Here is a 67,336-nt window from a genome sequence, read left to right as displayed (position 1 = left end):
GATTGGCTGCATATTTACCCACAAAATACATTCAGATTGGCTGCAGATTTACCCACAAAATACATTCAGATTGGCTGCAGATTTACCCACAAAATACATTCAGATTGGCTGCAGATTTACCCACAAAATACATTCAGATTGGCTGCAGATTTACCCGCAAAATACATTCAGATTGGCTGCAGATTTACCCACAAAATACATTCAGATTTGCTGCAGATTTACCCACAAAATACATTCAGATTGGCTGCAGATTTACCCACAAAATACATTCAGATTGGCTGCAGATGTGCCCACAAAATGCACTCAGATTGGCCGCAGTTGTGCCCACAAAATGCATTCAGATTGCCCGCAGATGTACCCACAAAATGCACTCAGATTGCCTGCAAATGTGCCCACAAAATGCACTCAGATTGGCCCCAGGTGTGCCCACAAAATGCACTCAGATTGCCCCCAGATCTGAATTCATCTGCGGCCAATCTGAGTGCATTTTGTGGGCCATTTCGTCAGCAGACCTGCCCTATAGGGGGCATACAGCTTCCAGAGAGGAGCTCAGCGCTCCTTTCAAATACAAAAGTATCATTTTTACATCTTTCCGCGGCCATTATCAACGTGTTTCCTCCACTGCAATGATCTGCCCGTGTGACGTCACCACTTCCCAGACACAGCGCAACGTTACCAGCAGAAGCAGCGGGCGGTCAGTAAAATGAACCGGCTGCTCAGTGTAATAATTCACGGAAAACCACCCGTGAATTCATATTGCCCAGAACGCCCCCCTCCCTCGTTGTCCCCCGTGCTGCCGCCTGTAACTCACCTCAGATCAGCAGCGGCAGGCAGGAGATCGGACTCGGAGCCAGTCACACCGGCGCATGGCAGCCGCGCGGTGAATTTGAATGGAGGACGTGACATCATCGGTCACATCCAGCACGTAAAGTCCCCCGTGCGGCTGTCATGCGCTGGTGTGACTGGTTCCTATCTTCTGCTGCCGCCGGCGATCTGAGGTGTATTAGAGGCGGCAGCACGGGGGACAAAGGGGGAAGCCTGTAAATATATAATATATAGTCCACGCAGCACGGGGGAAAGGGTTTTTATTTTTTTTTAAAATAAATAAATAAAGGTTGCGCTACATTACAGCATGGAGCAGGGGGGCCGCAGCAGGAGGCCTGGCGGGCCGGAAGCGGCCCGCGGGCCGCCAGTTTGACAGCACTGTCCTAGGAGATAACTTTCATCTTCTCTGTAAAATAACATTTTAGCATTTTACAATTGAAAAGTACGCAGAAGTTGGTGACAGTGTAATATCAGAATTATTTTGAGTATTTTCTCACTTGCTGGTGATTTAAAAGGCATTTTATCAAAAGGTGTGAAAATATCACCTAGGAGAAAACTTAGGAGAACAAGTGAATTGCATATGGTCCCTGCTATAAGGAAGGAGCTGAAGAAGCCAAATCATTTGACCAGGTACAGCCATATCTGGCAGCTAAGTTGCGAAAGGAGATTGTGTCCGTTTTCCGGTAAGTGCAGCTGATGGTTTTTCCATGGATTGCAGTTGAGTCTGCTGCATGCAGCTACGTTGGCTTCTTTTATACTTTGAATAGAAGGTCCTTAATTGCACTGCGCGATTTCAGAAAAGTCATACCACGCGTTAACGACGTCAGTGCGGTGCAACCATATAGTGAGGCATACAGTACAATGAAATGATGCCTAACTTCATATGTAAACGCACACATCATTCTGTAATGCAAGGGAATCCCTTGCGTTATCATGACGGAACCTGCTTAGCTGCACCAGGATCAATGTTATAGCCCCATAGGACTACCATTGCTTCTGCAACGTGATGCTGCGATTTTGTGCAACGTGACACAACGGTTACAAGTGTGAAAGGAACCTTAAAAAGTATCTGAAATTCGATAAAGAAAAAGAATGTGTCCACAACTTCAGCGCTAATTTCGTATGAATCTTCCACCAAACACCCGTCAGAGTGCAGGCTTCCTAGGAAATATGCAGACCCAGATTAAAAGCTTTTTTAAACCACCATCCAGGCTAAGGCAGTGTTGATACTCCTCTTAAATGACCTTTAAACAACACAAATAGAATCAGATTCTCAGGAATGGGTATGCATAAACTCCAATCAGGTCAACTCTCCAGGAATCGGCATATACAATCAAATAAATAAACCAAGTGCACACTGCTTAGGTACAATACGTTTTACTCCCTCATAGTAAGCCAAACAAATGGTTCATTTAAACAAAAAGTTGCTGAAAACACTTACATAATGGTCCTTCTCACAGAGACCTGAGAAGTATGATTTGCCTTGATAATACAGTGGGCACCGTCACCTCGGCCACTGTCTTCTCTGCCCTACCGATTTTGCTATTGCGCCATTACGTCACCTATACTGCTGAAACATTTCTGTGGCAACCCAGTAGTGTTTCGCTAAGGGCCTGTTTACAATCATGCATTGTATTGCAGATTTCAGCAACGCAACACATCTGCAAGGACATCAGAAAGTGCATAGAAAACCCTTTATGATGTCAACACTCAAGCGCTGCGCTTCGGTGCATTTTTTTTTTAAAAGCACATGATAGAAGTCAGTAGATACATTTCCTTCTAAAAAAACATACTAGAACACAATGCACTTTTTCCCACAATGCTGTCGTCTCCAACAATGCATGATCTGTTTTGAACCCTGTCCACGTTTCAACCATTGCTTATGAAGAATTTGGGGAACAATCCTTTTCATGGCTGCAGTGTTGGGTTTTCCTTAAAGGATACCTTAGCTCTAATTTAAATTTAAAAATGATGCCCTGTGTGTGTGTGGGACATGTGCATTGGCTTACTGCACCCTCCCGTGGCCCGACATCTTCTATGGTTCGCACACTGTGCCTCCTGTTCCTTTTTCCTAGTCGATGCTTTTTGACCTAGACATACCGCACTGCACATGCTCAGTATGTCCTATTGGGCTTTCTGTGGTGGCACTCGCCAGTGGAGAGCGTGCACCCCGGGTACGTCCTCACGCGCTCCATCAGTGACTGCAGTCACTGGAAGCCCAATAGGACACACTGCGCATGCGCAGCACAGTATGTCCAGGTCAAGGAATGCCAGCAAGGAAATGAGGAATGGGAAGCACAACAGGCGAACCGCATAGGCTTACCACACCCTCCTGTGGCCTGGCGTCTTGTAAGGTTCGCCCACTGTGCCTCCTATTCCTCATTTCCTATCTGGTGAGTCAGCTTTCTTGTTTTGGTGTTTGGTTTTATTCATGTCTGATGTTCTCGGTAGGAGTTGCTCATTTATTTTCTGTGTCAACTTCTGTAATACAAAAGAAAGATAAAAAGAGAGATGATAGATAGGGCCCATTTCCATTTGCGAATGGGAGCCAAAGGATGTGATGCGGCTACGCATCACTTCCGCACCCATTCGTGCCACTTCCGCATCCCCCGATGTGGAAGTGAATGAAGAAGACGGCGTGGATTGGGCCGTGTGAAAATCTGCAGCATGCTGCAAATTCTCTGATCGGTCCGCACCGCTCCGGATAACCAGCACGCAATGGAAACTGTTTCCTTGACAAGCTTTGGTTTCAGTTTGAACGCGATGCAATGCGCCTATGTGTAGTGGAAACGAGCCCACAATTAGAAGAGAGATGAGAGATAATTGGCCTAAATTTCATTGACCATGGGGGGGAGAGAGCATCAAAACTCCAAAGTCCTGCCTTTTAGTTTATTTTGGCCACAACAGGGCACTTGTGGCTTGATTCAACTTTCACTCTTGGAGCAATTGTTCAGAGTGACAATCACAATCCTTTATTTGGGTTCTTCTCCACTTTTGTACCACTTTTCCTACACTGTATTTGATAAAGTGCCTCACTATGCCTGGACACCTTTTGCAGCAACATTCCCAAAATATCTGTGTTATCCAAATAAACCAGTTGGGCCATCTCAGCCGAGAATCTAGCATGTGTACAGTGGCCCCCGACCCCCTCAATGCCTCAGCCAGCAAAGTTTTTCTCCTCACTCGCCCGCCCGCTCTGTGATGCTTTTTGTTGTGTTGCTCCGTAGTCCTCCTTCCTAGCAATAGAACGCGTGGCACTACTCCTCTTGAGGATACTTACTGCTGATCATTTCACGGGTGAGGACTGGCTACTTCCCACACTAATAATGTAGTGAACTATTTTGCAACATGTCATAGAGGTAGTATTGAGGGTTTTTCCTTCCAATGTGTGGAAAGAGGATTTTTACTTACATGGGGATTCTTCTAGCCCCCTGTAGTCTATCATCTTCCTTGGTTTCCTCGCTGGCCAATCCGTTGTGCTGCTGTAGCCAAATAAAGGTTTGTGACCCAGTGGCTACTAGGCATGCCCTGTTCCAAGCTTCGCAACTCCTCGATTGCATTCTGCACGATTATCTTTTTTTAAAAGATAATGTGGAGAAAAGAACATACTGACTTCCATAAATCCTGAACCGCCACATTCCCAAACACAGTGCCAGAGATTTGTCTCCGGTAATTTACATCCGAACATTCATTGACATACCCCAATAGAGGTACTTTGTATTTTATATTAAATGCATACTCTGCTTGAAAAATAAACTTCAAATGGGACTCCCTACAGTTCTCATTTTTTATTACATCCCTTACGATATTATTCACAACAAAAATACGTTCCTCTATGTTAAAGACTGGAAGATAATTCTGCCTGCTGGATCTCAGACAATAATATCTTGGCAAGTCCTGGCCTCAAGAAACCATCAAATGAAGTGGGACATGCTATGTCTGCTATATTATGCCAGTGTTCTACTATATATGACCTAAACTGGTCATAAGCCAGGAAGTGTGATCTTGGAATACAGTAGCTGATGCGGACCTCTTGAAAGGTGTACCATCTCCTATCTCGTAATGAGAATAAGTTTCCCAGTTTGGAAACACCCAAATCCACCTATTGCCCAAAGGTTCCCTGCATATACTTGGACACCTTCCATGGCAATCCAAACAACTTTCGCACCTCCTTCCAGGCAACTATCGTGCCCCTCAGTAAAATACTATGATTCTTAGGAGTAAAGAAGCCCAAGGGGAATGCAGTATCCCAGCCAGAGACCATGGTTCTGCTATAGTAGCCTCAATATTAAGGTTAGAAAAGTGGCTTAAACCCAGAATCTAGTCTCAAACGTGTTGGAACACACAGGCCAGATTGTATCGCGTCAATTCCGGGAAACCAAGACCACCCAATGTCTTTGGAAGTTTCAATCTATCTAGTTTAATTCAGACCTTGCCCCTTCTCCCAATAAACTTTAATAATACTTTATTAAGGTTGGTAATATCAGCATGCTTGAATAAGAGTGGTAGTGGTTGCATAGGGTAAGTGCCCAAAGCTCACCATTTTAATTAGGGTCGTTCTTCCCGTGGGCAACTTTAGCTAGTACTAACAATCTGAATTTTACTCAGTTTAAAGTTATTAGAGTTGGTTATATGGCACCAACGGGGATTGGCTGATGCTGGATAAGTGTGTTTTCTGGTTGCTTGAGTTTCAATGTTAAAAATAGGCCTAGCGAATACAATACAATACCCCACTCTTCATACATACCATGAACTCTGCACCAGGTAATCACGGAATAGGAAAACCTCACTTGAAGTCCGAGAGCCGTAAATACTCACCTTTAGCGGTGGGCGGGGCGGCTGCTGCTCGCTCCCGTCGTGCCAGTTAGCGGGGAGATTTATATTTTTCTAGTTGAACTAATTGAACGGATGTTTTTCAACCAAACTATGTCAAACTAACTATGTAGGTTTGCGTTGGTTTCTTTGTTTCTACTCAGGATCTCTGATAAGCACCTAGCATAGACCCGGGATCCAAGAAAACAATCCAGAAATACATTCCTGCCATGCACTCAATAATGAAACACCTACAGCATAATCATTTTTTGAAAACCATAGAAGGGCCTGAACACATGATCATTTTTCAGCAATGCACATCAGTCTGTAACATTTATGGTAGAAGCAAAACCGTACCCGTGTGTGTGAGGAGGGTGCTGCAGCAGAAAGGGTGAAGTCACCTGTATTGTCGCCACTTGCTGCTGTGCTCCATCATTCCGACACTACCTCCATCACTGTGTAAGTTACAGCTGAAGAAGGAAGTGTCGGAAAGAAAAATAAAAGTAAGACATTGCAGGCCACAGGAGCTGCGGAGAGTGGCGAAGATTGCGGCTACCTGATCCCACCTGCGCCCCCCCAGATCATGTAGCATTGTTTTTGTTTTTTTTACTTATAATACCCACCTCGGGTTCACTATAATAGGCCTTAGTGAGTTTTGAGATGTCCTGTATAAACGAGACCGAAAGGACGGCCTTTTACTTGGCTGCAAAAAATACAATGCTATGTCTATGCCAGTATTTACAGAACAGAAGCAGAGAGAATCTTCTAAAAATGCAATCATTGCTGTTGGAATAATAAAAAAAAATTAAGCTTTCATTAGAATGACATGCTAGACTTTTTTTTCTGAATTTGGTTACTTTTATTGGTTATTATAATTGATAAACAACCACACTATTATTAAAATATACAAACATTAAAAAGTGCACTATTACATTTGTAACAATACAGTGTTAGAAAGTGATACAGATTTTGGAAGGAACTGGTGTGTATAGTTCATCTCACACACGTCCCAAGTGCATTTATACTTTCTATTTATTATTATCAATAATAATATTATTATAGTGCATCGCCTTCTAGTGTGACTAATCAACTTGAAAAAAAAAAAAAGTTTCATATAGATATTGTACAAGGTAAAAAAAAGTAACAAAAATGTGTGAATTCCACTTGTGATTTTGTGACAGTTGGCTTCACTTCAGTTAAAACATCTAAGCCACAGTGAGAATTTTGAAGTCACATGACACAGTGGATTAATTTTGCTACGGAATACACAGTGTCTTGTACATAACTGCTCCTTAACAGAGCTTTTGTATTGATCAGTTGCTGCTATTTTTAAGGTGGTTAAAAAACATAAACAAATGAACAATTAAAAAAAAACAAAAAAACAACCAGCCCTTGATTTGTGTGATAGCCATTTCACATGTGCGTTTCTTAACTAACTAGGGGTAGTGTAGCTTGTTAAAACGTACCATACAAAACATCTGTAACCAACAAAGCTAATGAAACACAAATACAATATTTTTGATTTTCAACTCATTTTTTTTCTACATTTTGGAAATCTCTTGGGATAATTACCAAAGTTGTAAAAAAATTATAAATGATGTTACAGTGGCACAGACTGAATCCTTGTGGGCTTCTGTGCCACGATACAAATTTTTGTGGCAACCCATTGGTGTTTCTCTAAGATCTCGTGTGATTAGGTGAACTCTGTCCACATTTCAGCCATTGCTAATGAAGAATTTGGGAAACAACCCCTCCCACAGCTGCAGCATTGACTTTTCCTTCAACATGATCCAGTGGTTTCCGCCGTTAGTGCTGGATTCTTTCCATTCAGTGCTAGAAAATGTCATATTGCTTTGAGGCTTGGAACCCGGAGATAGTACTGCTGTGAAGGGTGTCACACTGAGTCAGCTTTCTTGTTTCGGCGGTTGGTTTTGTTGATCTGTGGGTTTCTCAGTAGGAGTTGCTTGTTCATTTTCTGTGTCACCTTCTGTAATACAAAAGAGAGATACATTGAGATATTTAGCCTAAATTTTATTGACAAGGGATGGAGCATTTAAACTCCAAAACTCCATTTAAACTTTGGCAAAATAAATTCTGAAAAGCATTTTTTTTTTTTACTTTTACATCGTTTCCTTTTTTGACCACTAGAGGGCACTCATTACAGTGACATTTCACTCTTGCTGAAAATTTGCTAGAATTATGCATCACTGTTAGGTCCCCTGCACACTGCAAATTCGATTTGCGATTCCCATTTGCGATTCCAATGTTCCCTGGATGCTATTAAAACAAAAAAGAGAAATGCAGAAAAAACGCATCATGCAGTACCGATTAAAAATCGTAAATCGGAATTACAGGTTTGTTTTTTTTCAATTTTTCCTTTTCCAGCGGATTGGCACTGGGGGTTAGCTAGGATTAACCGTGGGGGTGGGGAGTGGTGAAGGTTAGCCGTGGAGGAGGTGGTTAAGGATAGCCTTGGGAGTAGGTGGTTAGGGTTAGACCAGGCATGGGGAAACTCGGCCCTCCAGCTGTTATGGAACTACAAGTCCCACAATGCATTTGCCTTTATGAGTCATGACTGTGGCTGTCAGACTTCTGCAATGCATTGAAAAAGCTGCAAAGTGTTAGTACCGGCGCTAGCTAGAGATGGGTATGGCCCTTTAAGTGGTTTTCACCTCGGCGCTGCTCTTTGAACTGGGTGGTGCCAGTATGCTAATATGGGAAACACAAAAAGGAAAAACGGAGCGCTCCGATGGTGCGTTACCACTTTTAATGAATTAACACGCTTAAAATCAATGCACTTACAGTGTATGTGCAAGAGTTGCACATTTAAGAGGCCACCAGCGAGTCCCCTCTGCGTCCTGTGCCTGGCCAGGGCTAACAGGGTCCGTGCGGATGGTAGGCAGGTGTGGAGGAGGACAAACGCCGGCTCACGATCCTCTCGCCAAGCCGTCTGACGTCACTACGCGTTTCGGCGCTTAACCACGCCTTCTTCGGGTGACGCGACGGCTTTTTCGCATATATACAATTATATACATTTTTTACACAGGGTGCCTACCATCCGCACGGACCCTGTTAGCCCTGGCCAGGCACAGGACGCAGAGGGGACTCGCTGGTGGCCTCTTAAATGTGCAACTCTTGCACATACACTGTAAGTGCATTGATTTTAAGCGTGTTAATTCATTAAAAGTGGTAACGCACCATCGGAGCGCTCCGTTTTTCCTTTTTGTGTTCTGCAATGCATTGTGGGACTTGTAGGTCCTTAAAAGCTGGAGGGCCAAGTTTGCTCATGCCTGGGTTAGACATTGGTAAAGGGAAGGTTCTGAGTATGAAAATAGGTTTATGTTAAGCTATTAATGCCGACAAAAAGGCTTCACTGGGTACCCTTTTTTCCTTAATGCCCGTTTTGCATAGATGGAAAAAAAAATGGAACAATGGGAAACGAACAATCGTCAAAAATTTCCTTTCTGCTGTAAGACATTAGCCACACCATGATAACCTTGAGACTAGAAACACACTAGGCAGAAACACTAGTGTTACGGAAAAGGCTTTCATTTTTGCTGCTTATGAAAATCTATGGGCCACATGTAGAAACGCATACATGTGGTTTTTATCTCAGTGGAGAACCAGAGGAAAGTGTTTTTGCATGTTACTGTATTTTACTCCAAAAATTAATTAAAAAAAACGTAAACCCAAAACGCACAAAAAACATAAATGCGAAAAGCAATCAGCTGAATATTACCAGTCGATTAAACTGGAATTAATAGAAACAGCATGCAGTGCTGCCATCTGTATACTGTATAACACCAATAATGCACACTTATTTTAAAAGGTCATTGAGTAGCCAATCCTTTTATAGAAGCACAAGCAAAATCCCACAGATTTTGTTTGTAATTTTCGTTTTATCAGCTGTTTTTCCTTTGTCGGTGTTAAGCCCCATCTACACGATACGATTCTTTGTACGATTCAATTACGATTCTATTTATGATCTGATTAAATCTGACATGTCCGATCATGATTCGATTTAATTCAATTCGATTTGCCATTGTTTTGCAAAGGCAAATCGAATTGAATCGAATCGAATCATGATCGGACATGTCGGATTTAATCGGATCGTAAATAGAATCGTAATTGAATCGTACAAAGAATCGTATCGTGTAGATGGGGCTATAGTTCTGCACATGAAGCCTGTGTGTGTCCTGAAAGGTGTGTGAGAAGATCTGTCACATGGTACCATATGTCTCTCAATGACCACTTGTCTTCATGCCTTCATTCACACTCTCTCATAGTGTAACAGCTGCATTGCCTCTCCAGCAACTTCCTCTTCACCATTCTCTGACACACCCAATTTGAATATGATACTAAATATAGACCCATGGCTAACAGATAGCTAACACCACCGATTAATTTGTGTTTCCTAAGGCAAGTGCTTTGATCCCAGCTTATTTATATAACATATGTTTGTATACTGCAGCCCATCTTTCAAGGCAGGATACTGGCCATACATTTAATGCTACTGTGTGGAAGTACATTTCTGAAGCTTCCCTATGTATGTGTTTTTCACAATTTGCTATTTAAAAAATAATTGGTGCTATCTCTTCAAACATGACTCCGCAGAACATGTTTTTTTCTCTTACTGGTGCTTGTGGGCATAGTGCCCTCTGGCAGGCAGGTGGCACTTTGATGGCAATTGATAGAGAGCCTGGTTGCGTTCATTTGTCCATCCGCAATGAGTAAGTGTAATATTAAATCATGTGATCAGTCAATAGATTTGCAATGTTCTGATTTGCTATGATCACTTCCTCATTTAGCTAACACAGGAAACAGAAGCAGCATTTAAAAATCTACCCCTTAATCAAAATGCTCACATTCTGTATATCCTTGACTATAAGTCGACCCCGTGTATAAGTTGACTCCAATATTTGACCATCTTAAGCTGGATTTTTTTATTGACTCAAGTATTAGTCTACTCAGCAAAATTAATAAATGCACTCGGGGACCAGGAGGAAATAGCAGTTGCACTTGGGGACCAGGAGGGGTTAATGACTGCATTGCATACTGTATTGCAGGCATTAACCACACCTGTCCCAAAAGTGTAGCCAATAACTCCTCCAGTCCCCCAAGTGCAGCAATTATTCACTTCACTTCCTGCAGCCAAGTATTCCTCACCCCTTTCCTTGTTAATTGTTGTGGGCAGGACTTTCAGACTAGTGTTTTATTGACATTTCCTTTATCAAGAAAGTATAACTTACCACTGGGTAAATTGCTGCAAATGGGAATGTCACTAAAAGTACACATTACTTAGTGTGCTCAGTGTTGTTTCTAGACTTATATTTGAGTATATATGGTACTTTTCCTTGGTTTTTTGCTACACATGCTTGAGCAAATCTTTCCCTGTACTTGTGCAGTCTTGTGTGTACTTAACTACAGGGATACCACTAAAATGCCCGTACCTTTTCCAAAACAGTGACTGAAAATAGCACTTGCCAAAATGGAAGTTTTAGCATAACTTTAAGTGTGGCACAAGAGAATATCAGCCATGACAAACACTCTCCTCATTCTTGTGTGGTCACCAAAGGACCATCTACCTAACAAATACAAATTCTAAAACCTATTGATTTTGGTAATTGCATGTGACCCCTGATTCCCATGTGCTGACACGTAAGCTCTTCTGTCTTCATATTATAAGTAGTGATGGTCAAGTAGATGCAAATAACTTTAAGGTTGATGCAAATGTATGCACAGTTTTATGCAAAATTATGCAGCTTGAAAATGAGCCATTAAAATTTTACCTCAGCAAGATTTGATTGGTTCATTTTCAGGCTGCATAAATGTGCATAAAAATGTGCATATATTTGCATCAACGAAGTTATTTGCATCTACTTGACCATCACTAATTATAATCTGTCAGCATTAAATTACTTGAGGAACTTTAACCAAGGATTGAATTTCATTCCCATCAGTAGCTGATACCCTCTTTCCCATCCATTACATTTCTCGAATAATTCATCAGGGGGTCTGCATGGCTGATATTGTGGTAAAACCCCTCCCGCAGTATAATCTCATGACCATGGTCCTGACAGTGTGCTGTCTGTGAACCTTGTTGCATTGTAGGAAATAACATTTTTTTTCCCAATTGCTAAGCAAGCAGTATCTCCCTTTGTGCATATAACTCTCTGTAAGGAACATCCGATACAGATCACCTGGCAGAACTAAAGATGTCACCACCAGTGATAAATTTCAGAATGTAAACCAGGGAGAGGAAAGATTTTTCAATAGGCAAATACTGACTCAATCATTTATAAGTGAATCCAACACTAAAGCAACTTGTAGCCAAGAGGCTCAATAACCACCGAATGTTAGGCCTCTCCCAGAAGCGATCACTCACCTGGCTTGTTTATGTCAAGCTCTGATAACTTTAGAGCCAGGTCACTTGTGTTTCCACTTGACGTGGTGAGTATATCATGCAGAGCATTCCTTCTTCCCGTTCTTCCAGAGGCTATGAAATCTGCATATGTAGATTCCACATCAGTCATTGCTACCAAGTATCCACATAGCAGTGCCTGTACAAGAGAAACAAAACATACATTTCATTCATAATTAAAGGACAACCGAGGTGACATTTGACATGATGAGATAGACAAGTATATGTACAGTGCCAAGCACACAAATAGCAATGCTGTGTTCCTTTTTTTTCCTTTCTCCGCCTGAAAGAGCTAAACATCAGGTATACAAGTGACAGTTTCGGTCTGGGTTGGACTGGGTCATAACCCTCAAAAGTAATAACAGCCATAAAACACTTTCTTGTAATTAAATGGCTTCTAAGAGCAGAAAAGAGATAAAAAGGGTAAGTAATTCATAGATTGGAGCTCTGGCATACTTCATTGAAGGTGTCACTGCGCAGAGACAATGAAACAGTAAAACCTTAAAGAGCAAGTGACATCCATGTTAACCTAGAAATAAAAACACATATATAAGTAGATAAATACTACTTCTACTTACATAACAGATGTATTGTGCTATCCACGTAATGCTTCCTGAGGAGAAGCAGAAAATCCTATTCTAGGCAGTGGCCATCTTGCCAAGTTAATGCTGACATCATATCCTCCCTGACTCTTGTTTCCCCCCCTTCCTTCTCTTGCTCATTGTGTATTCATTAGCTGCCCTCCTCCCAGAGTCTTCAGACACTCCCACTGAGGTGTATACTAACAACTGCACTGTCTATTTTTTTAGTTATACATCCAATCACTGTCACTGAGTCACCTCAGCCTTGCTTGTAAACACAAGTGATCAGAGGGTGTTTCTAATAAGCAGCTAGATAGGGAAATAAATGGAAGAGCACTAGCATTCAACTCTTTGGCACTAGGGCCAGTGCTCCTTAAGTATGTGATAACTCCAAACTATAACAGCAGAAAACGTTTTGCAAGTTTTGAATGCAGGATTAGCATCTTTATCACTTAATACACTCAGACCAGTTGCTGTTGAAATTTGATTTTTATGGTGACATTACCGCTTTAAAAAACTAGATTTAAATATAAAATAAGTATCTAAAAAAGGATATTTTTAGGAGAAGGAGGATAGATACAATTGTTTTTCTCATCAGTTTATTTTCACCTCGGACATAATAGCATGCCACAAAAAGTGAGCAACTGAGGAACCACAGTCAGAGGTTACTTTCCATAATAAAGCAATATGCTCACTTCACATTTTCTTTAATTTCTGAAAATTATAATTCTTGAGCTAATGACAGTTTTCACTAAAGGTATGATCAGATTATGTAATTAGAGATCATGTGTTACATGGCCAACTAGTATCTAAAAGTACAAGATAGAGTTTTCAACAGAACTGGCGGTGGAGTGGAATAGATCTCCAGATCAAAGATTCTTATTGGCCGTTTAAACAACTGCTCTGCTCCAGTTTTGTTCCAATTTTCCTGTGTTGCATTTTTAAATTAATCTGCCCATCCATTTCCATTTAAATGTGGTGAGGAGAGATGGGGACAGGGAGAGAAATCTGACAATGGTGCCTCCACCATTGCTGTCCCCAAATTTAATATTACATTTAGGCTAATTTCACACCAGGACGTTGCGTTAGAGGGGGCGTTAAGGTCGCATAACGTCCCCCTAACAGAACGCCTGGTGGTGCTGGATCTGGACGTCAGAGTGAGCCGCGTTGTGCCGCTCACTCTGGCGTCAGTGATGCCGTGATGCGCACTTTTGTGCGCATGCGGCATCAGGTGGTCCCGCCGGCCAATCGCCGCACAGAGCGGCCGCTCCAGGAAGTAAACACTGCACGTCACAACGTGCAGTGCATATTAATTAGCCATGTGCCTGGCCGCTCTCCGCTCCTCCACAAGATTACTGAGCATGTGCAAGCAGTCTACAGTACTGCATGCTGTACGTTGTCTTGTGACGCAGCGTTACAATGTAACGCAACGTGGGCACTGTGAACAGCCCCATTGATTTTTCATTACTGTGCGGTGGGCTGCGTTACAGGCTGCTCTAACGTGCGCCTGTAACGTCCCACTGTGAAACCAGCCTAAATATGAAAATCAGGGAATAATACACTGACTTTATCTAGGAATGAAAATGTTTTTGGTTCAATGATTTGTTTACGTAATAACAGCGTAAATATTTACGATCAGATGGAATGGATATTTCATCTCTATTCTCCCTGTCCCATCGCTATTTATCCCCTTTAGCCTTCAGTGTTGTTTCACCTTATGCCTCCAAGCAACTTTCACCTCCCATTCATTCATCAATAACTTTATTACTACTTATCATGCTGAAATGATCTATATATTGTTTTTTGTGCCACCATTTAGGATTTCTTTGGGTGGTACATTTTGCTAAGAACTATTTTATTCTAAATCCATTTTAACATGAAGATTAAGAAAGAAATGGGAAAAAAATCATAATTTCTCAGTTTTCGGCCATTATAGTTTGAAATTAATACATGCTACCCATGTATTTTATTTGCCCATTTATCCTGGTTATTACTCTGTTTAAATTATGTCCCTATCACAATGTATGGTGCTGATATTTTATTTGGAAATAAAGGTGCATTTTTTCAGTTTTGCGTCCATCACTTATTACAAGCCCATGATTTAAAAAAATAACAGTAATACTTTACTACATACATATTTAAAAAGTTCAGTCCCTAAGGTAACTATTTATTTATTTATTTTTTATTGTATTTTTTTCTCTTTTTTTACAAAACAAATTTTGTGTACCAATTGGGCAGTGTGGGAGGTAAGGGACTCATTTTAACAGAAAAAAAAGTCATTATCTGGAATTTTTTTATTTCCAGATGTAATTTTACTATTTGGCCACAAGATACCCTCGGAGCATACTTCTGTATGCGTAGTATAACTACGCAAGCAGAAGTAAAGCGTGGATGGGGCAGAAGGGGATTTATGAAAGACAGAGCCGTCTCATTGACAGTGTTGGTCTTTTATATGGGGACTTAGATCAATGAATGGGAACTGTGATCCCATTCATTGATCTCCGGGATAACGGAAGGCGTCGGGAGCACGCGCCATCGCGTGCCCAGCTCAGTGGCAGCAGGGCAGGCTATCTGGACGGATATATCTGTACAGATAGAATTAAGTGGTTAAAGAGTACCTCCAGTGTAGTTTTAAGTACAATGAAATACGATTAATGTAATCCTTATAGTTCTTGAATGTATGTTCAGTGATTGAACAGTTATATAACTCACCTGTTCGCAGTTAAATGGGCATTTTTGTTTAACCACGCCCCAAAACTCACTAAAGAAGTCCAGAGTTATTTGGCCACCCCACAGAGCTCTGGACATCTTTAGCAACAGTTCCCAAATTCCCATCAAACGGGTAAATTATATCAATTTTAAACACAAACTGCGCCAACCAATCAGACACTGTCCACCTGTGTCACAAAGTCACTTAACTTAAGTCACACTATTTCCAATTTATGAGTGTTTGCTATCAAGAGTTTCAGTCTTATATTGATGAATTATGATGTTTGACGGGGGCTCCTCTAAATTCAATAACCGTTCATCTGCAAAAAATATTTTTGAATATAGTGCATTACTGATAAAATTTACAGTCCCAGCATGCCAGCAGTTAATTAGTGAAACCATGTGTGCGCCTGTTCCACACTGTGTCTTGTCACACTAATTATCCCCCTTCATAAAAGCAGCTCACCAAACAACATTCAACTCAGAGTTCAGGTGGGTTTAATGCTTAAATCACAAGTTTTAGGCCAATCTCCAATCCAAAGTATTAAACTGTGTTTATTCCAAGATTCACCCTTAAAGGATACCACAACTGACATGTGGCATAATGAGATAGACATGGGTATGTACAGTGCCTAGCACACAAATAACTATGCTGTGTTCCTTTTTTTCTTTCTCTGCCTGAAAGAGGTAAATATCCGGTATGTAAGTGGCTGACTCAGTCCTGACTCAGACAGGAAGTGACTACAGTGTGACCCTCACTGATGAGAATTTCACCCTTTTTTTATCTCTTTCTTACTCTCAGAAGCCATTTTCTTCTAGGAAAGTGTTTTATAGTTTGAATTTCTTATCAGTGAAGGTCACTCTGTAGTCACTTCCTGTCTGAGTCAGGACTGAGTCAGCCACTTACATACCTGATATTTACCTCTTTCAGGCAGAGAAAGAAAAAAAGGAACACAGCATAGTTATTTGTGTGCTAGGCACTGTACATACCCATGTCTATCTCATTATGCCACATGTCAGTTGTGGTATCCTTTAAGAATGTATATAGGGGTAAGGTAAGATTTCACAATGGACAAACATTGAACAAATAATTTCTAAATGAATATTGTAAAAAATAAGCAATTTTATTCCATTAAGTTATGCATAGTAAAGTTCTAGTTAATAATAGGATTCACCCTTCCTACTGCATGAGTAGCTGGATGTGTCAGCAGACTGGCCCACCCATCTGAGATTTTATGGATTAGCCCAAAACCTCAGTCAGATTTTACTACCTATTGTGAGTGACAGCAATACAAGAAAAACAGTAAAACATAATTTAGGGCTGGTGCACACCAATTCTCAAAAGCGTGATAACTGCTATCACAACAGTTATCAAGCGATGTGCAAAGGTTAACACGTGAACAGCATTCGTTCATGTGATAAACGAAGGGTTGCGCGTGATTACGTGCGCGTTCTACGCGAAACGCGCACTTGATCGCGTGCAAGCCTTTGTTTATCACTTGAACTAACGCTGTTTGTGTGTAAACCTTTGCGAACGGCACATCGCGTGATAACTGCTGTGATAGCAGTTATCACGCTTTTAAGAATCAAGCCCCAAGAGCGGTTCTGAGTGCTTTTAAAAACGCTTGCAGTTTGAAAACCCATTGGCTAATGTATTTCAATGGGATGGAGCTCACCAAAGCGATTTGATTTTTTCCCAAACGCAAACTCCGGTCCTGCAGCATTTTTGCTGATTTCTGAGGCGATTCAGCATCAATGTTAAGTATAGGAAAGTGGAAAATCGCACTGAAAAGCGCTAGATCAGAGTGATTTTCCAAGCATTTATGTTACAGAAGCTGTTTAGTTACAGCTTTACTGTAACAAAAAAAAAATTGTACACCAAAACACTCCAAAAAATGCTAGGCATGTGTAAAAAATCGCTCAGCACATGCCTAGAATTGCTCTGAAAAAAATGCTTCAAAAAACGCTAGCGTTTGCAGATACGCTAGAGGTTTTTGGTGTGCACTGAGCCTTATAGTGCATTTTACTATGGAAGAAATGTACATTTTATATGTATGCATACATTTACATTTTAAATTGTACATTTTTTCTGCAGTAGTTCTTCGTTTACCACTTCCCAACCACAGGTTTTCTTTACCCTTAAAAACCAGAGCAATTTTCGCATCATGAAATGATTTATATATGTTGTTGTTGTGGGGTTTTTTTTGCAACAAATTAGTCTTTCTTTGGGTGGTACTTTTTTAATGCATTATAAAAAGATTAAGAAGAAAAAACATGAAAAAAACACAAACATTATTTCTTAGTTTTCAGCCATTATAGTTTTAAAATAAAATGTGCTACAATAGATAAAACCTACACATTTTATTTTCCCATTTGTCCCGGTTATTACAGCATTTAAATGGTGTCTCTAGTACAAATTTATGGTTATAATATTTTATTTGGAAATACATTTCTGTTTAGTGTTTTTTTATATACTATGTCAATAATTACAAGCATTTATTTGCAAAAATAACAGCAATGTACCCTCATAAAATACATTTATGTATTTTTTTTTAAATTGTCATTTTTTTTTACAAGTGTTTTATTTTGGTAACTATGGGGTAGGAGTAAAAGGGGTTAAAAACAAATAAAAATGTATTTATTTTTATATATAATAGAGTTATTTGTATAATAGTGTATGTGGGTGTGTTTTTACTTTTTGGCCACAAGATGTCGCCACACTTAATTCCTGTGTACTGTGAACAATACACAGGAAGTGCTGTGTATGTGATCTTTACTTTCACTTAGTGAATGAATACCAGTATCTCCCTGATGCCAACTTTAATTCATTGCAGGCTCTGTGATTGGCTTTGGGAACAACCGTTCCCAATCACTGATCACGGTACGGCAGGATAGTGATGGAAACTAATGGGAGCACTCTGGCGATCGTGAGTGGACAGGTAAATATACAAATGCGCATATCTATGCACCTGGTATGCAAATAATAATAATTTTTAAGGGGCGTAGATATGCGTAGCAGCGATGGGGAAGTTTAATGTATATACAGGTCATGTAAGGGCTCAAATAAGGTTCTCATTAGGAAGCATATTTGACTTGTCTTTTTCAGGGACAAATAGCATTTTATGTATAGAAAAGCCTATAGATGGGAAATATGAAGACTGCATTGGATATTCAAGTTGCTAACTTGGTTGTAGGGGTTGGAAGGCAAATCTTCAGCAAAAAGGATGTTGAGAACTTTGCTGATCTGCGTTTGACAATTGTGCTGTTTGTTTGCTGTTGTTTTAGTTTTTGTGTGCCCCAGTTTTCATAAATAGATTGCAAATGTTGAACGGGAAGATCAGTAATACAAGCCAAGTTGACAGCAACTGTGTATTCCATTCTAAAAATAGAGTATTAAACAGATTGATGAGTAATGAGATATTCAAAGTGATAACCTTCAGCACATTAAATGCTGCAATAGGATCTGTATTATTCAGGAACATTATCTCGATCAAAAATGGTTTCTTTACTGCAAATGGTCGAAAGACTAGAAATGAAATATGGGTTGATTTCTGCGCAAGCTTGTTCTACAGGGAAAGCAGAAAACGAGGCGACTTCCATGTAAAGAGCTTTACTAAGAAGAGAAGATTAACACTATAAAGAACTTTGAAGTTTCAGCTCAGAAACAGAATTGGAATCACACGGCTCAATGTCTAAGCAGCAATGAAGCTGATCTGTGAACACAAGTCATGGATGAAAAGCCAGCAGGCAGCTTCGCCACATGGAAAGACACATGATGGTATATAAAAGAATTAAAAACAAAAATGAGGTGGCTTACCTCATTCACAACAACACTTATGGTAAAGTAAGAAAATAGTTTATTTACACCTCATTTTTGTTTTTAATTATTTTCTATACTTGAACGCCTCTCCACTGTGTGTCTTTCCATATACATCCCCCCTTCAGAGGGATGTCCTCCTCGGCCCCCAGGGCTACAGGCCTTTTTCTGCAGAGAGCGACCTGTACAGGCCGTGACCTGTCCGCGTTTGGAGGTGCTTATCCTCCACAGGCGCAATAAATAATCGATCTGACAGTAAATCGAACAGAAAATCTCATAGTGTGTACCCAGCATAAAGCCCATCCTTTGCAAAGTCTGTCTTGTTGTGCATTGGGATATCCTTTGTGATGCCCCTGCAATGAACTCAGTTGTAAGGGCCTGTTTCCTCTCGTCAGTTTTCAGGTGCATTTTCTGCACAGAAAAACTGCAAACAATATTAATCAATGGGATAGTTCACACTTAAGGCCCCGTTCACATTACAAACACGGACGGGCACGCATGCGGAATGCAACGCGTACGAACGCACGCCATCCGCGTTTGTATGCGTTGCGTGGCTGATCCCATCACTGAAAAGTGAATGGGACAGCCACGCGTTTTGGCAAAAAATGCGTGCAGCATGCGTTCCCGGACCGCACAGGTCCGGAACGCATGCAGTGTGAACATCAGACAGTGCACTCTATGCACTGTCTGATGTCGTGCGTGTCGGCCACCCGCACGCGTTTCCAAAACATGGCTGGAAACGCGTGCAGTGTGAACGGGGCCTTAGTATGTTTATCACATGCAGGAACTACAATTGACAGCAATGCAAAACTGTCAGACAACTCATGCAGAGAAACTGAAGCACAGAAAAACTAACGAGTGGAGACAGGCCCTAATGTATCATGCTGTTGCCCTTCTGTTGCTGCGGACTATGCGTGCTACTCACCTTTCATCTTCAGAAGCATAACAAGACCCTGCAGGGGAAGCAGCCGCAGGGTCCCCGGTGGGGAAAAGTTTATTTTTCCTGAACTGGGAGACTGACAGCTAAGGGTGCGGAGAGAAAAAGCTTTCTGCTCTCTGCACAATTGTTCTAATGGCTGCATCTGCTCAACCACTGATAAGGAATCATACAAAGTTATGCAGACAAAGATTTGTAGACAGTCCCTATTCGGTGTACAACAGGGTCTTGTGCATAGAGCGCCCTGCCCCCTCCACTTTCGAAGTGCAGTGTACTGTAGCTGGAGAAGTCTGCAGAGCCAGTTTTGCTCCATCAGAGATGGACAGAGTGAGTGCAATAAGCTGAGGCTGGGAGCACACTCGTCTCTCGTTTTTCTGTATGCGTTTTCTGCACACCAGGTGCTTGTAGCGCTTCACTGCTGTCTGTTTTTATCTGCATGGGGAAAACACATTAAAGTGTGCACTAGCCAACTGAACAACATTGGCTTTCAGTTTACCTGTGCAGAAAGTGTGTGTGTGTGTGGGGGGGGGGCATCCAAAGTTTCGAAGGGGGCCCCAGTGATTTCTAGTTACGCCCGTGTTCACCTCTTTCGTTCACCAGCCTTTTTCAACGGAATAGTCCTTATTGCTTGAAGTTTTTTCTCTCATCTGCCACTTTCTAAACACCCGAGATACTGTTGGACGAAAAAATCCTAAAAGAGTCCGCTCTTCTTGCACTGACGATTATCCCTCATTTAGGCCCAGTGCACACCGAGCGGTTTTTGGAGCGATCCGCCGGCCGCATCTGCCTGGAAAAATGCTTGGCTAATGTATTGCAATGGGATGGTGCACACCGGCGGTTTGAGGTTTTTGCCAAGCCGCAAACGCGCCTCCTGCTGCGCGTTTGCGGTTTGCTAAAAAACCTCAAACCGCCGGTGTGCACCACACATTGAAATACAATAGCCAAGCGATTTCACTGGCTGATGCAGCTGGTGGATCGCATACAAAATCCGCTTGGTGTGCACCCGGCCAAATATCTGCTCTCTGCTCCCAAAACCGCTAGCGTTTTGACGATCTGCTAGCGGTTTTGGTGTGCACTGGGCCATAGAGTCGCTTGAATCTTTCATCTTACCCATTTTGACATTAACTTTCATGATATCTACATCGTCCGAAGCTGAGCATTCCTTATATAAGCTTTTCTGCGTTGTCACATCACTCTACATCACTGTTGGACTGGTTTACTGTCAAATAAGGGGCGTCTCTAATTTTTGGGCCATTATCACACGGCCCCTGCCATTATTGAATTGCTGATAAGAACTGCAAAGAACTAATAATGCAGGCACACAATTTTCAACGAGCAACAAAGAATAGAACATGTTAGAAGCAGGTTATTCAAAGGATTGACAGACACTGCAGATATTTTACCGCTAGTATGGGTACAGAGCATGGTGTATTGTGTGTACTATAAGTGACAGGCTAGTATTACAAGATGGAGTTAAAATAAATAATGTAAAAATATGGCATTATGGAAACACTGATCTGCATAGTGGTGATAACTCGTGCAATTTACAGGCAATTTACAGCAAGACAGAAAGAACAGAAATATATTATAATCAGGTGCAGTGCTGTCTGGATCAGGAAATGTCTGTTAAAAATTGAAAATGGTCTAAAGAAGGGAGAAAAGCAATAAATATCCAAATTACCGCTATACCTGGGTCTGTTCTCAAGTCTGAATTTGGCTGGTCTTTTTTCTGATGTTTGTGCTTTCTCCAATAAAATATGTATGAGTAACTGATGTGCTGTGGCCTCCTTTGCATCTAACCATTGCTGAGTTAGTAAGAAAAGTGTACCAGTCTTCTGATGATTCTCCAGGATGCCATAAAACTGAGTGGTATTTTCTGTCTTTGTTAGGTATTGGAAGTTCCACTAATGTTTTATCAGTATTTTGAGTACAAAACTTCACGTTTTTCTTCATTTTCTGAGTCTCATTCTCTAAGTGGAAAAGATCATAGGATCGCCCCTGCCAACTCTAGATCTCCTCCGCACTGCCAGAATGAGGACAAGGGCCAGCAGGATATCACATGGCCCTTCCCACCCTGGCAATAACTTCTTCAAGCTCCTCCCATCGAGCCGCCGCTTCAGAGCCATTCCCTCCAGAACCACCAGTAGCAGGTGCACTTACTTTCCCCAGGCTGTCCTCCTACTGAACTCCTATTGACCTGCCCATGCCCCACCTCTAGTGCCCAAGTTCTTCCCTTAAAAGCATTCTTAACTTTTAAAAAATACTATTTTACTTAAACTTAAAGGATTGTTGCCATGCTACACACCAGTTATTTGACATGACACACGTCATGTTATTAAAACCAAGAATAAGAGCAAAATAAGATCAGATGCAGGCTTCTTTTACATCAGCTTTGCCTGAATGTACTTCTCTGGCTTTGATACACCTGCCCCATTGTGATGGCGATGGTTCCATTTACAGATATTGTGACCAAACAATGCCCATCAATACCGTGCAGTGACTGTCCACTGGTAAGCAAACATTGGTGGCTACTGATAAGCAGTTCCCAATGATAGGTACATATCACTGACACACAGATTATTTTACTAGGCATATAGTACTAATGGGTATATATTTTTGGCAAGTAGATGCCACTGAAATGCAGATAATATTAACGCGGAGAATTCCAGGCAGAGACCACCAACAGGTAGAATCTATTGACAGACAGATCCCAGTGATACAACCCAGTGGTAAACGACACCGTCTAGCAATAGAACTCATGACAGTGCCCACTAAAAGACCAGACCATCAGTAATACAACACAATACCAGTATATGACTCCCCCAAATTACATAATTAGGCAGCATGTCCCCAAATAACCTAATGACAGCAGGCATGTCTCACAGATACATATGTCAGCATCAGCTTGACCACAACACAACATAATGGCAGCATCAGCATTTCCCCCAAATGACATAATGACCTGGATATTCCGCAAACAACATAATGGCAGGCAAGTCCCCAAAAACAATACATGGGCTAAGCAGCATCAACCTTTAACTTCTACAGTGTTATGGAATATGATGGTACTTAACAACCTCTGCAATCACACACCAACTTATCCATTATCTGTCATTCACTCTGCATCCTCTTAGAATCTGTCAGGTGTCTACCACAGCATGCCTTGTGTGGCTGCTGATGTGATACGGAATGTCCAATCTAAACAGCACACATTTCACAACATACATACATGATTGGAGTGCACAACACAGCCCGGACCAAATGTCAGTGCTGGTGGTACCCTGTGGCCAGCCAATCAGCATGCAGCAATCATTAGAACAAGATGCCTACATTCCATGACTGATACCAACTGATGTAGTAAGAAAAAAGCCAATATGGATACAAAAACCTGTATTGACCAGCTAAATTTGTCCACCTTCATTACTAAACACAAATCCTCATTTGCACAAATAATGTAAGACCCCAGCCCTGATTCTGAATTGCAAATGTTTATTAAAGTGAGAGGGATATGGAGGCTGCCATATGTTTTTCCTTTTAAACAATACCAGTTGCCTGGCTATTCTACTGATCCTCTGCCCCTAATAATTTTAGTCATAGAACCTGAACAATCATGCAGATTAGATGCTTGACTTAGAGTGTATCCGTGGCGAACCTCGGGTATAAAAACAGATAATTACCTAAGAAGTGGGAAGCCTCAGGATCCTATAGAGGCTTCCCACGCCATCCTCTGGTCTTTAGTCACCGAGGATGGACCCCAGAAGATTACCATCAAGGGCTTGTCAGTAATCACATCGGGGCCGCGCCGCTCTTTAGGCATGAGCGCACTGTGCTTGCGCGAATATGGCTATAGTAGGCCGAGCCGCTCGTGCATAGGACCTCGCACTGCTGCAGCATGGCTGTGCTCGAAACAAAAGGAGTGCAGCCCAGATGTTAAGGAGGGTCCTGAGCAATGGCAGAGGATCCTGAGAAGTCCCGCGCCGCCCATGAGGCGGGGGTGAGGCAAGTTCCTCAGGCGGCGGAAGTGAGGGGCGGCACTTGCCTGGCAGTTGGGTGCCGAGCTGGAGGGGGTAGGAGACAGGAAGGGGGACAGTGGGTACAGCGGCGGGGAGGGGCTCTGACCCCCCCGCCTCACCTGGGTCCCCCGTCCACTCTCTTGCTCCAGCTATGAGCGCAGCGTGCATCAGGCAGTGGGCGGGGAAGTAATTACTCACCTCTTCCTTCCGGGTTCCAGCATTGTGTACCACTGCCTGTCACTTCCTGCAATGCCGCCCACTCTATTTCCCCGACCGCTACCTGACACATGCTGTGCTCATAGCTGGAGGGGGATAGCGGACGGTGGGACCCCAGGGGAGGGGGGGGGTCCGACCCCAGTCCCCACCGCTGTGCCCGCTGCCCCCTTCCTGGCTGCTACTCCTTCCAGGCTAGCTATTCTGGGGGCAATTATACTACCTATCGGGGGGAGAAGAGGGGCATCCTCACAAGTTTGCCTCAGGCTGCAAAAAGTCTAGAACTGGCCCTCACCGGGAGACAGTGTCGGAAGCCTCTGGAGGATCCATAAGCTTCCCTCTCCTTAGGTTAGTATTTACTTTTAAACATTTATTATGCATCGGGCTCTCTTTAAGTCTAAATGGATTTGCCACATGCTAGTCTCAGGTGTGTGATTCAGACACTACTGATGCATGAAAGATCAGCAGGATGCCAAGCAACTGGAATTGTTTAAAAGGAAATATATATGGCAACCTCCTTATCCCTCTCACTTCAGTTGTCCTTTAAAGGATACCAGAGCTGAAATATATAATAAAAACGGGGAGAGCAGGCATGTATATGAAGCAGTCCTCATGCCCACCACTATCCCAGTTCTCCTCCGTCCCCTTCCTTTAACTGGCAAATGCCCCCGCAACTACTTGATGGTCGGTCGGGCAGTAGTGCACAAACTCTGGCCCGGCTTGATCGCGCCCGTGGCTGGGAGCACTCTGCGCATGCATATGATGTCACAACTACGTTGTGCACATGTGCAGAAAGGTCCCGGACATGGGCACGCGTTTAAGGACATAAAGCATTTGCCAGATAAAGGAGGGGAAAGGAGGAGAATGGGGATAGCGGTGGGTAAGAGAACTGCTTCATACACATGCCTGCTGCCCCTGTTTTTACAATATGTTTCAAGTGAACCTCCAGACTAAAAATTGACTCAGCAGCACTGAAAAGGCTTGGTGTTTCTTTAACAGTTTCACAGCATCAGAACTTTGTTTTTCTTATAGAAGTCTCATTTTTAGCTGCACAAAAGAAAACTGCCCGGGCTTTTTTCCCCTGATGCTGTGCAAAGCATGATGGGATTTCTGATTTTGTTGTTCTCGTTCTGCTGTTTTGGTGCAATTTTTTTTTTTTTACATTTTGAATTTGACATTTGAAGCCTAGCGTGTGCAGCTGGGAGGGGTTATCAGGACCCAGGATAGTTGGAACTGTGTCTCCTGCTCCTTGTCACCTCCTTTCAACCAAAAAGATGGCTGCCCCCATGACAAAGATGGCAGCCCCCATGAATCACAAACATTTGCCTGTTCTTTTAAAACAGGGTGGGTAAGAGATTATATTACCTATCTATTCTAATTAACATAACTAATGTAACTTGATGACAGTATGTTTGTTTAGGCTGAAGTTCCCCTTTCAGCTCTGGTATCCTTTAAAGGCAAGATGTCCTGAAGACAGAATGTGATGAATAGCGGAAAAGCCGCCGCGTGTTCTGACAGTAAGGCGACTGATTCCGCGTCTGACACGGCGGTTTTTCCGCGTCGGCATGCGTCTGGGTTGTCTGGAACTGGTGGTGCACATGGGAAGAATGGCGTGGGGGCCGCCACGTGTTCTGACGGTAAGGCGGCGGATTCCGCGTCCAGTGCGGCGGTTTCCCCGCAGCAACATGTGTCTGGGCTGTCTGGACCTAGTAGTGCACACAGAGGGAGAGCTACGCATGCGCGCACTGCAAGACAAGCTCTTTATACCAATAGGAGGAAGATCAGCTGATCAGGACGGTCAGCTGATCCCTGCTCAGTCAGCTTTACTATATATATCTCCTGCTGTTCAGTTGCTGGTTGTCTGGCGTTGCGAATGCCTACGTGTTAGCACTCAGACCTTAGTCAGATCCTTCAGTGTGGTGGAACCAGGAGGACCTGGGAATCCACGGTTAGCCAGTTACTGTATATCATCTGTGTTATTCTCTAGCATAGTTCCAGGGTGTTGAGATCACGGCCCTCACACCCCAGACTAGGAATACTGTATATCATCTGTGTTATTCTCAAGCATAGTTCCAGGGTGTTGAGATTACGGCCCTCACACCCCAGACTAGGAATACTGTATATCATCTGTGTTATTCTCTAGCATAGTTCCAGGGTGTTGAGATCACGGACCTCACACCAGTGGCGTAGCTAAGGAGCTGTGGGCCCCGATGCAAGTTTTACAATGGGGCCCCCCCAAGCACTCTATACATAACAATTGATACGGCGCACCAAAAGCTGCCAAGAACAATCACATGGTCAGAGGAGCAAGAAGGGGATGGGGAACAGTTTGTTAATGATTACCACTATTCAAAGTATCTATAGAAGTGATTATTAAGAGCACAGGACCAATAGAGAGCTAATTTTGCAGTTAAGGGAGGGCCATTCGGGGCCCCTCTGGCCCAAGGGCCCCGATGCGGTCACAACCTCTGCAACCCCTATTGCTACGCCCCTGCCTCACACCTCAGACTAGGCCTTGTTCTGATAACTGTTATGACCTGTAGCGTTCCTGACTATTCTTCTGATCTCTGATTTGGTACTTTGCATATCTGATACTCTGTTGCCGACCCGGCCTGTCTGACCTTCTGGCTGTCACCCCCCGCAGGGTGTCCAGCCTTTCCGCAGGGGTCCCCTGCTCTACAGAGGGGACACTGCTCCTTATCAGTCAGGGACTCCCTCTCCAGGTGTCCTTGACTGCAGTAAAGTCTTCTCTTTTTATTGGACCATCTGCTACCCCGGTGGTCCAAAGGTTACTGTTGCACCAAAACACTTACACACTCAGGTGTCTAGAGGTTAGACATATTTGATTATTGGCAATTCTGCAGATCCCCAATAATCAGGTATATCTGTATTCTTGGGGATACTGCAGATCGCCAAGAATCAGATTCTCTCTCTGGTTGCTGACACCTATCGTTACACAGAAGTGCTTGGACCTGCTGACAATAGTACTAAATTCACCAATGTTAAATCATCTGACTTTCAATGATAAACAACGTAGTGAATCAAAGATAAGTAAAAAGACTCCTGCATAAGCTCGGCCTCCTGCACAGTCCTTCATCATGCCTTGGGTGACACATGTGCTATGACACAGCACATCAGCAGACTGGGCACAGCCTCAAACCTCTCCACATTTACGAGCTTACATACGAAATAGGAACAAATGCCTGGCTTGGAAATTCCTTAAAAAAAGTACCTCTTCCAAACGTGGAAACTCCAAATTGTATCTCAGCACATTCAGCCTATGGCACAGTTATCTGAGACTTCACACTTGGATGGTTTGTTAAGATTGCAATCGCCAAGGGATGAGCAGAAAACACTACAACAGTGCAATCAAGCAGAAATACTCACTTTCCAGTTTGTTGCATACGGAAATCCTCGAGGAGGAGACCTCACAAGTGATATTTACATCTCACTGCTGCCAGTTTGCTGCCTCCATTGCTGCTGTTCTATTTATGGTTTGCTATGTCATCACCTTGCTAAAGACTGAAACAGCTGCCCCTATAAATGACGTTCAGATTTCTAATAAGTGCTGGGCAGAGGCACTCACCAGAGCTTGATAGCTCAATCCCAGTTCTCCGGTGTGTCAGTCCAACACAAACACTCTTATAATATAGGTTATGTTACACATACATAGAATAGTATCTCTGAGAATGATGTAACCACTACAAAATTGCACTCCACAAACAGCCTTTCAGTGTTCATTTGTGATCATCTGGATACACACTTTTCACTGATCAATCCAATTAGCTAGATTTTCTTGGGAGGTGAGCCATAAAACATGCATTGTTGTTAAAGAGACACTGAAGCGAAAAAAAAATTATAATATGATGATTTGTATGTGTAGTAGAGCTAATAAATAAAATATTGGGAGCAGAGACATAAGTCTAATATTGTTTTCAGTACAGGAAGAGTTCAAGAAAATCTGTATTAAGAAAAAACGCCCCTGGGGGGTACTCACCTTGGGAGGGGGAAGCCTCTGGATCCTATCTAGGCATCCCCTGTCCTCCTTTGTCCCACGGTGGTGGCGATACAGCTCCCTGAACGGCGGGGATGTAAATATTTACCTTCCCGGCTCCAGCGAAGGCGCAGTATCGGCTTTCGGCTCCAAAAGAGGCGTAATTAGCCGATCCCAGTTGGGTCCTCTCTACTTGGCAGGCGCAAGTCTCCTGTGCCTGCGCAGTAGAACAAACCCGACCGGGATCGGCTATTTCCGAACGGAGAGCCGCAACAGCACCACCTGCTAGAGCCAGGGAAGGTAAATATTGAAGAGCCTGATAAATTCCTTCTGAGGGGCAGACATAGACCACCGTGGGTTGGAGGAGGATGGGGGAGTCTCTTTAAGAAACCTCCAGTTGTAATCAATGCAATAGAGCCATTGAGCTCCATGACTTTCAAAGCCGCAGAGAGCTCTGTCTTCTGAAGCTTGTTATCTCAACTGTCAATTATTGTATTTTCTTTTTCTCTGCAGAGAAGGGTTCAAAGGTTCACTAGCCTGCTCTGTAAAATCATTTAGAATGCTGAGTAGTGTGTAAACTGCATGTAATGCTTGGAGGTTATACTTTGACCACCCAAAGCAACAAGGCTGGTAGCTGAATAATGGAAGAGGCTACACAGGTTGCCCAGAACAACTGTAGCTCTGGGCTTCCGATATCGCTACAAAGAAGACATAATGGCAGCGCAGTGCGATGTTGCGCTGCCTAGCGATAGCAAGCATTCAGACAGGTACAAGACAGGGCTATAGATTGGAGCGTAACTAGTAGCAACCGCAGCTCACAGTCACGTCCACAGAAGCAGAGCAAGCAGGCTAACAACAGTCACCAGCAAGGATCCACACAGGCAAAACTACAGGAAAGAACATAACTAATAGCAACTGCAGCCAATAGTTACGTTCCCAAAACTATTGTAGCAGGAATACTACCAGTCACCAACGTGGTGAGGGCAGAATCCAAGCTATCAGGATAATGAACTTCACTGACCCATTGCGCGTGCAGCGAACTTCCATCACACATGGAAACAAGGCAATACACAATGATACAGAAAAATAACAAACGGCTCAACTAAATATATATTGGCAAGTCTGCATACTGTATATATTTATCAAGAAACTAGCTAAAGCACAAGTAATAAGGTCGCATTGAACTACATTAACAGATCTAATACAGAGTAACAAAGTGCCCAGCAGACCAGCATACTGACCGCTATGACGGGCAAGGTCTAAAAGGGGAGACAGACTTTTATGCCGGCATCAACCAATGGATGCAAGTACAGTGGGTTGCAAAAGTATTCGGCCCCCTTGAAGTTTTCCACATTTTTTCATATTACTACCACAAACGTGAATCAATTTTATTGGAATTCCACATTAAAGACCAACACAAAGTGGTGTACACATGAGAAGTGGAACGAAAATCATACATGATTCCAAACATTTTTTTACAAATAAATAACTGCAAAGTGGTGTGTGCATAATTATTTGTCCCCCTTTGATCTGAGTGCAGTCAGTTGCCTATAGACATTGCCTGATGAGTGCTAATGACTAAATAGAGTGCACCTGTGTGTAATCTAATGTCAGTACAAATACAGCTGCTCTGTGAGGGCCTCAGAGGTTGTCTAAGAGAATATTGGAAGCAACAACACCGTGAAGTCCAAAGAACACACAAGACAGGTCAGGAATCAAGATATTGAGAAATTTAAAGCAGGCTTAGGCTAAAAGATTTCCAAAGCCTTGAACATCCCAAGGAGCACTGTTCAAGCGATCATTCAGAAATCGAAGGAGTATGGCACAACTGTAAACCTACCAAGACAAGGCCATCCACCTAAACTCACAGGCCGAACAAGGAGAGCGCTGATCAGAAATGCAGTCAAGAGGCCCATGGTGACTCTGGACGAGCTGCAGAGATCTACAGCTCAGGTGGGAGACTCTGTCCATAGGATAACTATTAGTCATGCACTGTACAAAGTTGGCCTTTATTGAAGAGTGGCAAGAAGAAAGCCATAGAAGTCAGAAAAGCATAAGAAGTCCCGTTTGCAGTTTGCCACAAGCCATGTGGGGGACACAGCAACCATGTGGAAGAAGGTGCTCTGATCAGATGAGACCAAAATGGAACTTTTTGGCCAAAATGCAAAACGCTATGTGTGGCGGAAAACTAACACTGCACATCACTCTGAACACACCATCCCCACTGTCAAATATGGTGGTGGCTGCATCATGCTCGGGGGGTGCATCTCTTCAGCAGGGACAGGGAAGCTGGTCAGAATTGATGGGAAGATGGATGGAGCCAAATATAGAGCAAACTTGGAAGAAAACCTCTTGGAGACTGCAAAAGACTTGAGACTGGGGCAGAGGTTCACCTTTCATCAGGACAATGACCCTAAACATAAAGCCAGGGCAACAATGGAATGATTTAAAACAAAACATATCCATGTGTTAGAATGGCCCAGTCAAAGTCCAGATCTAAATCCAATCGAGAATCTGTGGCAAGATCTGAAAACTGCTGTTCACAAATGCTGTCCATCTAATCTGACTGAGCTGGAGCTGTTTTGCAAAGAAGAATGGGCAAGGAAATCAGTCTCTAGATGTGCAAAGCTGGTAGAGACATACCCTAAAAGACTGGCAGCTGTAATTGCAGCAAAAGGTGGTTCTACAAAGTATTGACTCAGGGGGCCGAATAATTACGCACACCCCACTTTGCAGTTATTTATTTGTAAAAAATGTTTGGAATGATGTATGATTTTCAATCCACTTTTCTCATTTGTACACCACTTTGTATTGGTCTTTCACGTGGAATTCCAATAAAATTGATGCATGTTTGTCGCAGTAATGTGGAAAACTTCAAGGGGGCCGAATGCTTTTGCAACCCACTGTATGCAAATTTCCACACAGCTTAACCAGTTCACCCCCAAGGGTTTTTATCCTAACGGACCAGAGCAATTTTCAGTTGTCAGCGCTCCTCCCTTTTATTCCCTAATAACTTTATTACTACTTATCGCAAGAAAATGATCTATACCTCGTTTTTTTCGCCACCAATTAGGCTTTCTGTGGATAGTACATTTTGCTAAGAATTTTTTTATTCTAAATGCATTTTAATGAGAAAAACAGAAAAAAAAGAAAAAAAATCATTATTTCTCAGTGTTCAGCCTTTATAGTTTTAAAATTAAACATTCTCCTGTGGATAAAACAAACACGTTTTATTTGCCCAGTGGTCCCGATAATTAAACCGTTTAGATTATGTCCCTACCACAATGTATGGCGACAGTATATTATTTTGAAATATAAGTGGTTATTTTTCTGTTTGTTCTGGCCATAATTACAAGCCCCTATGTAATAAATTAAAATTAATTTTCCCTCATAAAATATAGAATAAAAAAAGCTGAGTCCCTAAGGCAACTATTTTTTTTTTTTTTTTAAGCTGATTTTTTTTTTTACAAGTGTTTTTTTTTGGGGGGGGAGGGTTGGAAGTGTAATTTTATTAATGATGTGTATATACTTGAAAATGTATGTATTTTGTAGGTGTAATATACTTTTTGGCCACAAGATGGCGCTAGTGAACACTCATAGGACGTGTTCACTTTTTTTTTATTTTTTTTACACTTTATCAAACTGTTACATTTCCTGTTTATGTGAATGGACGTAGCCGCTGTTCGCGGTCACGTCCATTCACTCCAGGCACTGCGATTGGGTAGAGGACTGTTCGGTCCTCTTCCCCAATCACCCAGCACGGGATCCTGACGGTAATGGCGGCGGTAGCGGCGGACACACGGCGGTAGCAGCGGCGGGAATGCGCGACGTATTAAAACGTCATGTTGCTGTTAATAGCGGTAAGCATGACGTTTTAATACGTTAGGATGGCGGTAAATGGTTAAGGGTAATCATTCAATCCTGAGCTGGCTTGATTACCATTTGCTAGCCGGCTGTGAATGCAAAGGACTCCCATAAGAAATACATGCAGTATTATGCAACAACATGCATGCAGGAAATTCAGGGCTATCTGGCCGCAGCTCAGCTGCAGCAAGCAATTGGTGGAATGATGACAGCATCCTGAGCTGCCCAGAACTGCAGAGCGATTGCAAATGACAATGTGACTTATTGTGAATACACAACCGAATGCAAGAAGATAAGCCAGAACTGTCCATTTGCAGCTCCACTGCAACGAACAGAACACTCTACAGGAGGAATCCTTACACTGCAAATATTAGAGAATGATGCAATGTTATAAAAAAAACTATATAACTGAAAATAAAAATATGAGAATATTTTCTTTGCTACTAATGTTCTAGTAATTATCCTTACTACACAGCCAATTCATTATATCGTAATTTTTTTTTCGCTTCAGTGTCTCTTTAAAGGATACTCAAGGCAAATGTAATGTGTCCCCTTTTATGAACCCGGGGCTTCTATCAGCCTCCATAGTCTTGTAGGTCCCTCACTTTTCTCCTGGTCCTCTTCCTCAATTTCTTTGTAGGCCCCGATAAAGTCCGCAGGTTGGTCAGGTCGTGCAGTGCTGCGGATGCACTGGCCAGGAGTATTAGTATTCGGGAGCGTTCTTTGCATACGCAGTATGTTAAGACTTGTAACTGTGTATGCGCAGAGCAGTCCCGACCATGAGGTGCAATCAGACGCACAGTAGTACGTGACTTGGCCCACCTGCAGACTTTATCAAGCCTATAGTGGATTAAGGAAGAGGACTGGGAGAACAGTGAGGTTCTTATAATATGGGGGCAGGATAAAGCCCCAGATAAGTAAATGTGGTTACATTATACTCACCTCGGGTATCCTTTAAGGTGTTTTTTTCCATGAGAGGTTGATCTTCGTACTTGTTGGGCAGTTAAGTCCCCCCGCCACAAGCACCATTCGGCTGAAATTACATGCAGCCAAATGGCAGTGCTTGGTAACACACATTGTACATCATGCTTGACACGCGGTGGCATTACCAGCTGTAAAAAAGGCCTCATGTCACATCTGAGGATGGCAACTGTGATACTCAGATAGGGGGTGTCCCCTACTAGCAAGCGCCTGGCCAGTGAACAGGAGCAGTCGGTGAATCCCCTGTCTTCAGTTGCTCATGGAAAAAGGCCTAAGACTTGTGCAAAGGTTATAGTACCTCTACTCTGGGGTAACTGCCTCTGTGCTGTGTGTAGGCGGTGCCTTATTTCCTCCCTGGGTTCCTGAAAAGAAATCTACAGGGAACAGGACATGGAGGCTGCCATTTCCTTACATAAAGTACCTATTATGCCTATTATTATCCCAAATATGCAAATCATCTCTTTATGCCCCAGATAACCGAGCCCACATCCAGAGCCATGTATGGTGAGCCTATAGCTTATACATTTTACAGAACCACACCAATCCAATATGCATACAGCTGTTTCAGACTTTATGGTCATTATCGGTGCATTGCATGGATTGTTATGTCTCCATGGGATAGGGCTTGGAACAGTACTATGAAGTACCCTGGTAGCTTATGGTGGCCCAAAACCACTAGGAGAGTATAAGCCCTCTTACTAAAAAGAGATGCTAAATATAATTTTTAATGTTTAAAATAATGTTTAAAGTCCATAATGTTTAAATGCCCCCCTGCATCTGTAATGTCCCGCGCCGTCCTCCTCCTATGCGCCGTTCCCCCCCCACCAGCACCAGGCTTATTATTCGTCAGCAGGAGCTTACTGCGCAGACGCAGTACAAAGTTTTCTTGTACTGCGCCTGCGCAGTAAGCTCCCGCTGACGTGCACGTTAGTGAGCACACGTGCGTCCATGGCCGCGCTGCTGTTCTATTTGTCTAGTTAGATGAATAATTAACCCGATGCTGGCGGTGGGGAACAACGCATCGGAGAAGGATGGCGCGGGACATTACAGCTTCAGGGGGCCGATCAAAGCCCTAGGTAAGTGTCAGTTTTAGCTTTTTTTATGTACCGGAGAACCCCTTTAAGGTTATGGCTAGTTTAAGGTGAAAGGTCAGGATATTTGCTGGTAGTTTGACAAGAAAAGGTCAGACATAAGCTTAGGGTTAGAGCTGTTATAGAGTATTAAAGCTAGTGTTGACCAGAAGAGAAAGGAGAATGTTAGTGTAACCTCAGGGGCTTAGGTTAGTGTTGAAGTGTAATATGTACATATGTATGTACAGTACAAAACATAGTAACCATTTCAGCCGCTGGGACATGAGCCTCACGTCCGCAGCGGCAGCTGCTACAGCCGCAGGGACGCGCTAGTCGCCTCCCTGCAGTTTGGGTGCTGTGCAGGCAATTGTGCAGGCGGATGCCCGTGATCGTGCTGGGAGCAGGGGGGAGGGGGGATCTGTTGAGAATAAACACTGTTTTTGTTCAAAAACAATGTTTATTCTGAAATAGAGCTGCTGCGCTTCCTCCCACCATTGATTTCCACTGCCGATTGTTAGATTTATGAATGGGAACAAAGTTCCCATTCACTAATCTCCCTGCGGGCCACCGTGATCGCAGGCATCCATTGATACCTACGTCACTTCCTTAGTTACAATGTAGTAACACATTGTTTCCCATAGCGTACATTTTGTACACGAATAGGAATTGCTCAATGGGGACATCTTGTGGCCAAATAGTAAAATTACACCTACTGTGTTTAGGGAATAAAAATGTTTAATATGTATGTCAAGAGGGCAAATTATTAATAATTTATGGGCTAAAAAATAGTGATGGATGTAAAACTGAAAAAAAAGCACCTTTATTTCCAAATAAAATATTGTCAACATATATTACACTAGAGATATAATTTTAACGTTGCAATAACCAGGACAGATAGGCAAATAACATGTGTGGATTTTAATCAGGGTAGCATGTATTATTTTAAACTTATAATGGCCAAAAATTGATTATTCCTGGTAAACTTATTATTCCTGGTAAAATGCATTTCGAATAAAATCATTCTTAACATAATTTACCACCCAAAGAAAGCCTAATTGGTGATGGAAAAAACAAGGTATAGATTATTTCTTTGTGATAAGTAGTGATAAAGTTGTTGGGGAATGAAAGGGAGGAGCGCTAAAATGTGAAAATTCCTCCCGTCCATAAGGTGAAAAATACCTGCGGGCTTAAATGGTTAATAACCAGGCTGTTGTACTTTTTTCTTATTATGTTGCTTGAAAGAATTAATTTCTAGACTTGGAAGTGACAGCTTGTACCTTGTCAGAAATATAGTACACATCACTGATAAGCAGATTACAGCCATAAAACTTTTCCTGGCAGAATACAACTACGGAAGGCAGGGGAGAGATAATATACATGAAATACTGACCTATTTCTAACTCTGGGACACTTAATAGGCTGCCACTGATTAGAGACAGTAAAACATTCAACCTACTTTGTAAATGTTTAAATATAAAACAAAGCCCTGGGATACTTAAAAGAGTCATTTTAGGAGTATGAGGATAAATATAATTGTTTATGTCATCAGTTTATTTTCACCTCGGATTCACTTTAACTTAGTATAGGTTTCAAAAAAGAACGGCAAACAACAGTTTCATGATGGTGAAGCATGCTCTCAACTGCTCATGTGACCTGGCAGTGGGTCTATTTAAAGGTACTGGCATGGATTTCATCAGCTGGAGAGATAATAGTTCTTAGATAACACATATGCCTCCACATATACTGTATGGTATGCACAACTTAGATGTGCATTAACATGCTGGCCTTCTCCCAATGCTGAGATGTTACCTCTGGATGAATGAAGCCTCTAATAGTTATTAAAAGTGGATAAATGCAACTTATCTCTATATAGAAGGCTGTGGTGAGCAAATGACGTCTGCCACGCTTACATACCCAAGTCCAACAGCAAGTGTCTCTGGATATGCCATTGAGAAGAGGCGCGTGTGGAATTATATCTGCCTCATGCAGGAACAGCTGCTGTTTTTACAGGGTATGAGTGAAAATGAGGAATCGAGAGGATCGTCAGCTGCTGTGCGGGAAGAACTACCTTCACCACACATCCTGCAGAGGGTGGGACAGAGTGATTACTGCACACATTAATAGTATTTCACCTCTAAGGCTGGTCATTCATGAATCCACAGTCTTTTACATCAACATTGTAGCAACCATTATTTCAATTTGACAATGATAGTTGCAATATTTCTATTTACAACTGAATGTATTCACCTTATTAGATAGGAGACACGTGTTAAGAAAACTAATTTCTTTATGTAGGTTGTCAGCATACAAGTAGAATAATTGCGCAAAAGGTGGATCAGCGCAACACCAGGCCGCCTCCGAATGGCCTCCATCAGAGATGCGCTGAGCCCCCCCAGGAACTACAAACGCACCTTGAACCCAAACAGAAGCTCTGCATATACACCAAAAGCATGGCTGTTAAGTGGGAGCAGCTGACCAAAAACAAATTACATTAGTACATAGCAAGGAAATGAGCAGCGCTACTTAAAAACAGACTAGTGCCTACCTGCAAAAGAGTGCAAGCCCCACTTGTGGGGTCGAATACACACCGAGCATACACATGACCTGTCTACCACTAGAGGAGGATGTTGGTTTCCATTAACAGCTTGCATGCAACCTATTAAGTACTCGTCCCTCCCACTGCGAAGAAGTCAATCCTCCATGGGAGGGGCCTAACACTAACTAAATCCTAACCTATGTATATGCATAGCCTGGGTGCGGCTAATCAAATAAAATCGAAAATTGAAAATTGCGCAAAGGTGGATCAGCGCAACACCAGGCCGCCTCCGAATGGCCTCCATCAGAGATGCGCTGAGCCCCCGCCATTCGGAGGCGGCCTGGTGTTGCGCTGATCCACCTTTTGCGCAATTTTCAATTTTCGATTTTATTTGATTAGCCGCACCCAGGCTATGCATATACATAGGTTAGGATTTAGTTAGTGTTAGGCCCCTCCCATGGAGGATTGACTTCTTCGCAGTGGGAGGGACGAGTACTTAATAGGTTGCATGCAAGCTGTTAATGGAAACCAACATCCTCCTCTAGTGGTAGACAGGTCATGTGTATGCTCGGTGTGTATTCGACCCCACAAGTGGGGCTTGCACTCTTTTGCAGGTAGGCACTAGTCTTTTTTTAAGTAGCGCTGCTCATTTCCTTGCTATATACAAGTAGAATAAGTTGACAGGGCTGGGACAAGGTTGTCCAACACCAGAGGCTGACATTCCAAAGTGTGTCCCCTCGAATTGTGCCTACCTCAGTATAGATAGCCAGATGTGCCCCCAGCATTAGATAGCACTCCTCTCCAGTATAGATAGCCAGATGTGCCCCCAGTATTAGGTAGGGCCCCACCCCAGTATAGATAGCCAAATGGGCTCCCAGCATTAGCTAGCACTCCTCTCCAGTATAGATAGCCAGATGTGCTCCCAGTATTAGCTAGACCCCCCCCCCCTCCTCAAGTATAGGTAGCCGGATGTGCACCCAATAGTAGGTAGCCCCCTTCCCCATTATAGGTAGCCGGATGTGCCTCTGCCTCCAATAGTAGGTGGCCCTCCTCCACTTTATAGGTAGCCAGATGTGCTCCCAGTATTAGCTAAGTCCTCAAACCCAAGTATCGGTAGCCAGATGTGCTTCCAATATTAGGTAGCCCCCCTCCCCATTACAGATAGCCAGATGTGCCCCCAGTATTAGCCCCCAAGTAAAGGTAGCCAGATGTGCCCCCAATATTAGGTATCCTCCTCTCCCCATTATAGATAGCCAGATGTTCTCCCAGTATTAGCTAAGTCCTCAAACCCAAGTATCGGTAGCCAGATGTGCCCCCAATATTAGGTATCCCTATCTCCCCATTATAGATAGCCAGATGTGCCCCCAGTATTAGCTAGGTGCCCCCCAATTAAAGGTAGCCCGATGTGCCCTCAATATTAGGTAGCCCCTCCCTCCCCATTATAGATAGCCAGATGTGCTTCCAGTATTAGGTGGCCCCAGTATGCAGAGCCGAAGGCAGAGCATGTTGGAGAAGTTACTCACCTTTGAGATCTCTCCTCTCAATGAATCCTCCAGTGGCATTCTTCTCTCCCTTCCTCCGCACCCAGTGGCACCCTCTTCTCTCCTCCTACCCCCTCCCAGTGGCATGCTCTTCTTCCTCCCCACCCAGTGGCACCATCCTCCCCACCCAGTGGCACCCTCCTCTCCATTCAGTGACACTCTCCTCCCAACCCAGTGGCACACTCCTCCCCCACCCAGTGGCACCCTCTACCCACCCAGTGGCACCCTCCTCCTCACCCAGTGGCACCCTCTTCTCCCCTCCTCTCCACCCAGTGGCATCATCCTCTCCCCTCCTCCCCACCCAGTGGCACCCCTTACCCACCAGTGGCATTCTTCTCTCCCTTCCTCCGCACCCAGTGGCACCCTCTTCTCTCCTTCTACCCCCCCAGTGGCATGCTCCTCTCCCTTCCTCCCCACCCAGTGGCACCTTCTACCCACCCAGTGACACTCTCCTCCCCACCCAGTGGCACCCTCCTCCCCCACCCAGTGGAACCTTCTACCCACCCAGTGGCACCCTCCTCTTCCATCCTCCCCACTCAGTGTCACCCTATACCCTCTTCCCCACCCATTTTTATCATTTTTTTTTAAAATTGGGGGGGGGGGGGGGGGGGGGGGGGCAATCTTTGTTATGGGGCGACATGATTTCTAGCTATGCCCCTAAGTCTACTTTTTCACTGAGAGCGACAGCATGGATTGATTTTACTCTATAAACATTGATTTTTTTGTTAATACATTGTGCTCACTTCCACATTTGCCTTTTGTTTGCCATTTCATGAGGTAGACAGCAGTGTTTATGACTAAATAGTGCAGAGTATTCCAACACAGTATCAACAAGCCTTCTCCTAAAATATAAACAGAAACTGTATTCCAAATAAAAAGATGCAGAACTCTAAACATGAACAGCAAGATGAGTGCCAGCAGATATTGATCACAGTCCTTATGGGAGGTCCCGAGACTAATTCCCTCACCTACTGGCCATAGAGTACCAGGCTTCTATCCAGGACACTATCTGTATGGTGCTTTTATTATCTCCTTTGCAATAATTTCCTTTGAGTACTTCAACCTCTGCCCACAAAAGCCAAAAGATCAGGATCTCTCTGTGTTGCTCTGAGCTTTTTAAATTCCAGTCAGACATCTTTATTGCCTACTTCTTTTTACTTCTTTTCAATCCTTCCCCTTCTTAGCCACTGGCAAAGCTGCTATGATGTGAAATTTCCCTTTACTTTGTGTTCACCATGAGCTGTTCAGTTAAAAGGAATAGGAAAGAGTGCATGCACCTGCATGTTTACCTACAGTGGCTTGCAAAAGTATTCGGCCCCCTTGACGGTTTCCACATTTTGTCACATTACTGCCACAAACATGAACAATTGTATTGGAATTCCACGTGAAAGACCAATACAAAGTGGTGTACACATGAGAAGTGGAACGAAAATTATACATGATTCAAAACATTTTTACAAATAAATAACTGCAAAGTGGGGTGTGCGTAATTATTCAGCCCCATGAGTCAATACTTTGTAGAACCACCTTTTGCTGCAATTACAGCAGCTAGTCTTTTAGGGTATGTCTCTACCAGCTTTGCACATCTAGAGACTGAAATCCTTGCCCATTCTTATTTGCAAAACAGCTCCAGCTCAGTCAGATTAGATGGACAGCGTTTGTGAACAGTAGTTTTCAGATCTTGCCACAGATTTGTGGTAAATGCCGAACTGAAGTCCAGGAGGAGGACTCGTATGCCAGAGTCCTCCTCCTGGACTTCAGTTCAGCATTTAACACCATCTGTCCACGCAGACTTCAGGAGGGTCTAGCTACACTCGGTGTCCATTCCAGCCTACGCCTTTGGATCACGGACTTCCTATCCCACAGGTCACAATTAGTGTTGGGCGAACAGTGTTCGCCACTGTTCGGGTTCTGCAGAACATCACCCTGTTCGGGTGATGTTCGAGTTCGGCCGAACACCTGACGGTGCTCGGCCAAACCGTTCGGCCATATGGCCGAACTAAGAGCGCATGGCCGAACGTTCCCCGAACGTTCGGCTAGCGCTGTGATTGGCCGAACGGGTCACGTGGTTCGGACCCGAACGCGCTCTGATTGGCCGAACGGTCACGTGGTTCGGGTAAATAAATACCCGAACCACGTCATATCTCCGCCATTTGTCTGTGGGTTTAGCTTTGGGTAGGCAGGCAGGGTAGTTCGCGCTCCAGCCACGCTAGCCAGGGTCCCCCCTGTCATTGTGTCGCTGCTGGGAACAGTAGTACACCGCTTGCTCAGCCACACTATATAGCATTCTGTTTACTGCCACTCTGTGTACCTCGCTCAGCCACACTATATAGCATTCTGTTTACTGCCACTCTGTGTCTGCTGGGAATAGTGGTACACCGCTCGCTCAGCCACACTATATAGCATTCTGTTCACTGTTCTGTGTCTGCTGGGAATAGTGGTACACCGCTCGCTCAGCCACACTATATAGCATTCTGTTTACTGCCACTCTGTGTACCTCGCTCAGCCACATTATATAGCATTCTGTTCACTGTTCTGTGTCTGCTGGGAATAGTGGTACACCGCTCACTCAGCCACACTATATAGCATTCTGTTCACTGTTCTGTGTCTGCTGGGAATAGTGGTACACCGCTCGCTCAGCCACACTATATAGCATTCTGTTTACTGTTCTGTGTCTGCTGGGAATAGTGGTACACCGCTCGCTCAGCCACACTATATAGCATTCTGTTTACTGTTCTGTGTCTGCTGGGAATAGTGGTACACCGCTCGCTCAGCCACACTATATAGCATTCTGTTTACTGTTCTGTGTCTGCTGGGAATAGTGGTACACCGCTCGCTCAGCCACACTATATAGCATTCTGTTCACTGTTCTGTGTCTGCTGGGAATAGTGGTACACCGCTCGCTCAGCCACACTATATAGCATTCTGTTTACTGTTCTGTGTCTGCTGGGAATAGTGGTACACCGCTCGCTCAGCCACACTATATAGCATTCTGTTTACTGTTCTGTGTCTGCTGGGAATAGTGGTACACCGCTCGCTCAGCCACACTATATAGCATTCTGTTTACTGTTCTGTGTCTGCTGGGAACAGTAGTACACCGCTCGCTCAGCCAGAGTATATAGCATTGTGTTTACTGCCACTCTGTGTACACCGCTCAGCCAGACTATATACCATTGTTTACTGACACTCTGTGTACACCGCTCAGCCAGACTATATACCATTGTTTACTGACACTCTGTGTACACCGCTCAGCCAGACTATATACCATTGTTTACTGCCACTCTGATTCTGCTGGGAACAGTAGTACACCGCTCGCTCAGCCAGACTATATAGCATTGTGTTTACTGCCACTCTGTGTACACCGCTCAGCCACACTATATAGCATTGCGTACTCTGCCAGTCAGTGTGTATATTGCTGGGATCAGTAATACTCCACTCACCGTCAACCACTATATGAGCTCAACATGAGTTCCCCAGAGACCTCCGCTGTGAGCAGCACTCCCAACAACAGCAACAGCCAACGCCCCACGCAAGCTATAACATCCACCCCAGCAGCCAGTGGTCAGCAGCAGCCCTCCCCGGAGGAGAACGTTGTGTCCATCAGTCCGTCGCCAGAGCGATTAATGAGGGCTGCCATTGAGGAGATGATGGGGCCTGATGTGGAGGAGGAGGTCTGGCTCAGGCCAGCATCCCAAGTTAATGTTGAGGACGATGAGGGGTCTGTGTCTGGGGATGTTGGGGTGGCAGAGGTGGTGGGTGGGTCAGACTCAGGAGAAGAGTTGTATGATGAGGATGATGATCGGGACCATCTGTATGTGCCTCAGAGTCCGACCCCGGAAAACATGTTGTATCGTGTGTTTAGGTACTAAAATCTGCGTTCCCTCCCAGTAGTGTTGGGCGAACAGTGTTTGCCACTGTTCGGGTTCTGCAGAACATCACCCTGTTCGGGGTGACTATATAGCAGACTATATAGCATTGTGTTTAATGCCACTCTGTGTACACGGCTCAGCCACACTATATAGCATTGTGTTTACTTCCACTCTGTGTCTGCTGGGAACAGTAGTACACCGCTCACCCGCCACTGTATAGCATTGTGCTCTGTGTCACTGCTGACAATAGTGGTACACCGCTCACCCACCACTGTATAGCATTTCTGTACTGCCACTGTACTGCTGCCAGTCAGCGTGTACTTTAAGGATAAGTGAAATGAGGAAGAAATCCGGTGAAAGAGGGAGGGGCAAGGGAAGAGGTGTTTCCCCTGACGGTTCACGTACAGGCCACAGGGGAGCACCCAAGAAAACCCACTCAATACTGCCCATGTTGTCCAGGACAACAACCCTCACAGATCCAAAAGAACAGGACCAGATAATTACTTGGATGACCTCTCAAGCGTCCAGCAGTGGGTTAAGCAGCACCAGCACATCACGCACGAGGTCCGAGTCCTCAGCCAGTTAAAGTCTGGGCTTTCTTTGAAGACTGCACTGAGGATGTTACCATGGCGATTTGCAAGGTGTGCAAGACCCGCCTGAGCAGGGGGAAAAGTATTAACAACCTCTCCACCACCAGCATGAGCCGCCACATTCTATCCAAACATCCCACTCTGTGGGCAAACGCGGCAGGACAGGGTACCACCAGCAACACTGCCTCCCTTGGGTTCACCAGACTCACCACCAGACCCGCCTCAGCAGCAGCAGTAGCCCAGCCATTGCGTGGTTCACAACATTCACAAACATCAGACGATGCTGACACTGTCACTTTCCGGACTAGTGCTCTTGAGGTCTCCCAGTGTTCATCAAACACAACAACCAACAGCCCTTCGGTGTGCAGCGCTACGGTTGAGTTGTCTGTCTCTGAGATGTTTGAGCACAAGAGGAAATTGCCAGCAAATGACCCCCGGGCCGTGGCAGTAACAGCCAGCCAGCATAGCCAAGCTTCTGGCCTGCGAAATGCTGCCATATCGAGTGGTGGAGACAAACAGCTTCAAGGGCATGATGTCAGTGGCCATCCCACGTTACGTGGTTCCCAGCCGCTACCACTTTGCGCGCTCTGCAGTGCCTGAGTTGCATGAGCACGTGGTCAGCTAAATAACCCGAAGCTTGAAGAATGCCGTTGCCTGCAAGGTTCACCTCACCACTGACACCTGGACGAGTGCGTTCGGCCAGGGTCGATACATCTCCCTTACCGCGCACTGGGTGAACCTTGTGGAGCCTGGCAGCGATTCCTCACCTGCTACGGCGCGGGTGTTGCCCACGCCGCAAACAGCTGGATAACAACAGCAGCACCTACCTCTCTGACTCCTTCTCCTCCAACGCATCTCAAAGCTGTACCTCATCCGGAAATGCTAACCCAGCACCAGCAGCAGTAGGATCGTGGAAGCAGTGCAGCACAGCTGTTGGCATGCGTCAGCAAGCGTTGCTGAAGCTGATCTGCCTTGGGGATAAGCAGCACACAGGGGAGGAAATTTGGAGGGGAATAAAGGAACAGACGGATTTGTGGCTGGCACCGCTGGACCTGAAACCGGGCATGAAGCTAGACACCTGGCACGAACTGGCAATGTACGCAATAGAGGTGCTGGCTTGCCCGGCAGCCAGCGTTATGTCGGAACGCTGTTTCAGTGCTGCCGGAGGCATCATCACAGATCGGCGTATCCGCCTCTCCACAGAAAATGCAGACCGTCTGACTCAAATTAAAATGAATCAATCCTGGATTGGAAACGACTACGCAACACTCCAGGACCCCAACCAAGTAACATGACCGATGAACATCTGGGATGGTTTAGCGTTTCCGGTCCCTGTTTATTGAACCTCTCATCTGTATTACATTTATGACTGCATGGCGGCAAAAAGCATTGCTGCTATATCCGCACGCTTTTTGTCCTCATGCAAGGCCTGGGTTGTTGTGTCTCACAAAGCGTGGCCTTCTCCTCCTGCGCCTCCTCCTGTTCCATCACGTGTGCTGCTGCTGCTGCTGCTGCTGGGTTAGCGTTGCCGCGTGGTCCCTGTTTATTGAACCTCTTATCTTTATTACATTTATGACTACATGGCGGTACAAAGCATGCTATCCGCACGCTTTTTGTCCTCATGCAAGGCCTGGGTTGTTGTGTCTCACAAAGCGTGGCCTTCTCCTCCTGCACCTCCTCCTGTTCCATCACGTGTGCTGCGGCTGCTGCTGCTGCTGGGTTAGCGTTGCCGGTCCCTGTTTATGGAACCTCTTATCTTTATTACATTTATGACTGCATGGCGGTACAAAGCATGCTATCCGCACGCTTTTTGTCCTCATGCAAGGCCTGGGTTGTTGTGTCTCACAAAGCGTGGCCTTCTCCTCCTGCGCCTCCTCCTGTTCCATCACGTGTGCTGCTGCTGGGTTAGCGTTGCCGCGTGGTCCCTGTTTATTGAACCACTTATCTTTATTACATTTATGACTGCATGGTGGTACAAAGCATGCTATCCGCACGCTTCTTGTCCTCATGCAAGGCCTGGGTTGTTGTGTCTCAAAGCGTGGCCTTCTCCTCCTGCGCCACCCTCCTCCTGTTCCATCACGTGTGCTGCTGCTGGGTTAGCATTACCGGTCCCTTTTCCTGGAACCTCTTATATGTATTACATTTATGACTGCATGCCGACAAAAAGCATGTTACCTGTGCAAAGAAAACAGACATTTCCCGCATTTAAAAGACAGTTTTCCCTTTGAAACTTTAAAATCGATTTTCTCAAAAACTATAAGCTGTTTTTGCTAAAAAAAAATTTCCTCTTGTACCCACTCCCAAGGTGCACATACCCTGTAAATTTGGGGTATGTAGCATGTAAGGAGGCTTTACAAACCACAAAAGTTCGGGTCCCCATTGACTTCCATTATGTTCGGAGTTCGGGTCGAACACCCGAACATCGCGGCCATGTTCGGCCTGTTCGGCCCGAACCCGAACATCTAGATGTTCGCCCAACACTAGTCACAATCTGTCAAGCTGGGTGACATTTCCTCCCAACCACGGACCACGAACATGGGGGCTACACAAGGCTGCGTCCTGTCTCCAATGCTGTTCTCCCTCTACACCAACAACTGCAGATCTACAGCGGACTCTGTCAAGGTCATCAAATTTGCAGATGACACCACTATCGTTGGCCTTATCACCAAAGAAGACGAGAGTGCCTATCGTCAGCAGGTAGACAGTATCTGCCACTGGTGCAGGGAGAACAGGTTGGTCCTTAACACAGCTAAAACTGTGGAGATGATTATCGACTTCAGGAAGCATGCCCCTTCTCCATCACCAATCCACATTGACGGAACTGAAGTGGCGATTGTTCCCTGCGTCCGCCTCCTGGGTACCACCATATCAAACGACCTGAGGTGGAAGGCTAACACCAGCTCCACCGTGGCAAAGGCCCAGAAAAGACTCTTCTTTCTCCGTCAGCTGAAAAAGTTTGGCATGCCCCATCATGTCCTCACAAGATTCTACTGTGCCACCACAGAATCTATCCTCTGCTCTTCCATCCTGGTCTGGCACGCTGGTTCCTCCGCCAGGGACAGACAAAAACTCCAGAGGGTCATTAGATCAGCGGAGAAAATCATCGGGAAACCCCTCCCTCCGCTTGATCTTCTCTACACCTCGAGACTACACAAGAGGGCGCTAAAGATAGCCATGGACCCCTCTCATCCTGGCCACTGCTACTTCAGTCGCCTGCGTTCAGGGCGTAGATTCCGGGTCATCCCCACCAGGACCACGAGGCACAGGAACTCTTTTTTCCCTTCGGCAGTCAATCTCCTGAACTCCGCCCACGGCTCATCTCCACCCCATTGTTCTTAGACTCACAGACGCGCTTGGAACTTGTGGGCCGAGCCCTCATAGCCTGCCTCCACTATCTGTTGTATCTTGTTTAAATGCTTATCATGTATCTCTCTTGTTTAATGCACTGTTATTCATGTCCTTGTAGATGTTGAGCTCTGTAATGTGCCAAACCTAATTCCAGGCATGATCCTGTCATGCTTGGCGAAATAAATAATTCTGATTCTGATTCTGAGATTTTCGATTGAATTTAGATCTGGACTTTGACTGGGCCATTCTAACACATGGATATATTTTGTTTTAAACCATTACATTGTTGCCCTGGCTTTATGTTTAGGGTTGTTGTCCTGCTGGAAGGTGAACCTCCACCCCAGTCTCAAGTCTTTTGCAGACTCCAAGAGGTTTTCTTCCAAGATTGCCCTGTATTTGGCTCCATCCATCTTCCCATCAACTCTGACCAGCTTCCCTGGTCCTGCTGAAGAGAAGCACCCCCATGTACGATTTTCATTCCACTTCTCACGTGTACACCACTTTGTATTAGTCTTTCATGTGGAATTCCAATAGAATTGATTCATGTTTGTGGCAGTATTGTGACAAAATGTGAAAAACTTCAAGGGGGCCAGATACTTTTGCAAGCCACTGTATATAACCCACTGTACTGTTTGGTTAAGTGAGCCGCTGTTTATTTGTTAAAGGAAGCATCTGAGCACAGGGGTGTAACAATAGGGGATGCGACCCCTGCCCTGCGGGGGGGGGGGCAGGGTCCCCCCTAGGGCCCGCTCAGGGCCTTTTTGGGGGGCAGGAGGGGTCGCAACATAAGAGGAGAGCGTGGCACAGATCATTCCCCCCCTCCCTCACTTTGAGCTCTCCTCTCATCGCTCCCCCTCTTGGAATCATTAGAGCCAGCGGGCGGGCGGTGACAGGCTGGATACATACCTCCATCGCGCAGGAGGTCTCCGATCTCTAAGAGCTTCATGATACTTCCTGTTTACACAGGAAGTAACATGAAGCACTTACTGATTTCTAGTTACGCCCCTGTCCAAGCAGCTAAAAAAAATTAGCTCTACTTACCTAGGGCTTCCTCCGGCCCCTGGCAGCCACTATGTCCCTTGCCGCAGCTCCGGTGTCCCGGGATCTGCTCCGTTTTCAGAAGGTCAGCCTCCTGTGCAGAACATTCCAGACCACTTCAGCGTGATTAACAGCGGCGCTTGCGCAGCCACAGTAGAGGTTGACCTGGCAAGGAGCTGCGGTGAGGCACATAGCGGCTGCCAGGGGCTGGAGGAAACCCCGGGTAAGTAAAGCTCATTTGTTTAGCTGCTCAGATGTTTCCATCAAATGTACTCTGGCCTTCTAGTACAGTACCTGGAATATCTTTTAAGAATGGGGCACACACCCTGCATTCAACGTAAATAAATAATGTCTTTACTGGGGAAAAAAAAAAAGAAACCAAAAGCCCAATAGCCCAACCATTTCCAAGCCTTTTTAATCATTTTATCCACTAGGTTGTTGGTGCTGGAAGATGGAGTTCATGAGTGTAGGAATCATCGTGAGGCAAATATCAACCCACATGCCATTTGACATTTAGGGGGCACAAATTCCAACCCTTTGACTCAGGAGACATGTGTCCCTGGGTGACTCCTGTCACCCGCAATTGTCCCTGAAAGCCTGCACAATGGAGCCCGACTCGGCCAGGCTTTGGGACAATTGCGGGTGACAGGAGTCACCCAGGGAGATGGCAAGGAATGAGCAGCCTTAATGGAAGCCCCAAGTAAGCATTGTACCAAAGACACTTCTTGAGTTTGGTACACTTTAAGGCTCCCTGCACACTGCAAATGCGTTTTGCGATTCTGATTCTGATTTGCAATTCCTATTTTCCCTGAATACAGGAAAAAACGCAGCATGCAGTAACGATTAAAAATCGGAATCGGATGTAAAAACGATTAAAAATCAGAATCACATGCAGTGTGCAGGGAGCCTAACTCTTCCTGTACCTGAAAACAATATGAGACCTTTTTTTGCTACTAATGTTCTAGTTCTTAGCTGTACTACACATACAAATCATTATCTCGTACATTAACATTGGTTAAATGTCAGGAAAGCCTCTTGCCCGGACGGTGTGTCACCAGCCTGCCTGAAAACCGGCGCTCGACAGCTCGCCCCTAATCTTTCCTCCATCTTCAACAAGTCCCTTCAGAGTGGTAAAGTCCCCGCTTGCTTCAAGAGGTCGACCATCATCCCTGTCCCCAAAAAGCAAGGGGCTACCGACCTCAACAACTTCAGGCCCGTGGCACTTACATCAGTCATCATGAAAGTTCTTGAAAGTATGGTGCTCCCCCTCCTCAAGCTCACCACTGAGGCCCTGCTTGATCAGCACCAGTTTGCATACAGAGCAAACAGGACCACTGACGACGCCATTAATATCTGTCTGGAGCTCGTCCATGATCATCTGGACAAACCCAGAACGTATGCCAGGATCCTCCTTCTTGACTTCAGCTCAGCGTTCAATACCATCAGCCCCAAAATACTTCAGGAGAACCTTGCCACACTCGGGGTCCAATTACATGTGGGCCAAATTTGATGGCTCTGCGGGCCAAATTTGGCCTGCAGAGCCAGAGACTGACATGAATGATTTAGATCATGCCAGAAGCGGAGCGTGGCCCCGATCAGCTGGAGAGTCTTGGGAAGAGGTGGAGGACAGTAAGGAAAGCCTCTGTAGGATCCTTTGGTAACAGGGGCATAGCTACAGGGGAGCAGCCATTGTAACCGCAGGGAGTCCCAGGGTTGTAAGAAGGCCCCAACAATTACTTCACTTGCTCTGATAAAGGAGTTGACGCTTCAGATCAGGTGTTTTTGTGGCTATATTTGTTATGGGTGTGAAGATTTTGATGGCCACACTTGTTTTATGACCCTTGAAAGGGTCAATAGGGTTAGGCAAGGGAAAAGGCGTAAACATTTGTGGGGCAATCAAAGTTTTGCTGGGGGCCTCATGATTTGTAATTACGTCCTTTTTTGGTAAGTATGTTTCTCTGAACCTGAGCTACAGCTCGGATTTTCCTTAAAGAGACTCTGTAACAAATTTTTCGGCTGTATTTCTTCTATCCTACAGGTTCCTAAACCTAATCTAATGTGATCTGGCTTACTGCAGCCCTTTTTATTTGCAGAGTCAGTGTAATAAATCATCTTATCTCTCTTCTGTCGGTCTTGTCGTCCCGTCTCTGGAAGGGGCTGACTCTTCATTGTTGTTTAGCTGTCGGGCAGGCCTTTCCTCCACGCCCCCATCACGCCCCTCTATGCTCGCTCCCGTGAGTTACATTACACTTGCCTATCAGAGTCTCCGGCTGCAATACTTGTGCTGCTGTGCAGTGAAACAATGCTCTGCCTCTGTGTATTGCAGCCGGCTCTGGGACGCTGATAGGCTGATCGGCAGCTGACATAGAGCCAGCACGAGAGGAACTACAGCGCATGCTTAGACTTGCGCTCCTCTCGTGCACGGCTCTTATGCACACTCACTGGAAGCGGGCACACGCTCTGCCCGACGCACTTCCGGTTTTGGCGGCTATATTGCTTGTTTACAAAACAGGCAATAAAAGTGTAATTTTCTGCCCAAAATAGCGGCGGGGAGCGGCGAAAATGACGCAGAGGGGGAGAGCACAGCGCTACAGACAGGCTGGTATGTTTATTTTATTAAGTGTTAATGGATACAGATTCTCTTTAAGTACTAAAACTTCCATGGGTGTGTCTCTCAAGCTGCTAATGTGTGCATCACCATACAGCAGAGGCATAAATATGTAAAAGCTTTCTAGAGGCGCCAATAGAATAAAAGTCACTTAAACGAGCTTAAAACTGATGGGGCAGTGGTGGGCCTATCCCATCCATGCAGACAAAGCAAACAAGGAAGGACTGTGGCATCAACAGTCAAACAACAATTTTATTTATACTCCACAGTAAACATAGGCAACGCGTTTCACGGGCTCAATCCCGCTTCATCAGGCCAATCAAAAAGGAGCATACAGCTTAACAGCATCAAAACCACACTGAGCGCCTCTGTAGAGGCATAAATATGACTTTACTGTCACCAGTGAAACTGAAATACCGGATTTGCACATAGCTTACCAAGTACATTTCCTCGAGCTGCATGTAATCAAGGAACAGATGTCTTGCAGCTGTACTCTATACTGTGTCACTGGGTCAAATCTCTAATGCTGCCATATGACCAAGGCTGATAAATATGTACAAGCAGAGGGCAAAACATTTGATTAATTTTTGTATTTTCCAGCTCTTCATGCTGTGAAGAGTTTGTTGCATGAATGCCAGATTGCAGTAAAGAAATGAAAGCAAACTCTCAGGAAACCATTTTTTTTAACCCTCAGAGCCCTCAGACAGCTCAATGCACGCTTCGAGTTTTTCAACTGAATGAATGATAAAAATGCCACATGTACCTGTTGTTTAATTGGTAAAATGGGGGTCATGTGACTGATCATGTGACCACACTGCTCCATATTTCCTGCATAACTTCCCTAAGCTTCTCCACACATAGGGAAAAGTTCTGTGCAAACAGTGGCCTACTGGCCTGTATCACCAGAAGCTTTTGCCAGTGCTGCTTTAATATCCTTCTTTATCCTCCTGGACTTTTCTTTGTTAGTGAAGGTGGATATAGGGGGCTCTGCCATTCCTTATATAATTTTCAAGTTTTATGCATTCGGTCCAGAGAAATTGCCTTTCTAAAAGTTAATCGCATCATCCAGAAATCTGTGCACAAAGTACAGAGCTGCCAGTGCAGTAAAACAAATCTGAATTGGTTTAGGTATTGGAATAATTTGCAAAAGAGATGTATCAAGTTTACTGGAACTGAATCATCAAGACAGGTGCAAAATGGAGAGTGGTTTCAACAGCAGCCAATCAGGTTTTAGTTGCTTACTAAAGAAAAGATTGTGATTGGTTGCACTGTACAGATACTCCACCTAGGCTGTAGTTTTACTTACGTCTACAATTGATCGGGCTTTCTGTGTTGATTTCACATATCCTAAGTGGCCACTCCTAAGTATATGACTGATTATCAAGACTGGGGGCCAGTAGGGAGCATTAAAGGGGCACTACAGCGAAAAACTGTAAAATTTAAAACATGTGCAAACATATACAAATAAGAAGTACATTTTTTCCAGAGTAAAATGAGCCATAAATTACTTTTCTCCTATGTTGCTGTCACTTACAGTAGGTAGTAGAAATCTGACAGAAGTGACAGGTTTTTTGACTAGTCCATCTCTTTATAGGGGATTCTCAGGGATATATTTATTTTCAAAAGCACTTATTGAATGGCAGTTTTGGCATCATTGTTTAAATCCTTTTTAGGGAATATCTTTATAAAGAATAAAGGCCTTGCTTAGAATCCCCTATGAAGAGATGGACTAGTCCAAAACCTGTCGGTTCTGTCAGATTTCTACTACCTACTGTAAGTGACAGCAACATAGGAGAAAAGTAATTTATGGCTCATTTTACTCTGGAAAAAATGTACTTCTTATTTGTATATGTTTGCACATATTTTAAATGTTACAGTTTTTCGCTGTAGTGCCCCTTTAATAATCCAACAACCCTAGACAGGATTCTTTTTAAGTATATATACTATTAGGTGACAAAGGTATACAAACCTGGCCCAGGTTATTGGGTCATAACAGAACAAAGTGTGCATTGCGGAATGGCTAGTGAATTGGAAATTGTGTGACCACAGCCATGTTGCTGACAATAAGAGATATTTTGATAACTTTGGCTGTCCTGGATTTTGTACAGGCAAATTCTTCATGTGAGTGCAGAGGCACAAACGAAACCCTTTATCGTTCAACACTATTTTCTGACATGACCTTCAATGATAGTACAACTTATGCAGGAGCACATCAGGGAACCTTCCACTGTATTATGATATATATATATACTGTATATATGGGATTACAACAGACACGGGAACAAATAACCTAATCTGTAATCTGAGATATAGGGTGGCGGCAAAGTCCCAGCACTTTCACCTTGCATCAGGGTCCACAGTCCAAATCTGGGCTAGGATACCATCTACATTGGAAGTTTTATGTTCACCCTGTGCTTGCATAGCTTTTCTCCAACATCCCACAAAAAAATGTATATAAATTTATTGGTTCCCCAAAAAACTTGAGACTATAATGGGGACACTAGACTAGGACTATGGCAGGATTAGATTGTGAGCTTCTCTGAGGACAGTCAGTGACATGACTATGTACTCTGTAGCGTGCTGCAGAAGATATCAGTGCTATATAATTACATAATAATAATATGGTTGGAAATTAGACTAGGACTATGGCAGGATTAGATTGTGAGCTCCTCTGAGGACAGTCAGTGACATGACTATGTACTCTGTAACGTGCTGCAGAAGATGTCCTTGCTATATAAATACATAATAATAATATGGTAGGACATTAGACTATGGCTTTAGTTGGATTAGATTGTGAGCTCCTCTGAAGACAGTCAGTGACATGACTATGTACCGGTACTCTGTAAAGTGCTGCAGAAGATGTCAGTGCTATATAAATACATAAAAATATGGTCAGATATTAGACTATGAGGACAGTCAGTGACATGTGCTGCGTAGGTTGTCAGCACTATATAAATATCCTCTATAATAAAACCCCTGTGTCCCTGCGTCACGCTGTCCCTGTGTAGCTGGTCCGTGCTTTTTGCTACTGCGCATGTGCGCAGCACGGACTCAGCCTCACAGAGACAGGACACAGGACAGGGATGGGGCCAGGGAGTCAGGCGGGCGTGTGAGCTGGGCGGCTGGGTGTGTGGTGGGTGCGTATGCGCGGCGGGTGTATGCGCGCGCGTCAGGTGCGCACACGTGTGCGCAGTACATGCGGCGGGTGGCTGCGAGAAACACAGACCCTAGAGCCCCTTTTCAAATAGGCTCGGGTCTGCTAGTTCAATAATAATAATTAGGTAAACAAAAAAGTCTTCTTTTTTTCCTGCAAAAAAAGATATGAAATGTGTAAAGTTATGATGGGGCTATAAAACATGTCTGTTTGCAGTGTAAACATTGTTTAGTATTGGAGTCCTTCTTGATACATCTGATAATAATAATGTGCTACTGTCCAATAAAAAAAAGTGGAGGTGTGTGTGTGTCTTTAACTGAGCTGCTTGAGTTTAACAGCAGTCATGAAAAGTGAGGTCAGGAAACTGGCTGAGAGGCTTGGCTGGGCTGTATTAAAGCTCAATATTTCAGGTTTGCTATTGAAAGAAAATAAAGTGAGAGGAATATGGAGGCTGCCATATTTATTTCCTTTCGAGCCATGCAAATTGCCTGGCTGTCCTGCTGATCCTCTACTTCTTATACTTTTAACCATAGACCCTGAACAGGCATCCAGATCAGATGCATCCAGATCAGTAGATTTGCTACATGCTTGTTTCAGGTGTGTGATTCAGACACTACTGAGGCATGAAAGATCAACAGGACTGCCAGGCAACTGGTATTGTTTAAAAGGCAATACAGTAAATATGGCAGCCTCCATATCCTTTAAATTCGTATTCCTTTATTTTACAACTGTAAGTTTAGCAGTCAAGAAGTAGGTGTGCTTTCATGTATTATATGCCAGTAATCCAAGTTTGTTTCTAGCAACAGGAACATGGAGAATTGGTGTGTTGTAATGTATAACGACCAATTACATATCAGCTTTTAAACTGCAGATGCAAACTTACCCATGATTGGTTGCTATGGTCTCCGTATATAAATAGACTCCACAGACAGATTCCTATACAACCAAGAATCTCTCTTTAACATTTAATGAATCATTGTTCATCAAGCCAAACACTTCAGAGCAATCTCAGTTTGAGAATTAACTCCTCTGCTTCCAGAATCTCTTAGAAGAACCACTGGTTTTATTAATCTAATATAAAACATCTTCCTCATGCCTATAGCTAATTAACATGTATCACATGCACAAGAAACTCGAGTATTTTGTTTTATTTTAAGCACAGCCTATTTGCTCCTTTGGCTGTGTGCATGTTCATTTCTTAGGCATCTGTAATTTAAGATCAGGCAGATGCTGTTGCCAGGCAACAGTGCATGGCCTACTTGGTACCCATCTTATGAACCAATGGCTAGCTGGATTTTTTTTCCTCCTCCTGTGCACATGCTACAAAAGAGGACATTGTATGATTTCAATAATTAATGATCTACTGGGAGGTCTTCAGATATGTAGCCTAGCATGAGTCCTTCAACTGACAGCTAACCATGCGTCCGCTTACATCGCTTGTCCGAATCATCACTGGAATGCAACCAGGAGAGTTGTGATATGTACAATATGCCATTTGTGCAGATACTTATGGGAATATTAATAGCCTCACAATGCAAGTGATTATATTAGTCTTGTAGTGCAGAACATATTTTGTTAATATATGTAGCTTTTTTGTTTGTTTGTTTTTTTCCTTTTTTGTGTGACAAAATGACAAGTCTTAGAGTGGGAACAGCATTCTTTCCTAATATTGAGTATTCTTTTATCTTACAATATTCTATTGAAAATGCACACATATATTATGCAGTGCTGTGCAATTAATAGAGGATGCAGATGTCCAACCTGCACACATATAAACTCGACGCAAGAGCACCCTGCCCAAAATAGCTTACAATCTCATCCCGGCCACACACGCTTCAATTGCAATTGTGGGATCACACTTTCAATCTAATTCACGAATTGCATGTACGCAAAATTCAACAGACAAGAGTTATCTGGTAATTCCAGTCCGGCCGGATCGCATAGACAGTGGGAAAATGTAGATCTGATTGAACGGAATCGATCGTTTTAGAATATTCAAGCAATCCTTTTAGAATATGTTGCAATCCTTTTGAAATGAACTTGAGCTCTGTGGGAACATAGTATACAATAGGCTGGGAAGCATATAGCTATAGTGTGAATCTCAGTGACTGCACAATGTAACTATCTGCCTACAAGAGGAACAGGATGGGTCATGCACTAACACAAATTACACAGGTGCAGCTCCCCCAAGCCCCAATATATAAAAAGACGCTCACCTTTGAGGGTCGACTAATATAGAAATTGTGTGCCCAGTGGATTTGCTGACTCCAGCTCTGCCTACGCCTGTGCAGCTCCTGGGATTGGCTGATTATGTACTGTTAGCAAGCAGACAATGTCAGCGTTCCTCATCCAGACAGCAGCTGCTGCTTCTCTTTTTTTGGAGGCTTTTGTCACGCCTGTCTACTTGGTCCTTTTTTTTTTCCTTTTTCATGTAGCTTTATTGGAAGTAAGCAGCAATGAACAGCAAGTGAAATGGAGTGCAAGGAAAAAAGCTGCCTTGCATTTAGATACTTAGGAAAAAATAAAAAAAATAAATAAAAAATAAAAAAAGCACACATCCCTATAGGTAATAGGTAATCAGACACAATACAGGATACAATAAAATGATCGAATTTTATGGCAATTAGATAAAAATGATCAGTTGTACGGAAAAAAATCTAAGTTTTTTTTTTTTTAAATTTGTTTGAGATATCCAATCGAATTCTCCTAGCTGCCCCCCCCCCCCCCCTTTTTTTTTTATAAAAATAAAGAAGATCAGGAGTGGTGGATTCTTCTACTTTTTATTCTTTGATGTATAGACCCAAACATTTTTTTGTTAAGCCTTTTCATAATTGGGTAAAATTGAACACGTGTGATACATTGGTCAGATGCTGGAAATATTACAATCAATCTGAAAAATTGGTTGTAATTCTTGAATTAGAAAAAGGAATGTTTAAAAACTGTATCATGTGTCGCCACCCTAACCCTTAAAAAATAGGATACAATTGTGATTATAGAGAGAGTCTTAAATAGGACTTCCTGGAATCGTATTGAGGTTTCAAGGGTTAAACATCCAGATATAAAGATTAGAGCTGAGCTAAATCCAACACTGAACAAAGTAAATTCTCAAAGTCACAATGTTGATAAGTGTAAATTATAAGTGCTATCTTTGCCAGTGTTGCTCGGATACCTCATTATCCTATTCGAGTTTTGTCGAATTCGGATAGTAAACTAGTAAACTATCCGGATTTACTCGAAGTTCAATATTCGAGTTAATCAAATATCCGATTCGACCTCGGATATCCGACGTCACTATCTGAGTCTGTATTCGAGTAAAATATTCGAGCTGGCCTTAAATAGCTTGTAACACTTGTATTGGAGGTCAATGATGCATGAAACCACCTTTTTTATGAAGAAAAACATCAAGTGATTATGTGGTGATGTAGTAGTTATAAAAAAGGTATCAAAAATAGTAAATTAACTTCATGAAAAGTGTTTGCATGAGAAGGTGCGTCCAAAATGGTTTTAAGTTGGAAGTCTATTTACGTCGTCTTCATCTTCTTTTTCTTCTATATCTTCTTCTTCTTCTATATCTTCTTCTTTTTCTTCTTCTTCTATATCTTCTTCTACTCGAATCTTCTTCATCTTCTACTTCTTGTATCTTCTTCAATTATCTTTTTCTTCTTCTATATCTTCTTCTTCTTCCTCTTCTTCTATATCTTCTTCCTCTTCTTCTATATCTTCTTCTTCTTCTTCTTCTATATCTTCTTCTTCTTCTTCTATATCTTCTTCTTCTTCTTCTTCTTCTATATCTTCTTCTTCTTTTTCTTCTTCTTCTTCTATATCTTCTTCTTCTTCGTCTTCTTCATTTTCTTCTTCTTCTTCTTCTTCTTCTTCTTCTATATCTTCTTCTTCTTCTATATCTTCTTCTTCTCCTATATCTTGTTCTTCTTCGTCTTCTATATCTTGTTCTTCTTCGTCTTCTATATCTTCTTCTTCTTCATCTTCTATATCTTCTTCTTCTTCGTCTTCTATATCTTCTTCGTCTTCTTCTTCTATATCTTCTTCATCTTCTTCTTCTATATCTTCTTCTTCTATATCTTCTTCTTCCTCTTCTTCTCTATCATTATATTATGTGTCTTGGTTTTCCTTTCTTTTGTAATATTTTTTTTTTACTTCATTTGTGGAAATATTTTATTTTAATAACAACACCATAGTTATATTTGTGTTGATGGCATAATAGGTAGTGGCACATTGCAAGCCACAGCGCCTTTTTCTGTGTACCCTGGCGGTGGTAAAACACAGACATCAGCAGGAGGCGGAAGTAGTTGCAAGTTGTAGTGTGGTAAATTTAATAGCTGGTAGGCGAGTGGGTGGCAGCAGAAAAAATAGTTCTTCTTCTGTTCTCCCTGGCAGTGGTAGCAGCACACAGACAGCAGAAGCTCAATGCAGCTACAGGAGGAGGAGCTGTGTGTGTCAGGCAGTGTGATGTGACTGACATAATAGGCCCTGGTTCCGAGCGGTGGTACCAGGGCCGTAAATAAACATCATGAGGTTCCAGACAGCGGTCGTGAAGCCCACATTGTGTCCAATACACAATTGGGACTGCACAGTTTTCAACCCGGACACCTCTAAAATAATTTAATTTTTTTTTTCCAAAATAAATAATGCAGGACAGGCAGCTATTTTTAAACGTAATAGCTGGTGGGGCATGGGCAGCAGCACCTTGTAATGTGTTCCCTGGCAGTGGAGACACAGACAGCAGGAAGAAATGCAGCAGCAGCAGGTGTAATGTGTGTGCGCCACTTCATGTCCCCCTCTCGCCAACAACAGGGGCCAGGAATTCACCTTCCACCCAAGCCTGGTTCATTTTGAGAAACGTCAGTCTGTCCACAGACTTGTGAGACAGACGAGATCACTTCTCAGTGACGACTCCACCGGCTGCACTGAAGCAATGCTCTGACAGTACGCTGGAAGGGGGGCAGGAGAGCACTTCCAGGGCGTACTGCGCAAGCTCGCTCCAGATCGGCAGGTGCTCGACCCAATACTCCATGGGATCAACAGGGGCCACGCTGTCAAGCCCGCTGAAGGACCCCATGTAGTCACCTCCTCTCAAGTCCTTGGCAGCTCTACACTCATGTAGAGCTCGTTGGTCAGAGACAGCAGGTCTGTGGTGCGCGTGCGCTTGCTGCTGGTGGATGCATGCACCTGCTGCTGCCTCTGTGCTGGCTGGACAGTGGGGGTGGATGGCTGAGGGAAGGCTTCCTCCAAGCGCTCAACAAGGGACAGCTGCAAATCCCTCATTTGTTGCGCACGGTCTCCTCCTGCAGGCAGGAACTGGCTGAGCTTCCCCTTCAGACGTGGGTCCAGCATCATGCAGATCCAGATGTCCTCCCTCTGCTTCATCTGGATGACCCTTGGGTCCTTGCGCAGGCACCTCAGCATGTGCACTGCCATTGAGAAGAGTCTGGCCACATCTGCTGGCACATCATCGGCAGCCCCAGAGCCGACAGTGCTGTCCTCCTCTTCCTCTGCCTCCTCCACCTCATCCTCTCTCCACCCCCGCACTAGTGCTGCTCCCCCTCAGCAGCAGCAAGGTCAGGGACCTCCACCAATTCCAAACCCTCCTCCTCAGAGGTGGCCTGTGAAGCTGCCTGCAGCTCCTGCTGGTCCAAGGCTGCCGCTCCCTCTTCCAGCAGTCCATACAGGGCCCTGTCCAGCACACACACCAAGGGGACCCACTCGCACACCATTGCATGGTCCCTGCTTACCATGTTGGTGGCCTGCAGGAAGGGTGCCAGGACTGAGCACACCTGCTGCATGTGCCTCCAGTCCTCCGTGGAGATGATGGACGGGAGGTTGGTGGCGGCACGCCCAGTTGCAGTGATGGAGGCAACTGTTGCTCATGCAAGGTACTGGCTGACAGCCTGCCTCTGTTCAACCAGACGCTCCAACATCGCCAGGGTGGAGTTCCAGCGAGTTGGAACATCGATCATGAGCCGGTGCTGTGGCAGGTGCAGCTCCTTCTGCACCTCTTCCAGGCTCGTTACGGCTGCAGGCGAGTTCCGGAAATGACGCACAACCTTCCTTGCCGCCTCAAGGAGTCGGTCCATCCCCTGGTAGGTCCGCAGGAACTTTTGGACTACCAGGTTCAGGACATGCGCCAGGCAGGGGATGTGGGTCAGGTCTCCCCTGCTGATTGCAGCAACCAGGTTTGCCTCATTGTCGGACACCACCTCTCCTACTTTGAGGCCTCTGGGGGTCAGCCAATTCCTCTCCTGCTCTCGGAGTTTGGCCAGGACATGGTTCGCCGTCAGTTTGGTCTTCCCCAGGCTGACCAATTCCAGCAGCGCTGGGCAGTGGCGGGGCTTCACGCTGCTGCTGAGGCGGGGGGTTTGGGCTGGTGTGCCGGAGGATGGAAGTGGATCAGAGGAACCTGCTGCAATTCCGCTGACCCTGCATGGTGGCACCACCCACTGCGTTGTTCGTGCTGCTGCTGCTCTGACAGTGCCCGATGTTGCTCCCCCCTCCTCACCCCCTTCCACCAAGCTGACCCAATGCGCGGTGAAGGACAGATAGTGGCCTGTCCCAAACCAGCTGCTGGTCCATGGTGACGTGGACCTGTTGACCCACCGCGTGCTCCAGCCCTCTCCCGACATTGGCCATCACAGAGCGGTGAAGTGCAGGGATGGCCGTGCGTGCGAAATAATGTCGGCTGGGGATTGGCCAATCGTGGGCTGCACACATCAGGACGCTCCCCTCCTGCACAAGGGAATAAGGCAGGAGTTGGGAGCATATGGCCCGTGCCAGCAAGCCGTTCAGCTGACGCACGCGACAGCTGCTGGGAGGCAGAACCCTGACCACCCCCTGGAAGGTGTCGCTGAGCAGGGTCTGGCGACGCCTTTTGCTGGCACGGGAATCAGTGGAGGGAGCAGAGCAGGCCACTGAGGACTGGCTGCCAGAACAGGCCTCAGTGTCGGCAGCAGGAGTTTCAGAGGGAGGAGGAGCAGTGTGTTTCTGGCGCACTCCTGCTGGTGCTGCTGGAGGAGGTGGAGGAGGGCGGGTGGCTGCTGCCGACGGCTTCGCAGTGGTGGCGGGTCTGCCACTGCCACTGCCAGCTTCCTTCAACTTCATGAACTCCTCATGCTCATGAAAGTGTTTCCCTGCAAGATGGTTGACCAGAGAGGTGGTGCCAAACGCAGAGGGCTCCTTCCCTCTGCTGAGCTGCTGGCGGCACTGGTTGCAGGTGGCATACTTGCACTCCACATATGGCAGGGTGAAATAATTCCAAATTGGGGAGGTGAAGTTGCCCCTTCGGCTGGAAGGTGCTGCTGTCGCTGGTCTCCCTGTGGTGGTTGGGGGGGGGGGTTCTTGGTGCGGCTGGTGGTGGCACTGGCAGAACTCGTCTCCAGGTCAGCACGCTGTGTGGCCTGCATACCACGCCCACTTGTGATCCTGCCCATGCCTGCGATGCTGATCCTTCTAGCAAGGCCCACAGACGCATCCTCCTCCTCAGAGCTGATCACATCCCCACTCCCAGGACCTGGCACCCAGTCTCTGTCCTTCACCATGTCATCATCATCCTCCCCCTCCGCAAACATGTCCTGCTGGGATCCCACAAACTCTCCTTCTGCATGCATGGGCGGATGGACAGTCACCACTGTCTGACTGTCCAAAGCATCATCCCCCAAAGTGCCCATGAGCATTCCTTCCTCCTCCAATTCTGCCGCAACAGCACTCCATAACCCTGCTGTGCTTGGGGATAAGAAGGTGCTGAGTGACAGGGTGCTGGTGTCGCCCGCTGGGGCTGGAGAACTGCACTCCTCCTCCTCCTCCCCAGGCAGTGCTGGACGGCTGCTGCTGCTCTTGCGAACAGGAGTGGTGGCGGGGGTGGAGGACTCGGTTCCAGAGCTAATGGTGGCCTGCTCATCCACCATCTGTTCCACCACAGACTCTGCGTCCTCCTCAATAGGACGGCTACGACCTGGCAGTGGGAGGAACATCTGCGCCACACGCTTCTGCTGCTGTGTCTCTGCAGCATGACTCCCAGCTGTTGGGCGGCCAAGGCGTCCACGGCCAGTGGCTAATGGCGGAATAGCCACTGGTGCAGACACAGAACTGCGCATGGTGGTGGTGGCGTGGCTGCCCTGCCCACGACCTCCTCTCTTGGCGATGCCCTTGCTGCCCCTGCCCAAACCGCGACTGCCAGTGCCAGACATTGTATATTTTTAATATTATACAAATGAAAAAAAAAAACGTATGTATGTAAAGGTGGGTGGGACAAGTGGGGTACTTTAATGGGGTGGGACTGGTGGGGGTGGGTGTGTGAGGTGACGGACAGGTGTACTCTACAGCAGAAATCGGTGTAGCGCTAACGAGAGAGTGCGCAGTGCGCACACAAAGACCCTAGCTGACGCTGACTGACGGTGTCCCTAATTACAGACTACAGTACAATTCAGCGAATACACAATACAAGTAATATAAACAATAGGACGGGTGTAGCACTAACGAGAGGGTGAGGACAGCGCAGACGTGCACTGCGCACACAAAGACCCTAGCTGACGCTGACTGACGGTGTCCCTATAGACAGACTACAGTACAATTCAGCGAATACACAGTACAAGTAATATAAACAATAGGACGGGTGTAGCACTAACGAGAGGGTGAGGACAGCGCAGACGTGCACTGCGCACACAAAGACCCTAGCTGACGCTGACTGACTGTGTCCCTATACACAGACTACAGTACAGTACAAGTCAGCAAATACACAATAGAAGTAATAGAAAAAAATAGGACGGGTGTAGCACTAACGAGAGGGTGCAGACAGCGCAGACGTGCACTGCGCACACAAAGACCCTAGCTGATGCTGACTGACGGTGTCCCTATACACAGACTACAGTACAGTACAAGTCAGCAAATACACAATATAAGTAATAGAAAACAATAGGACAGGTGTAGCACTAACGAGAGGGTGCGGACAGCGCAGACGTGCACTGCGCACACAAAGACCCTAGGTAACGCGGTGACGGACGGTCCCTATACACAGACTAGAGTACACTACAGTACTACTAACAAAACAATAGAAGAATCTAGCTAAATAATAGAACAGGTGTGACTAGATTACAGAGAGAAGATACAGGACAGGTATAGCAGTAAAGCTGGGCCTTGCTAACTACAAAATAGTACAAATCTATGTAACACAGAAGTAGTAGTACAGTAGAGTAGGACAGGTGAGAGCACAGGTAACTAGAGACTAGAGCACAGAGCAGGGCAGGCTGCCTTGCCTAGGCACAGGGCCTAGCTGCTGGCTGCAGCTGCAGCAGTGACAGTCTCCCTCCCTAGTCCCTAATCACACAAAGTAAACTGCCTAAAATACAATCTATCTACAATACAAAGCAATACAGTTGAATATCAAGTGTTGGAGTGTAAAAACGCTTGGTTTAGAACAATATAAATGCACTTGCACACAGACAAAAGCACTGGAGCAATCTCACAGTACAATCAGTCAGTAAGTCGCAAGCAGGACGAGTGAGGCAAGATGGCGTCTGCTATTTATAGAGGGGGGCTTGGCCAGGCTCCCCCTCTGTGATTGGCTGCAGTCAGAGGGCTGGGAGCCCTCTGATTCGCTTTTGAGGACTCGAGGTGACGTCAGACGTGACGCTATCCGAGCTGGTGACGCTATCCGAGCTCGGATAGCTAGGATATCTCCGGATAGCTGCTTGCTATCCGAGTGCGCTCGGATAGCACAGCCCGGATAGCTAATACTATTCGAACTCGGTATTCGAGCTCGAATAGTGAAAAAAGAGCTAGGATATCCGAGTATCTGGGATATCCTAGCTCTGATGAGCACCACTGATCTTTGCTTCAGAACTCTTATGTTCAAAAACCTATTCTGTAGCTGCAGGGCAGTTTCTAGGCTGAATATCTCCCAGGACGAGGGTGTAAAATTGGCCCCTCCTGCCCGGAGATAGGTATAAGTCCCCCAGTATAGGTAGCCAGGCATAGTTCCCTCAGGTATAGAGTAGTCCATATAGTTGCCACCAGTATAGGTTAGATAGGTAGGTGCCCCAGTAGAGGTTACATAGGTAGGTGCCCCCAGTATAGGTTAGATAGGTAGATGCCTCAAGTATAGGTTAGAGAGGTAGATTCCCCCAGTATATTTTAGATATTTAGGTGCCCCAAGTATAGATTAGATAGGTAGGTTCCCCCAGTATTGGTTAGATAGGTAGGTGCCCCTAGTATAGGTTAGATAGGTAGGTGCCTCCAGTATAGGTTAGATAGGTAGATGCCTCAAGTATAGGTTAGAGAGGTAGATTCCCCCAGTATAGGTTAGATAGGTAGGTGCCCCCAGTATAGGTTAGATAGGTATGTTCCACCAGTATAGGTTAGATAGCTAGGTGTCCCCGGGATAGGATTGATAGGTAGGCTCCCGCAGTATAGGTTAGATAAGTAGGTGCCCCCAGTATAGGTTAGATAGGTAGGCTCCCCCAGTATAAGTTAGATAGGTAGGTCCCCGGGACCGGGCATAGCGTAAATACAAATTTACTTTCCGCAATCCCTGCACGCAGCCTCCAGCTTCTTCTTACATCCTCCCCGGTGTCCATCCCATTGGTAACAGCGCCTCCTGTGATGACATGAGGTCACGTCCTTACACAGGGGGCGCTGTTACAAACACGAAGGATGCGGGGGAGGAAGTAGGAAAAAGCTGGAGGTTGCGTGCGGTGATCGTGGAAGGTGAGTTTTTATCTACACTATGCCTGCTGCTCCGCCCTGTGCATCCCCTCCTGCCGCTCAATCTGACACCCCGTGAGATTGCACTATTCGCTAGAAACGGCTCAGTGTAGCTGTGCTTACCTGAACTTGTGCACCTATCCACACAGACTTTTATATACAAATCCTATGGATAAACCTTTTCTGGATGGCAGTGATTGAAATCTACGCCCTGTTTGTCTGCTGTTATTCCTGCCAGGGCGTAGATTTCACTCACCGCCTCTGCACGCAGAAGCGTATGTAGAGGGGTGCAGCTATGGATAGTGCCATGGGCGCCATAGAACCATGGGCGCCATGCCTGCACCTGTGTTGTGCCACTTTATCCACCTGGTGTGTGTCCCAATAGGCACTATACTACCCAGATACGCCACTGGCCGTGTAGTGCACTCGCTGTCGCCATTCCCACCACTGTTTGCGTCGCTGCATCCGCGTGACAGCAGAGCTTTCTTATATCAGGCAGGAGCTAATTTCATTTGCTCCTAACTCCGTGATTGCTCTGAGCCATTTACAGCAATCACATTGCTTAAAAGGACACAAGGCGGCTGTGGTCTTAAAGCGGTAAGAGCCGTCTTGTCCGCAAGTGAATAAAGAAAACCTATAAACACATGATGCAAGTTGCCTTATTACTATTATTCTACAGTGTGTCTGGCTTTAGGGTAATGTTTATTTGCTCTGTGTCATAAACTGTGTCTGCGCCTTCCTTCCTTCCTCACTCACCTGCTCCCATTGGCTAACTGTCACCATCTTTTCTCACATGAGTGATATTGGTTATAGGATTAGTGAGTCAATTAAAGTGACCCTGTAGTTACAGGAAACCTGAAGTGAGATGTTTATGGAGGCTGCCATATTTATTTCCATTGAAGCAATGCCAGTTGCCTGGCTGTCCTGCTGATCCTCTGCCTTTAATACTTTTAGTCATAGATCCCGTACAAGCAGGCAGCAGATTTGGTGTTTCTGACATTATTGTCAGATCTGACATGCTTGTTTATTGTCAGATCTGCATGCTTGTTTCAGGTATGATTCAGACACTACTGCAGCCAAATAGACTAGCAGGGCTGCCATGCAACTGGTATTGTTCAAAAGGAAATGTATATGACAGTCTCCATATTCGTCTCACTTCAGTTGTCCTCTAAAGGAACAGGGAGGCTGACATAGTTTTTGTTCAAAACAATGCCCTGATGGGGTATTTGGATTCAATAGTGTCTGAATCGCACACCTGAAACAAGTATGATGTTATTATGATTAAAATTTGGTCAGAACGGCTGATTTCTGTGCTTCTTCTGTGAACAAAAGTATCAGAGGAAGAGGATTTGTAGAACATCCAAGCAACTGGCATTGTTTTAAAGAAATATATTTCAACCTCTTTATCCCTCTCTTGACAAGGTCACTTTAACCTAGAACTGTGATTCCTATGAAAGATAAAACTGCAACCCAGGGCTGGACTTGTTGCTCATTGCAGACAGTCACATTTCTTGCTTTATTTGCATATCAACACCTTAAAATGAAGGAACAACATTTTTTTGTTAGATTTTAAGACTTCCTTTACTCTAAAAACAGGAATAAAGGTCCACAGACCACAAATAAGAATTTAGATATTTTTTTTTGCAGAAAATAATGGGGATCATTTTCTTCATGACCATCAGATCAATACCAGCCTTCATAGTCCTTCGTCTTTCATTAGGATAGGGGGCTCATTCTTAACGCTGAGCGGATCAGTCAAAAACAGTTATATCAGTCTTCCGACAGCCTGTAGTCACGTCCTACTGTTGGCAGAACGACCGCGTCGCGGGAGGGTCTGATGGACCCGTTGTTTGATAAAATACAGCGTGTGTACACGCCTTTAGGGCAGCCTAAATACCATCTACGGTACCTAGATCCTGGCTTCCACTAATAGGAGGATCTTCAGCGGCAGAGCAGCACGAGAGGGATGTCATGTGGAGGTCTAGTGGAATGGAGAAGACAATGCTCTCAGCCGACGCCTTTTTTGTTAGTTACTTCATTCTAATCTCATCAAGGGTGCAAACATATACTCTACTCATGCTTTACTCATGCTAGCAGAAGAATGAAGCCCGAAAGTTTAGTTTTGCTATGTGTAAATACTTGATCTACTTACATAACACATGTATTGTACTGTCCACGTTTTGATTTCAGTGAATGTTATATAGTAAATGAAGAGAATTCTATTCCTGGTGGGAACCATGTATTTTGCCCACAGTTTAGGCTAACTCATGATGTCTTTTCTGCCCTTTACTTTTTTCTTTTCTCCTATAATCGCTGAGTCACCTCAGCCTTGCTTGTAAACACAAGTGAGCAGGGGATCGTGTTTCAGATAAGCAGCTAGGCAGGGAAATAAATGGAAGAGGAGGAATATATTATAGATAAAAGGAACCCCCAGCACGCAACTGTTTGGCACTGACTACTTAAAGGCCAGTGCTCCTTAAGTATTTGATAACTCCAAATCATAACAGCAGAAAAAGTTTTGAAAGTTTTGAATGTAGGATTAACATCTTTATCACTTAATACAAATATCTAAGTAGATAAATACTTGATCTACTTACATAACACATGTATTGTCCACGTTTTGATTTCAGTGAATGTTATATAGCAAATGAAGAGAATTCTGTTCCTGGTGGGAACCATGTATTTTGCCCACAGTTTAGGCTAACTCATGATGTCTTTTCTACCCTTTACTTTTTCTTTTCTCCTATAATCGCTGAGTCACCTCAGCCTTGCTTGCAAACACAAGTGAGCAGGAGATCAGGCTTTTAGATAAGCAGCTGGCAGGGAAATAAAGGGAAGATGAGGAATATATTATAGATAAAAAGAACCCCCAGCATGCAACTGTTTGGCACTGACTACTAAAGGGCCAATGCTCCTTAAAGGAATACTATCGATTGAAACAACTTTTTTTTTAATACTCTATATTAGTGTACACATTATCACTAGTGCTAGGGGCACTTTATTTATTCACCCAGGTCTCTCTCTCACTATCCCTGCTTAAAAATTCATTTCTCACACAGCTCATAGTAGTTTGGGTCACCCTGAGCTGCTTGGTTACTCTGTCACACAGCCCACAAATATATGTCATTGTGTCACTCACAGCATGCAGCAGACATGAGGAGAAATAGGCTGATCTGAGGTGGTAACAGGTAACTAAATGAGCTGGAATATTGCTGGAATATAACTAGCTATACCACGAGTCTGTGTTTACACTCAGACTGGCTGCCTGCTTGAGGTGATTCACTCCAGGCTGCATCCACTTTACAAGCTGCTGAGAGGGGCAGACCACTGTCTACAATTAGCATTATTAGTATCTTTATCAGTCAAGAGAAGCAAAGATAATAAACACACATTGCTAGAATCTTTAACCCCTTACCACCATATCAACAAGATTATTTCAGCAAGGTGATAATTAAACTATAAACTGAGGAGTTGATAGCATCTCCCCTGTGCAGAGATATGGTCTAGCCCTATGGGAGCTCAGTATTAGATACATTTTGTATCCAACACTGACACCAAAACTGAAGGAGGATTTTACAGCTGAGAGGAACAGCTGTATGAGGAATCAAATTGCTCCTAGTACTTGCCCTAATGTGTGCTACAACATACAGCATTTCAAAATAAATGCATACATCGATAGTATTCCTTTAAGTATGTGATATCTCC

The 67,336-nt window shown here is 44.6% G+C and overlaps 1 protein-coding gene across 2 annotated transcripts; it reads right to left on the bottom strand.

Moving 5' to 3' along the window:
• Nucleotides 1–7,152: 7,152 nt before the first annotated feature.
• PKIA (cAMP-dependent protein kinase inhibitor alpha) lies at nucleotides 7,153–55,311 on the bottom strand. Of its 2 annotated transcripts, none has more exons than XM_068234839.1 (3): nucleotides 55,138–55,311; nucleotides 12,023–12,197; nucleotides 7,153–7,624 (listed from the first exon to the last, which is right to left on the bottom strand). In XM_068234839.1, the coding sequence occupies exons 2-3, from the start codon at nucleotides 12,168–12,170 to the stop codon at nucleotides 7,542–7,544; spliced, it is 231 nt and encodes a 76-aa protein (XP_068090940.1). In that variant the 5' UTR covers nucleotides 12,171–12,197; nucleotides 55,138–55,311; the 3' UTR covers nucleotides 7,153–7,541. The 2 variants fall into 2 exon arrangements, with proteins under 2 accessions (XP_068090940.1, XP_068090939.1); XM_068234838.1 differs by lacking the exon at nucleotides 55,138–55,311 and adding an exon at nucleotides 27,716–27,831.
• Between the last annotated feature and the right edge of the window lie 12,025 nt (nucleotides 55,312–67,336).

The sequence above is a fragment of the Hyperolius riggenbachi genome, chromosome 5 (assembly GCF_040937935.1).
Source record: "Hyperolius riggenbachi isolate aHypRig1 chromosome 5, aHypRig1.pri, whole genome shotgun sequence".
Taxonomy (NCBI): Eukaryota; Metazoa; Chordata; class Amphibia; order Anura; family Hyperoliidae; genus Hyperolius; species Hyperolius riggenbachi.
This window is presented reverse-complemented; position numbering and strand designations above follow the sequence as displayed.

Coding starts and splice junctions, on each gene's coding strand:
- PKIA (XM_068234839.1), bottom strand. CDS start 12,170: ATGACTGATGTGGAATCTACATATGCAGATTTCATAGCCTCTGGAAGA. Junction 7,625..12,022: donor GCTTGACATAAACAAGCCAG/GTGAGTGATCGC, acceptor TTTGTATTACAG/AAGGTGACACAGAAAATGAA.